The 67,500-nt window shown below is 43.3% G+C and overlaps 1 protein-coding gene across 2 annotated transcripts; it reads left to right on the top strand.

Annotated features, from left to right (window-relative positions):
* Window positions 1-40,694: 40,694 nt before the first annotated feature.
* On the top strand, window positions 40,695-41,720 carry SOX3 (SRY-box transcription factor 3). 2 transcript variants are annotated; one of them, XM_058197213.1, is made up of 2 exons: window positions 40,695-40,743; window positions 40,798-41,720. In XM_058197213.1, the coding sequence occupies exons 1-2, from the start codon at window positions 40,695-40,697 to the stop codon at window positions 41,718-41,720; spliced, it is 972 nt and encodes a 323-aa protein (XP_058053196.1). The 2 variants fall into 2 exon arrangements, with proteins under 2 accessions (XP_058053196.1, XP_058053195.1); XM_058197212.1 differs by having other exon boundaries at window positions 40,695-41,720.
* The last annotated feature ends 25,780 nt before the right edge of the window (window positions 41,721-67,500 follow it).

Genomic DNA, 67,500 nt, shown 5'->3' with positions numbered 1-67,500 from the left:
TAGAACAGAACAGAGTTGGAAAAGGACCTTGGAGGTTTTCTGGTCCATTTCCCTGCTCAAGCAGGAGCCCCCCCCCCCATAGCATTTCAGACAAATGATTGCCCAGTCTCTTCTAGGAAGCATCTCTGGTTAACTCTACATGCCCCCCAAGTCCACGTTGTAATACTCAGTGTGATTTATGCTATTTAAGGAGCATTCAAAAAAACTAATAATAATACTTAGTTTGTATATACACTTCTGACCTTTTTGCATTGAAAAAAAAATATGCACACAGACAAATGTTCATTTTTGATACCCGTGCACAGATCAGTATTCAGACTTAAATGCATAGTTCAGAAATATATTTTTCTCTCCCTGGCTCCTCTTACCAGATGAAGAACAATTATAAAAGACCTGCTAATATGGTCTTTTAGGCCTAAACAGCTTTAATACCATTTCCTTATCTTCGATCAATTTTATTATGGACGTCTAATTATATAGAAATGTGGGAATCACAATGTTAGACACATTTAACCTTCTTTGATCTCCCAGCATCCTTTGCACCAAGAGGCTGAAGGAGAGGCCAGGGCTGACGGACTGATAACCGAATGAGTGATTATCCGCCGTGTTAATGGACAATGATATAGGAAATTCTTCCATATGTACGGAATATTAATGAGGAGCTGCTCACGCTAAGATAAGACTTTGAGAAGTTCTTAGGAGCAGTTGCAAGCTCGCTGCGGAAAAAATAATGCAGAGGGGTAAGGTGCCAAGAATTACACAATCCCCCACCCGCAGAAAAAGGTTGGTGGGAGGGTTATTTTGGTTGCCTGGGGTGGAGAATGCAAATCTGAAGGGATCCCCAGCTCTCTTTTGGCTTTAAAACCAAAGTTCCTGCACACCAAAACAAACTAGACACAAGAACAGTTTTTTTCCCAAACGCCATCACTCTGCTAAACAAATAATTCCCTCAACACTGTCAAACTATTCACTAAGTGTGCATTACTATTAGTCTTCTTGTCGTTCCCATCACCCATCTCCTCCCACTTACGACTTTATGACTGTAACTTTGTTGCTTGTATCCTTACCATTTATATTGATATGAATTGTTAACTAGTGTGATTTGATTGCTTATTTGTGCCCCATGACTATATTAAGTGTTGTGCCTTAGGATTCTTCATGAATGTGTCTTGCATTTTTATGTACACTACACTGAGAGCATATGCACCAAAGACAAATTTCTTGTGTGTCCAATCACACTTGGCCAATAAAAAATTCTATTCTATTCTATTCTATTCTATTCTATTCTATTCTATTCTGTTCTGTTCTGTTCTGTTCTGTTCTGTTCTGTTCTGTTCTATTCTATTCTATTCTATTCTACTCTACTCTTATTCTATTCTATTCTATTCTATTCTATTCTATTCTATTCTATTCTATTCAGAAGGGCTGTAGAACAGACAGAAGCATAGAGTTGGCTTGCTAGAAAGGACCTGATCATCAGTCACAGTCTGTGCAGAGATAACCTTTCACATCCTTTTGACTTGGGCTGCTCAGAAATGAAAAGCCCCAAGTGTGAGCAGAGAAAAACCTATGGAAATGTTTGTCATAAACATATCCACCCATGTTCACCTCCTCAACTACACACACACACACACACACATACACACACACACACACACACACACAAACCCAACCACAAGGATGGAAAAGCAATTGCTGAGATTTGTTAACCAAAGATGGTTGTGATCAACAAATCAAGAAGTAGCTAATTGACTTGAAGGCATACTTAGCTCTAGTATATTTGTAAAGCACCTGTTAATGGGCCAATTGGCATTACACACACACACACACACACACACACAATATTTACAGATTTGCCCATCCAGTAGCACCTAATTACCAACAATGGGTTTCTGAGTTTCCAAGCAGAGGCATAAGATCCTCTGTTTAAAAACAACAACAACAACTAATGAGGTGTTAGATGTCAACAAAATATCCTCCTCAAGCTGGAAGAGAATTATAGTCCCTGTGAACTATTATTTTTTATTTCATACGGAGATGTGTTTAGTTCCTAGCCTCTTTCTCAGTCATTTCTCAAAGCAGTTTGCAGGAAAACCCTGGTCACCAAAGCAGAAATGGTTTTCATCTGAGCTGTTAAAAATTAAAACAAAAGGCAGCTTCCTTTAAAAAGATGCCTTAGGATAGAATTTTTTTTCAATTAGCCAAGTGTGATTGGATACACAAGGAATTTGTCTTGGTGCATGTGCTCTCAGTGTACATAAAAGAAAAGATATCTTCATCAATAAGGGACAACACTTACAACACTTAATGAGAGTCATAGGGTACAAATAAGCCATCAGGAAACAATATCAATATAAATCGTAAGGATACAAGCAACAAAGTTACAGGCATACAGTCATAAGTGGAAGGAGATGGGTTCTGGGAACCACGAGAAGATTAGTAGTAGTGCAGACAGGTTGCAAAAGTGAGTGGAGGACGCGCAAATCTCAAATAGGATTTCATTGGCTCGCCTGGCACATCCTACAAGCCGAAGAATTAAAAATCAAAAAAGGAGCAATCGGTTTGGGGAAAATTGTAAAGCAGAATTCACCTCAAATCAGAAGAAGAAGAAGTTTTGTTGGGTTTAAAAGGTTTAGCATTTGCAACTGAGCCACCACTCACCGAGCAGAGCCCCCATCCTCATTTCAAGGAAATTTTTCTCTAACAAAATGGCTACGTGTATATAAAACAAACAAATGTTAAAACCACGAATGTGAACCTAGTGACTGCATAACATTTTGGGCAGCTTCACAACATGTAGTCATTTAAGCCTAGTTTGCAGAGGGGAAGTGTGAAGTGTTGTTGCTTGAACCCAAACAAAGCCACCAAGATGCGGCTGTTAGGCTTTTAAATCGCTCCTGGCTCCTTTTGGCTGATGGGCAGATCAAACCCATGATCACTGCTGAGATTTCCAGCAATTTAGAATAGAATAGAATAGAATAGAATAGAATAGAATAGAATAGAATAGAATAGAATAGAATAGAATAGAATAGAATAGAATAGAATTCTTTATTGGCCAAGTGTGATTGGACACACACGGAATTTGTCTTTGGTGCACAGGCTCTCCGTGTACATAATAGAAAAGATACAGTTCATCAAGAATCAAAATGAGAATCATAGGGAAACAATATCAATATAAATCGTAAGGATAAAAGCAACAAGGTTAGAGTCATACAGTCGTAAGTGGGAGGAGATGGGTGATGGGAACGATGTGAAGATTAATAATAATAGTAATACAGACTTAGTGAATAGTTTTAGAATAGAATAGAATAGAATTTTTTATTGGTCAAGTGTGATTGGATACACAAGGCATTTGGCCCAAAAAAAGATTTTAAAAGTAAAAATAAAAAGCCTCTGATGATCACGTGGCTATGCTGGGATCGTCAGAACTTTTTAAAAGCAATTTTTCTACAACCTCTTTGGCCAAAGAGGTTGTAAAAAAAATGCTTTTAAAAGTAAAAAAAAAAAGTTGGCCATGCCTACCCAGTCACATTATCCCCCCCCAAGCCACGCCCACAGAACTGGTAGTAACAAATTTTACATTTCACCACTGGTCTATAGATATTTTCACAGCCCTCTTTTTGATTCGTGATATATTCAGGTCCTCAGTGGAAGGCTGGTGGGTAGCCATTGTTTTTTTCTGCAGTTCTAATGATCCTCTGAAGTCTGTGTCTGTCTTGTTGGGTTGCAGAACCGAACCAGACAGTTATAGAGGTGCAGATGACAGACTCAATCATTCCTCTGTAGAACTGGATCAGCAGCTCTTTGGGCAGTTTGAGCTTTTGAGTTGGTGCAGAAAGAACATTCTTTGTTGTGCTTTTTTGATGATGTTTTTGATGTTAGGTATCCATTTTAAGTCTTGGGATATGGTAGAACCTAGAAATTTGAAGGTCTCTACTGTTGATACTGTGCTGTCTAGTATTGTAAAAGGGGAAGTATGGAAGGGTTTCTCCTAAAGTCTACCACCATTTCTACGGTTTTGAGTGTGTCACATTTCATAGTCACTTCCCACACAAATCTTGTTGTAAATAAGTCAGCCCCCTTTTTAAAAAGTTTTATTAAGGTTTGCTAGCATTGAAGAAAATAAAGATTTTTCAAAAAAAACAACCCAGGGAAGCGCAAGAGAAAGGAGGAAAAAAAAGAGAATAAAAGGTGTTGACTTCTGACATTTTCCAACACAGTAAAATCAATCGGGAAAGAACTAGAAGGGACCTCGGAGGTCTTCTAGTCCAACCCCCAGCTCAAGAAGGAGACCTTAAAGCAGCGGTCACCAACTGGTGGTCCGTGGATCATTGGTAGTCCATGAGAAAATTTCGGTGGTCCGCAAAAAAATTATTTGCATTTTTTATATAGCACTAAATACTATTTATCTTTTTTTAAAAAATCATATTAGTGGTCCGCAAGATTTAAAATAATGAATTTAGTGGTCCGTGAGGTCCAAAAAGTTGGTGACCCCTGCCTTAGACCATTTCAGGCAAGTAGCTGTCTAATCTCTTCTTAAAAACCTCCAGCGATGGAGAATCCACAACTTCTGGTGGCAGGCTGTTCCCCTGGCTAATTGTCCTCACTGTTAGGAAGCTTCTCCTTAATTCCAAGTTGCTTCTCTCCTTAATGAATTCCCATTCATTGTTTCTTGTTCTGCCCTCAGGTGCTTTGGAGAATAAATTGACCCCCCTCTCCTTTGTGGCAGCCCCTCAAATACTGGAATACTGCTATCATGTCCCCCCCTAGTTCTTCTTTCCTCTACATTTATAATCTTAACTTTTTTACATTACCTATAATTATTACAAGCCAGTTCTCTAACTACCCCATTATTAAACCTTTTCTTTCTTTTCCTTTCTATTACAAACATCAAAACCAGGAGCCACATATCCCCATAGAAACAAGACCAAATAATATCTCTTTTGTTTACGTTTTACATGGACAATTTACGCTGCCATCTTAAACCAAATCCATTTTTCTCCTTTGGTGGGTAATGTTATATATATATATATATATATATATATATATATATATATATATATATATATATATATATATATATATGTATATATATATATATATATATATATATATATATATATATATATATATGTATGTATGTATGTATTTCTATTTAGACTTGTTAATCTTTCTAACCCGTCTTCATCTGTATGAACAAAATCCCTTAAACTCTTCCAAATCGTTTGCTTAACCTTCAAAAGGAAAAGCTGAAACGTTTCTTCCAAAAATGAATATCGAAGTGGTATATTGGAGCCTCAATCTCTCTAAGATGTTTTCCTCTTTCTGAATTGTACTCCTAATTTTTCTTTTTAGGAAATTTTTAGAAAGGCGGGGAAGGAAGAAATGCCACGGATATCGTCACATTGGGGGGTAGGGGGAGTGGAAATTGGAAAATAAACCTGGATGAGTTTTGCAAAACTGTTTGATGGGATTTCGGGCAATAAATCTCCCAGGAAGAGGTTTTGAACAAGAAGATGGGCATTAAAAAAGACTGGGATTGTTTTTGTTTTTGTTCTGTGCCTATTTTTCTTCTCTCTTTTTTGGGTCTTTTAATGACCCTGTCATCCCTCACGTTGGGGTAGAGTTGGGGCAATTGAATGGAACTGAGTGTTTACTGGCCGGATGCCCTTCCTGTTGCCGATGCAGAGTTCACAGCAGATAATTATCCAGAGAGAGAAATATCTGTCGCTACCTAGGATCGAACTCACAGCCTCCTGATCGTGAGGCGAGAGCTCCACCTCTAGGCCACTGCACCACTCTCCCTGTGCCTATTGATAGCAGCAACCAATTTGCTGTACAGGTAGTCCTCGACTTACAACCGTTCATTTAGTGACCGTTCAGCGTTACAACAGCACTGAAAAAAAGTGATTTATGTCCAGTTTTCTCACAACTCTTGCAGCCTCCCGGGGGGTCACGTGATCAAAATCCAGGCACTTGGCAACTGGCATGTACTTGTGACGGTTGCAGGGTCCCAAGGTCACGTGATCCCCATTTGCGACCTTCCCGAATGGCTCCTGACAAGCGAAGTCAATGGGGGGGAGCTGGATTCACTTAACGACCGCCTGATTCGCTTAACAACAGTGGATTCGCTTAACAACAGTGGGGGGGGGAAAGATCACAAAATGGGGCAAAACTCACTTAACAGCTGCCTTACTTAGCAGTGGAAATGTTGAGTTCCACCACGGTCGTAAACCGAGGACTACTTACAGTGTCCTTCCCTTGAGGACGAAGGTTTAATTTACACTTCTGAGTCATCCAGGCCTGAGATGGATTTCTTTTGAAGATCCTCCCCGTGAACGGGACTCCATTCGACCTTCCAGTGGTAGGTAGTTCTGCAAGTTAAGCCCAGATTCTATCTACAGATGCCTCTGTTTTGACCCTCCTCGGTCTCCTCTGGGCCCATGCCATAAGGCAGCCTTCGGAAAAGACCTTCTTAATGTCTTCAGCAAGAGCAACACAACTCTGACTTCCAAAAATGACAACTCAAGACCTCCAAAGCTTTAAAAGGCCTCACTGCACATTTAGCAAGAGAGAGAAAGAAATAATAATAATAATGATAATAAAAATCACAGTCACCTTAAAGAAAGGGGATTGACTGGATGACCTTCACTAGGTAGAGGCAGCGATTTCTCTCTCTCTGGGCACACTGGGAATATATCTGCTGAACAAAACTCCTCATTGGCAACAGGAAGAGCATCCGGCCAGTAAACACTCTGCCAGCTGCATTCAGTTGTCCAGACTCCAACCCTGCAAAGGGATTAGGGGGTCGTTAAAAGAGGATGATGATGATTGACTGGATGGCCTTCAGGTTCCTTCTTCAAAAGTATTCCCAGAGGTCTTATTTTAAAAGAAACAGAGAGAGAGAGAGAGAGAGAGAAGAGAAGAGAAGAGAAGAGAAGAGAAGACTTCTGGCTTTTCCCAAGCCAGATGATCAGAGACAGCAACCAGCTTCCAACCAGCTCTCTTCCTTTTGAAATGTTAAAAGTTGAGAAACATAATTAAACTTGGAGGGGCATTAACATTTATATAAAATATAAACCCTGTTGCTTATCCTGAAATGCCAAACAAATTACGATGGGGAACATTATATAAAAAGAGAGAGAGAGGGAGAAACACGCGCAGGAGAAGCCGAAGCTGAAAGCAAGAAGCGCACTTACTTATCAGGGGTAATATTTGAAATTATTGCTGTAACTACAACTCTAAATTGCGTAAGATGCCTTAAATACGGGGGCCCGGACATTTACATACTGATTTCATGAGCAAAGCAAAAGGTATTTGCCAGTAACAGCGAAGGACTCAGCAATTTTATTGTCTGAATAATCCTGGTTCGCTCTGATATGAAAATTCAATTATTTTAGCACTGGCCCACTCATTAAATTTTGACAAGGAGGACAGGAACAGGGGGAGCTGGGTGGCGTCGAAGAAAAACCCGAGGTGCTCATCTGCTCTCAAGACGGATTTGAAAATGCAGGATTTTTATAGGACAAGATTATCTGTAGGTCCCCTTTCTCTCTCTCTCTCTCTCTCTCTCAAATACATTGTTATAAGCAACATTGGGTAACTTTATAGATATCCAACTTCATTTGCGGTAAATATATATATATATGTTAAAACACACACACACAATCTCCAACCTTCTTACAGGAGTTTTTTTTCTCATTTTCTTCTGCTTTCCTTTTTTTTTTTTTTCCTCTTTATGGGTTGGGACATAGATTTCTGCATATTTTTAAGGATCTGGGTTTCCTCTAGGAACTCGTTCACACCATCCTTAATAGTGTTTCTTTTATATTTAGATGAACAGGGCCATTCAAAACAACTTTGCATTTGCAAAATACCTGGAGCTAAATCTATATTTTTTTTAGAATATTCCCAAATTCCAATTGTTTTGTTCAATATAACTTTGCACTTGTAAAATACCTGGAGCTAAATCCATATTTATTTATTTATTTAGAAGATTCCCAAATTCCAGTTGTTTTCTTCAAAATAACTTTGCACTTAGAAAATGATGTTGTTAGTTGCGAAGTCATGTCCGACCCATTGCAACCCCATGGACAGCATTCCTCCAGGCCTTCCTATCCTCTACCATCCTCTGGAGTCCATTTAAACTCATGCCTACTGCTTCAGTGACTCCATCCAGCCACCTCGTTCTCTGGAAAATACCTGGAGCTAAATCCATACTTTTTTTTTTTAGAAGATTCCCAAATTCCAGTTGTTTTATTTCAAGTGCGTACCAGCAGAAGAAGAACCATCAGCGTCATACGCTGTTCATGAAAAAGCCAGTGTCTCTATATATTGGATTTTCTAAACTGGAAAGCATTAGTTCTGAGACTACAAAAGCTGAGTTTTGCTACCTTGTGCAACATTGCAGCAATTACCCTTTGAGAAAGCGCTACCCAATCATTTTGGCTCCGTCTCATAGCCAGCTTTAAAACAAGGAAAACTTGTGAGGTAAATTTGAATTGGAGAGTGAATTAAAAAACATTCAAAATGGACCATTCTTGTCTAACCTCATGCCTTCTGGGCATGCCATGATGGGTGGACAGAGTCTAAAATGAAAAGATGCAAACCGGAAAGAATGGATAGAAAACTAATCGAGGAGAGACCCAGCCTGGAACTGTGGAGAAAGTTTCTAACACTGAGGACAATTAACCAGTGGAAGAGAAGTTGCCTTCAGAAGTTGTGGGAGCTTCATCACTGGAGGTTTTTAAGAAAAGACTGGGCAGCTACTTGTCTGAAATGGGATAAGGTCTCCTGCTCGAGCTGGGGGTTGGACTAGAAGACCTCCAAGGTCACTTCCAGCTCTATTCTGATTCTGATTCAATGACTGTTTGATTGATGTGCCATCAAGCCAGTGTCAATAGAACAGCAGAGTTGGAAAGGACCTTGGAGGTCTTCTAGTCCAATTCTAGTTCAAGCAGGAGACCCTCTACCATTTGTGACAAAGGGTTATCCAATATCTTCTTAAAGACCTCCAGTATTGGAGCACCCACAACTTCTGAAGACAAGGGGTTCCACTGGTTGATTGTTCTCACTGACTGGAAATTTCTCCTTAGTTCTAGATTGCTTCTGTCCTTGTTTAGTTTCCACCCATTGCTTCTTCTCCTGCCCTCGGATGCTTTGGAGAATAGATTGACAATAACGCCATGGATAGTTGATCTCCGTGGTGATCTGTCCCCAACCAGGTCTTTCAAATCTTCCAATGTGACCTCATCTCCATGGTCACTAAGTCCATCCACCTTGTTGCTGGTTCTCCTCTCCTTCTCATTTCTTTCTTTTCTCTTGACTTAACCGAGGAAAGTAAAGTAAGTCTCCTTTAATCACCACAAATTTCAACAATAAATGAAAAAGGGAAGGTGTGTTTCACACATCAACCCATATATATATATATATATATATATACATATTTGTTTTCTGAGGTTTTCGCGGGTGTTTGTATGTAGGTCTTTGGTTATTCGGGTTTTCTCCCGCGTAAAATTGGAAGTGTCTTGGCGACGTTTCGACGAAGTCTCATTCGTCATCTTCAGGCTTCAGCTTCGCTCCCAGAAGCATGAAGCTGAAGCCTGAAGATGACAAATGAGACTTCGTCGAAACGTCGCCAAGACACTTCCAATTTTACATGGGAGAAAACCCGAATAACCAAAGACCTACATATATACATATACATATACATACACACACACACACACATATGTTTTCTGATCACACATTGCTCCTAGAAGCAAGAAGCAGAAGACACCAGCCTGAAGATGACGCATGAGACTTCATCGAAACATCGCCAAAACACTTCCAATTTTACGTGGGAGAAAACCCGAATAACCAAAGACCTACATATACATACATACATACATACAAACATATATCTATATATATATCTATATCTATATATATATCTATATCTATATATATATATATCTCACAATGTAATTTTCAAAGGTGAAGAACCTTGAACAAAAAAATAGATTGCAGTTTTATTCCTTGAGATTTGGGAAGGAGGGGGTTTCAGGAAAGAACTATCAGTAATCTCAATTTCTTGAAAAGAATTGGTTTATCATTTTTCCCCTCCCTCCCCTCCCTCCTTCCCTCCCTCTCTTTCTCCCTTTCTCTCTTCTAAATTTAATTAATGTTTCTGAAGGTCATATGCTTTCTTGATCTCTGATCTATCTGGGGTGTCATTCATTCAGAAAATAGTCTTTGCTTTACCTTGATAGAGAATTAAAAAATTCCCTTACCATTACTATTTGTGTATATTTATTATCATCAGCCTAAATCAATCCACTGCAGGCTGAAAACCACGCACAGTCATCTTAACAAGCAGGTCCAACCAAAAACAGATAGTTCTTGGCTTACGACCAAAATTCCTCTTGCTCAGCAAGACGTTTGTTACGTGAGTTTCAAGACCCGTCTTGCCACCGTTGTTAAGCGAATCGCTGCCATTGTTCAGTTAATAACACAATTGTTAAGTGGATCTGGCTTTGCTGGTCAGAAGGTTGCAAAACAGGGAACCACTGACTTCTGGGACACGGCAACCGTCATAAATATGAGTCAGTTGCCAAGCTTCTGAATTTGGATCATGCGACCACCAGGAGGTTGCAACGGCCCTAAATGTGGAAAACGGGCGTCCGTTGCTTTTCCTTCAGGGTCGTTGTAACTTGGAACGGCCACTAAATGACCGGATGTAAGTCAGTGGTGAAATTCATTTTTTTTTTACTATCGGTTCTGTGGGCGTGGCTTGGTGGGCATGGCTTGGTGGGCGTGGCTTGGTGGGTGTGGCAGGGGAAGGATACTGTAAAATCCCCATTCCCTCCCCACTCCTGGGGGAAGGATATTGCAAAATCTCCACTCGCTCCCCACTCTGGGACCAGCCAGAGGTGGTATTTGCCGGTTCTCCAAACTACCGTATATACTCGAGTATAAGCCGAGTTTTTCAGCACGTTTTTTGTGCTGAAAACGTCCTAAACTTATACTCGAGTCCCCAGTTTACCCCAGTTTTTGGGGTAAAATTGGGGACCTCGGCTTATACTCGAGTATAAGCCGAGTTTTTTTTCTTCTTTTTCACATTATACGGATGGCGCAAACTTGGCGGGCTTTTGCATTAGCTGGGAAGCCCTGCCGGTGCAGTGAGAGGGCGGGCGGGAGCCGCCAGCCTTCTCGGCTGAGGAGGAGGTTTCTGACCGTAGCTGCCTCATTTCCCACCCTCGGCTTATACTCGAGTCCCCAGTTTACCCCAGTTTTTTGGGGTAAAATTGGGGACCTCGGCTTATACTCGGATCGGCTTATATTCGAGTATATACGGTACTCAAAATTTCTGCTACCGGTTCGCCAGAACCTGTCATAACCTGCTGGGTTTCACCTCTGATGTAAGTCAAGGATTCCCTGCGGATGATTTTCCAACTTTTCGGTCTAGAAGAGAGAAAGAGCGAGCGTGTTAAAAACTCTCCGAGAAGAACAAAAACCTGGGTCTCTCTCTCTGCCCTGAATCCAACACTTGCAACATTATAAGACATGGGCCTGTCTGTCTGTCGGTCGGTCAGTCTGTCTCTTCCTCCCCTCCCCGTCTGTGGGTGTGCAGGTATGTGTCTCAGTTGAGCCATTTGGAAGGGGACCCTGAAGGACTTCTAGTCCAACTCTCTGCTCAGGCAGGAGATCCTACACCATTTCAGACAAATGGTTGTCCAATCTCTTCTTCAAAACTTCCAGTGTTGGAGCATTCACAACTTCTGCAGGCAAGTTGTTCCACTGATTAATTGTTCCTACCCTCAGGAAATTTCTCCTTAGTTCTAGGTTGCTTCTCTCCTTGGTTAGTTTCCACCCATTGCTTCTTGTCCTGCCTTCGGGTGCTTTGGAGAATAACTTGATTTCCTCTTCTTTGTGGCAGCCCCTCAAATACTGGAAGACTACTATTATGTCATCCTTAGTCCTTCTCTTCTGAACTTTTACAGAATACAGAATAACAGAGTTGGAAGGGACCCTGGAGGTCTTCTAGTCCGACACCCTGCTCAGGCAGGAAACCCTATATAGTATTTGAGACAAATGGTTGTCCAATCTCTTCTCAAAAAACTCCAGCAATGGAGGCAAGCTGGTTAATTGTTCTCACTGTCAGGAAATTTCTCCTTGGTTCTAGGTTGCTTCTCTCCTTGATGAGTTTCTATCCGTTGCTTCTTGTCCTGCCTTCAGGTGCTTTGGAGAATAGTTTGACTCCCTCTTCTTTGTGGCAGCCCCTGAGATATTGGAAGACTGCTATCATGTCACTCCTAGTCCTTCTTTTCATCAAATTAGACATACCCACTTCCAGCAACTTACTATTTGGGATAGTACGTTCTAGGTAAGCAGACTTTTCTCTTGCATTACTTTCTGCTGGCTAGAAAGAAAGTGGATTATTTTTTTTAGATAATGGAATTCAGCCGAGCGCTAAATTGTAACCAGGTTTCTATCGGGACGTTGGGACAATGGGAACAGCATTCATATCGTGGCATTGCAAAGAGCAGGCAATTAGGTAACTGAAGACTTTAAAAATAACTTAAAACAACCATTGAAATCCAGGTAATGTCCCCGGACCTTCTCCGGGGCGATGTGGGACTGGCAGCCCCTTTTCGAGAGGGAAATTACGGACAAGGTGTGCGTAGTCATATCTGCAAAGCAGAGATCTGTCATTTTGCGGTCATTACGCACAAATGCTGCGGGATTGAATATCTCTTTCCCACAAATTCAGAGGGTTCCGAGCGAAGAGAGAGGGATGGTGTAACATTACCTGCTCAATTGTGCTTCTCATTCACCATTCACAATCCTCCCTTGGCAAAATTCAGGCTTGTGCATCTGCCAAGAAGCGTCTCTCACAAAGGCAACGTGGGGGGGGGGAACCTTGGTTTTGCACAACACCAGTGTGTCTTTCCCCCCCCCCTTCTCCCGCCATCCCCCCTCCTTTCAGCAGATTTCGGCTTAATTGGCTAAATGATAGCAAGCCTTTGGAGAGTCCCATTGGATTAAAAAACCTTGAAAAACTCTCTCTCTCTCTTTTTATTATTATTATTTCCCAAGACAAAAGGAATACCTTAATTCAGTCTCATGTTTGTCCCTCATCTCTCCACACAGTCTTTTTTTTTTAAGAATAGAATAGAATTCTTTTATTACACCAAATGTGATTGGACACACAAGGAATTTGTCTTTGGTGCATACGCTCTCAGTGTACATCAAGAAAAAATAAAATACATTCGTCAAGAATCATAAGATACAACACTTAGCGATAGCCATAGGTCACTAATAAGCAATCAAATCGTGCTAGGAAACAAATCAAACAATATAAATTGTAAACATACAAGCAACATGGTTATAGCCATAAGTGTGAAGAGATAGGTACTAGGAAGGATGAGAATAATAATAGCAATGCAGCCTTAGTGAATAGTTTGACAGTGTTGAGGGAATTAGTTGTTTAGCAGAGTGATGGCGTTCGGGAAAAAGCTGTCCTTGTGTCTAGTTGTTCTACTGTGCAGTTTTTCCCTCCCACAGTTTTTCTGTGGACGTGGCTTTGTGGGCGTGGCAGGGGAAGGATACTGCAAAATCTCCATTCCCACCCCACTCTGGGAAAAGCCAGAAGTGGTATTTGCCGGTTCTCTGAACTACTCAAAATTTCCACTACCGGTTCTCCAGAACCTGTCAGAACCTGTTGGATTTCACCCCTGGAAGGCAGGTTGGTGGCAATTGTTTTTTCTGCAGTTCTAATTATCCTTTGAAGTCTGTGTATGTCTTGTTTGGTTGCAGAGCCAAACCAGAGGTACAGATGACAGGCTCTCTTCCAATGAAGAGTGGAAATGACTTGTAGAGATATGCAACCTGGAGCCTTTCAAGTACAGAGAAAGTATTAAGTTGCTCTTACAAAGAAAATTAATAATGTGACTTGACTGTCTCCATCTATGGTTATTTCTATTCATTTTCCTTTCCTCTGATTTTTTTCTTCCTCTTGACTGTGGAAGGAAACTCCAGAGCCTATCCATTAGAATAGAATAGAATAGAATAGAATAGAATAGAATAGAATGGAATGGAATGGAATGGAATGGAATGGAATGGAATGGAATGGAATGGAATGGAACGGAACGGAACGGAACGGAACGGAACAGAACAGAATAGAATAGAATAGACTATTTTATTGGCCAAGTGTGATTGCACACACAAGGAATTTGTCTTGGTGCATACACTGTCAGCGTACATAAAAGAAAAGATCATCAAGAATTCTAAGGTACAACACTTAATGATAGTCATAGGGTACAAATAAGCAATCAGGAAACAATCATTATTTTGTAAACTATTAATAAGTCTGGAGACATGTACATATATGCATCTCATAAAAAGATATTTAAAGACCTGTGTTCTGACAGACGAGCAAAATTCAAAACACACTGACAACGTCTCCTCGAATGGTAACAAAATATTTTGCAACCAAATGGCCAAGCTTGGAGCTCAAACCAACAGTGTAAAAAGATATATATTTCCTCTGATTAAAAAATATGTTGGAGCTGAGTATAACAAAATCATTGCGGTATGTGTAAAATAACCTAAAAGAGAAATGTAAAGCATTACATTCAAAAGCTCAAGGAGACATCCAAATATCCAAAGATTGCCTTGAATCTGAGCAAGAAAAGAACATTTAAAGATCCGAATAAAACTCTAATTTCTGTGTCTTCAATAACAGAATTGTTCCCAATCCAAGGGCTTTAGTTAATCTATTTGCTTGATCAATTACAGATCAGGGATTTCTAAATACCTGTGAGCTTCAAAAAAAATTATAACAAAGAAAGGGGTCTTAATTCTTCTTATATGCCAGGGATTTTTCCTCCTTCCCAAGTTGAGTTGGGGAAATTTTCTCCAGGGAGTTTAAAGAGATTTAGAATTCTGAAGCTTTGATGTGTTGATGAAATTTAAGTACACAGCCTTTTGAGAACTAAAGTGGGGTCTTTGTGTTTTATCCTGTGAATTTGTGATCCTTCACTGAGAAAACCTTCCATTTCAGATCTCCCCTGGCTACTAAAACAAGTTTCATATCTGAGGGTTTTTAAAAAAGTTTTTGAATGTCACCATTCTCTGTTCTGGGATCAATAATAGTAGAGGAATATCCATAAAATATAATTTATTCATTCCCCTTTGCAATGTTCAGCGGCCAAGAAGTTTTAGATGCATCCAGCAAGATCCACCAACAATTTCCTCTTTGGAGTTGAGCATTATTGGTGACTCAACCTAAGGCTGTATTTTGTGACCTATTTTCACCTGGAGGAATAAACTGTGTCCAATTACCTCTGGTTGGAACAGTCACAATTCTCTGTGCTGGGATCAATAATGGTGGAGGAACATCCATAAAATATATTCTTATTTTTCATCCATATATTTTCATCCAATATGTTCCTCCATAAAATTCTTCTTGGATGAGAAGCGAAACGTCTTCAAAGAAAAACCAGAAAGTCCAGTTGCCTCTTGAAAAAAGCACCTTTGGGACAACCAGGACCTGGATGAAGGAGAATCTCCAGAGACAATAAAATAGAAGAGAAGAGAAGAGAAGAGAAGAGAAGAGAAGAGAAGAGAAGAGAAGAGAAGAGAAGAGAAGAGAAGAGTTGGAAGGGACCTTGGAGATCTTCTAGTCCAGCCCCCTGCTTAGGCAGCAGACCCTATACTATTTCAGACAAATGGTTCTCCAATCTCTTCTTAAAAGCTTCCAGTGTTGGAGCATTCAGAACTTCTGGAGGCAGGTTGTTCCACTGATTAATTGTTCTAATTGTCAAGAAATTTCTCCTTAGTTCTAAGTTGCTTCTCTCTTTGATTAGTTTCCACCCATTGCTACTTGTCCTACCCTCAGGGGCTTTGGAGAATAGCTTCACTCCCTCTTCTTTGGGGCAGCCCCTGAGATATTGGAACACTGCTATCATGTCTCCCCTAGTCCTTCTTGTCATTAAACTCAACATACCCAGTTCCTGCAACTGTTCCTCTTATGTTTTAGCCTCCAGTCCCCTAATCACCTTTGTTGCTCTTCTCTGCACTCTTTCCAGAGTCTCAACATCTTTTTTACATTGTGGCTACCAAAATTGGATGCAGGATTCCAAGGGTGACCTTATCAAGGCCTTATAAACTGGTATATACTTTATCCATCCTGCTTTGCAATGCACAACGGCCAAGGAGTTTTAGATGTGTTCATCCAAGTTCACCAACTATCCTGTCTTTTGAGTTGGGAATTATTGGTGGAACTGAGGACTCAGCCCAAAGGTTGTATTTTACGTCCTATTTTTCACCTGGAGAATTACTTGGCGTCGACTTCTATTTGCTTGGAAAACAGCAACACGCAAACAAGGTTTGGTTGGTTTTCATTTCTTGGAACGGGCCCGTTTTTAACAGTTTTTAACGTTAACATCTCACCTGAGAATCCAGATTCTTCTTCTTCACCCGGTTTTCTTTCCTGCCTTGGCTGCTTTGTCCTGATCAGATATTTATCATACGCGGAATATCAACAATAGCTTTCATGAGCATATTGTCAACTTTTGTATGAAGCAATCTCCCCTTTCAATGATGTGAGTCTGGAATGCCGCATCGTTTCATTCTTCCCTCTTTTTGTGCTGGGTCTGGATTCTTGTCTGAATGTCACAAAATGATAACAGGACAAGTTTTCAATTGTTCATTAGGGCTTTTCAGCTGTGTGTTTCATTGTTTGAGGAGGGAGGGAGGAGGAAAGGTTGGGAAAGATGGCACACCATCACCCCGTAAGTAAGTAAGTGTATATTTTATGTTGCGGAATGCAAGTCAATATCATTTTGCAGCTGCCAATGTGGTGGCAGGCCTAATGATGATCAATGATGATCAATAATGATGATCAATGATGATCAGGGTTCCAAGTAAAACCCCCAACGAAAGAAAATTCCGAGGCTTGAGTTTCCTCAAAGTTATATTTTATTAGGTAAAGGTTCCCTTTGCACATATGTGCTAGTTGTTCCCGACTCTAGGGGGCAGTGCTCATCTCCGTTTCAAAGCCGAAGAGCCAGCGCTGTCCGAAGACGTCTCCATGGTCCTGTGGCTGGCATGACTCAACACCAAAGGTGCACGGAATGCCGTTCTCTTCCCACCAAAGGTGGTTCCTATTTTTCTACTTGCATTTTTTATGTACTTTCAAATTGCTAGGTTGGCAGAAGCTGGGACAAGGACCGGGAGCTCACCCCGTTATGCGGCACTAGGGATTCAAACCACCGAACTGCCAACCTTTCAATCGACAAGCTCAGTGTCTTAGCCACTGAGCCAGAGATATCATATTGGCACATCTGGGAAAAGCCGAATCGGAAAGCTTCCAGGTTTTCCCCACCCAAAAGAAAGTCCAAGCCCCTGCCCAACATCCACAAGTCCATCACATGGTCCAATCAAACCACCATCCCAACTGGAGACGCCTCCCAGTTCCAGCCTTCCAGGTGCAGGGTAAGATGTCCTTGACCCTCTGAGAAAGGAATGTTATTATGAATACGTATCACCCTGGCTCCATACAATCCCCCCTCCCAGTTTCCCACAGTAGTAGTAAATGTGGCAGGCCTGAAGATCCAATGAAAAATATGGCTTCCAGGCCTGACAGATGGTTTAGAAGACCATTCATGGACCGTAAGAGCTTTTGAAGGTGATGCCCAACATAGAAATCTGTAGAATTTACCTGAGGTTCACCTGAGTACCAATTTCACTCTGCAATTGATCCAAAAAAAAAAGCACCTCGAAGCAAAGGAATACATTTTAGACAAAGAAGCCAGCATAGCATTTGGGAGTGAAACACAATTTGCTTCTCCTAGGAGTTGGCAACAGGTGCTCCTTGGGTTACAACTGCAGTTGGGACATTGCTAAGCGAGAGGGATGCTAAGGCAGTCACACCAGATTTTACGGTCATTTTGCCAAAGTTGTTAAACAAATCATTGTGTTTGTCAAGAAAATGCTAAGTAGTTGACAGGAGGAGGAGGGCAGGAGGAGGAGGGCAGGAAAGCGGGAGTAGAGGGGATGGGGAGGAGGATAAGAGGAGGAGGAAAAGAGGAGAAGGAGGAAGAAAAGAGGAAGAGGAGGAGAGGAAGAGAAGGAGGGGAGAAAGGAGGGAGTAGAGGGGAGGAGGAGGCTAAGAGGAGGAGGAGGAAAAGAGAAGGAGGAGGAAATGAAGAGGAGGAGGAGGAGAGGAGGAGGAGGAGGGGGCAGGAGGAGGGGAGGAAGGATGGAGTAGAGGGGAGGAGGAGGAGGATAAGAGGAGGAGGAGGAGGAAGAAAAGAGGAAGAGGAGGGCAGAGGAGGAAGAGGTGATTCTTCGGTGGTCTCTGAGCTTGGTTGTTTTCTTGTAGACCTTTCTTTACCCAGCCAGGTATCATCATCATCTGTGCTAGGAGAGAGTAGGGTTTGTGGAGGAGGAGGTGGGGAGGGCGGCTGTGTGGTCTGTGGTGCTCTCTGAGCTTGGCTGTTTTCTTGCAGACCTTTCATGACCCAACTAGGTAACATCATCAGTGCTACATGAAGCACCTTTTCCAGTATTCCACACTTATCTTTTTTTTGTGTTTGTTTGTTTGTAACAGGCCCTCAAAGCTATCTTAGATACTTTGCCAGGAGCTACAATTGCTCAGGTTTGGTTTTGTCTTTTTAATCTGACAGTGTAAAAAAAAAAAATCACAACTATTTTCCCTCAAAGTCCAGGCAGACACCCTGAGGTTCCCTTATTGTTCCTTCGCCTTTCTCCTACAGCCATTCAAGGTTACCATTTCTGAGCTTCAACCCTTCCTTCCTAGAAGGATTATCTATCAGTCCTTCTGCCTGGAGAAAGATTCTGGACTTTCTAGGAGTTTTTTTTTTCTCTCTTTCTCTCTCCCCTTTTAAAACCAGGAAACCAATTTTAATTAAACCATCAGTAACTGGACTTAATTATCCTCGACAGTATTTAATTAATGTTTTCATAGACCCCCTCACGCAATTAAGGCTCCTTTAATAAGACCTTCTGTGACATTAAGACATACGACCTTTATCTCCCTTATCAAGCCACCGTTGACAATTCAGATTTGTCATTTTTTTTGCTAAAAGGGGTCCATTTGAGCTCAATAGAAAGCCGGGGCCCGAGAAATTTAATCTGCAAATGTTTGTTTCTACCCACCCGCCCACCCCATCTTTCCCAAAGTCTAATAAGTCAAGCCTTTTAATTAGCAACGGGGAGGACAACTGCTCCTAATTATCAATAAAAAAAAAAGAGAATATCCCTCGGAATCAGAGGTTTGCAACAAAAGGTGATTGCTAGCAATCTTTGATTAATCTTGGCAAGGGATTTAGTCTTTAAGAATGGGGAGGGAGGGGGTCCGCCTGTCCTATTCATAATATTCCGGAGTTAAAACAAAGCTTTTGTTCCTTCCTTAAAGTGAATTAATGACTTCTTAAAACAAGAGGCCAAAGAGCCTATTGCCAGGAATCCCATTGTTACAGAACACTGTATGGGACGGGTAGTCCTCGACGTACGACGACCACAAGGGACGTCCCTTCAGGGCGGAGGAATGCGTGAAATGAATTTGGCCCCACGTCGCGACTTCTCTCGCTGCAATTTGTGAAGTCAATCCCAGCAATTCCTTTAATCCCTAACAAGGTGCTTCAGGGAATCTGGTTTCCCTGCAGACGTTGCGGGTCAGAAGGTCGCAAAAGAAGATCATGTCTCTCTCTCTCTTTCTCTCTCTCTCTCTCTCTCACACACACACACACACACGCCCCAGGACACTGTGACCATCGTAAATGTGAGTCGGTTGGCAAATATCCAAATTTCTTTTTCTTTTCTTTTCTTTTTTCAAAAAAGTTTTTATTTTTATTTCTCATAAACCTATTTAAAAGTGGCTAAGACGCCGAGCTTGTCGATCGGACAGTCAGCAGTTCAGCGGTTCGAATCCCTAGTGCCACGTAACAGGGTGAGCTCCTGTTCCTTGTCCCAGCTTCTGCCAACCTAGGAGTTCGAAAGCACGTAAAAAATGCAAGTAGAAAAATAGGAACCACCTTTGGTGGGAAGGTAACAGAGTTCCGTGTGCCTTTGGCGTTGAGTCATGCCGGCCACATGACCACGGAGACGTCTTCGGACAGCGCTGGCTCTTCGGATTTGAAACGGAGATGAGCACTGCCCCCTACAGTTGGGAATGACTAGCACAGATGTACGAGGGGAACCTTTACCTTTACCTTTATGACTTAAAGCGCAGACTGTGCAGAAGCTGCTCGGGGCTGTCTCCGCCAAGGGACCGCAGCTGCTTTTGAACTGCTTTGGTCTTAGCCACTGAGCCACCACTGAATCCATATTTGACCATAGTTTTGAAAAACGGGAGTTCTGCTTTCTGGAAACTAGACTCTCAGAAGATCCCCTCAGGTTCAAGAAAGCTTCAGTTGAAGTTTAGAAGAGAAGGATCCAACCGAAGCCACGCTGTCCCCTTCCAAATACCAAAAAGAGCTTCCACAACTGTCCGGAAGCATCTTTCCACCAGAACGAAGCATCCCATCGAAGTGACCCAGCCAGTCTTGAAGCTGTGATTTGAAGTGTTATGCCTCGTCCTCCCTCCTCTCCTCAGTTGGGCCTCTCCCATATCCACCCGGGCCTGTTATCAGACTCCGAGTCTGATAATGAAGATGAATGGCCTGTCATGCCTGCAGCCCCCAGCCCTGGCCCCATGCCCGGAGAGGAGGTCAGGAGTGAACAGATAAGCCCGATAAACGTCGCTCCTACAGCGTGTGAGCAGAAAGCCAGCCACGTGCTGGAATTACTGACAGCAGATACAGCTGAAGAGAATTCAAAGTGGGAGGATCCTTGCTTTCGGAGATCTGAGAGGCGACATCAGCAGAAGGACGGGAGGGCCAGGCCTGGATAAATGCTGAGTCATGGAGCCACACCCCACAGCCTATATAAAGGACCTGCTTTTGGCATTCCAACCTTGAGTCAAGCAAAGTCTCCTCTAGTTTGCTGCTCTCGCTGAAGTCACAACTTGGACTCCTGCCTGCCCTGATAAACCTTGAAGGAATTTGACAAGCTGCAGAGGCTTTGTTGCCACTCTTGATACGGACTTCCTAGACCCGGTCGTCGGAGGGGGAGGGGGACAGGACATTGAGCTTAGAATGACACTTATCCAACTCCCTTCCAAGCTTGCAGGGTCCCTTGGCCTGTTGTCCCGTTAGACAAGATTAAAGAGATTACAAAGAAGTCCCAGTTGATGGATCCCCTAGTTAGCCTGCTAAATGCTGGCTTAATGAGGAGGCTGTCATTTCTGATCTCAGGGGGAAAACCTTCTGCCTATTTTTGGCAGGTGTTTGAGAAGCTATTAATTGAAGCTGCTGGAAGGCCCAGCACAGACTGGATGGGAAGTGTGGAATTGGTGGGAATTTCTCTTTTCTAGTTAATTGTTCTCACAGTCGGGAAATTTCTCTTTAGATCCAAGTTGCTTCTCTCCTTGAGTAGTTTCCATCCATTGTTTCTGGTCTTGATTTCTGGTGCTTTGGAAAATAAGTTGACCCCCTCTCTTCTTTGGGGCAGCCCCTCAAATACTGGAATACTGCACCCCAAGAACTTTCTCCCTTCCTTCTCTCTCTCTCTCTCTCTCTCTCTCCTGTCTCTCTCCTGTCCCTGTTTTTGCTCATTCTTCTGCTAAAATACATTTTAGAACTGAAAAAACCCCAAAAAACCATGGCTACCAACCTGCCTTCCATTGAGGACCTGTATACTGCAGGAGTCAAAAAGAGGGCTGTGAAAATATTTACAGACCCGTCGCATCCTGGACATAAACTGTTTCAACTCCTACCCTCAAAATGATACCACAGAGCACTGCACTCCAGAACAACTAGACACAAGGACAAATTTTCCCCGAATGCCATCACTCTGCTAAACAAATAATTCCCTCAACACTGTCAAACTAGTTACTAAGTCTGCACTACTATTAATCTTCTCATCGTTCCCATCACCCATCTCCTTCCACTTATGACTGTATGACTGTAACTTTGTTGCTTGTATCCTTACAATTTATATTGATATTGTTTCCTGATTGCTTATTTGTACCCTATGACTATCATCGAGTGTTGTACCTTATGATTCTTGATAAATGTATCTTGTCTTTTTATGTACACTGAGAGTTTATGCACCAAAGACAAATTCCTTGTATGTCCAATCACACTTGGCCAATAAAGAATTCTATTCTATTCTAGCTTGACTCCCTCTTCTTTGTGGCAGCCCCTGAGATATTGGAACACTGTTATCCTGTCACCCCATAGTCCTTCCTTTCACTAGGCTGAATATACTATAAGAACATGGTCAAGGTTGCTTGCATTGGCTGTTCTAATCTCTCTATTCAGATTCCTCCATCCAGGGACAATAAAGAATTTTATTCTATTCTAGTCTATTCTTTCTTTCTTTCTTTTTTTTTTTGGCTTGTCAATCTATTTATTGTTTATCTGTCTGCCTTTTTTAAAAAATAATTTTTATTAAACATTTTTCAAAAAACAAAAAAAGAATCTTTAGTTTCTTTCCAACAATTTCGCAACAATTAAACATTTCTTGCTTGTCCATTTTTTCTCCCTTATTTCAATATATCCTTTATACATACAAGTCTAATACTAATTTATTTTCTTATTTGCTTATGCCTGATTGTTTATTTGTGCCCTATGACTATAATCCTAATAAATATAATATAATCCCATAATCCTAAAAGCTTTAACCAAAAACTTTCTACTATTGACCTCACCCCATTCCTAAGAGGACCATAAGGGGCGTGCATAAGCGCACAAACGTGCCTACCGTTCCTGTCCTATTGTTTTTCTTTTCTTCTTCCTATATATGTTTATATGTGTATATACTATATAATCTTTTTGTATGATGTTGTGACAAAATAAATAAATAAATAAAATAAACTATCATTAAGTGTTGTACCTTAGAATTCTTGAGGAACGTACCTTTTCTTTTATGTACGCTGAGAGCCTATGCACCAAGACGAATTCCTTGTGTGTCCAATCACACTGGAATCTATTTACATATATACATGAGTAACGGTGTACACAATTTCATTTCTAAAAACTACATTTTTTTCTGTTTCTTCTTATTTGTTGTTACAAATAAGAATTCTATTCTATTCTAATGAGCATTTTTTTGAGTCTCAAGTGGTGGGTCATGTGATGGGAACTTAAGTCAACAAGTTTAAGTTCAGATAGGACCTTTCTGAAATTGGGCCATCTCAGGAAACCCCCAGGGACAATTACCTGCCCATAGATAAAGATCAGTCAGGTGGTGGTAAGATAAATCAAAGCCTCCAGAAAGCCTCTTCTTAATAGGGCCCTTGACTTTTCCTGGGCAAAATGAATATGAGAAATTTGGATGCCTTAAGAAGAAATGAGGTCGCTTGAATGACATTTGATCTCTTCCCTTAAATGGGCAGATCCTTTCAACTGGATGCAAACTGGGCGTCCTTTTGAAGAAAAGGGCTCAAAGGAGAACTCTGCACCCCTTTTTCCAGCCAATCACAGAATTCAACCGTCTCCATTGTTGCATTTCTTGAGCGCCCTTATAACTTTGAGTGGTCACTAAATGAACGGCTGTAAGTTGAGGACCACCTGCGTTGGAGCACAAGGCTCATCATGGGTGACCCTGTAGGTCTCAGGGGAGAGGATTATGGGCATTGTAAGTCCCACACCTTTTCCGAGGTGGAGAATGGGGAGGAGCACCAAGTTGTATCCTCCCTGTTAATAAAACCAGAACTTTGAGAGCTACTGTATAGAGGAGAGAGAGAAAGAGAGTCTGGGGGAAGGAAGGAGGAGGAGGGATGGGGGAGAGAGAGGGAGGGAGAAGGAGGGAAATAGAGGGAAAGAAGGAGAGAGAAGGAGGGAGAGAGATCGGGAAAGAGGGAGAGGGAGGAGGGAGAAGGAGACAGAGGGAAAGAGGGAGAGGGAGGGAGGGAGAAGCAGGGACCCGCCTGGACTATTGCAATGCTCTCTATATGGGGCTCCCCTTGAAAAGCACCCGGAGGCTCCAGTTAGTCCAGAATGCGGCCGCGCGGGTGATAGAGGGAGCACCGCGTTGCTCCCATATAACACCTATCCTGCGCGGCCTACACTGGCTACCGGTAGTCTTTCGGGTGCAATTCAAGGTCTTGGTTACCACCTTTAAAGCGCTCCATGGCTTAGGACCGGGATACCTTCGAGACCGCCTTCTGCCGCCGATTGCCTCCCAACGACCTGTGCGCTCCCACAGAGTGGCCCTCCTCAGGGTGCCGTCGACCAAACAATGTAGGTTGGCGGCCCCCAGGGGGAGGGCCTTCTCTGTGGCGGCACCAGCCCTGTGGAACGAGCTTCCTCCGGGATTACGACAACTACCCGACCTCCGGACCTTCAGACGTGAACTGAAGACTCTGTTATTTCAGTGCGCGGGACTAGCCTAAGATAAAATGTTTTAGCATATTTTAATGGGGTTTTTATTGGTTTTTACTGTTTTAGTGATCAGACCATGATAATATTTAGTTTAAATTGGGTCTTAATGTTTATTTATTATATTGTTTTAATATGCCTGTGAACTGCCCTGAGTCCTACGGGAGATGGTGCGGTATATAAGTTTGATTAATAAATAAATAAATAAATAAATAAATAATAAGAGAGTCTGGGGAGGAGGGAGGAGGAGGGATGGGGGAGAGGGAGGGAGGGAGAAGGAGGGAAAGAGGGAGAGAGGAGGAGAGAGATCGGGAAAGAGGGAGAGGAGGAGGAGAAGGAGACAGAGGGAAAGAGGGAGAGGGAGGGAGGGAGAAGCAGGGACCCGCCTGGACTATTGCAATGCTCTCTATATGGGGCTCCCCTTGAAAAGCACCCGGGGGCTCCAGTTAGTCCAGAATGCGGCCGCGCGGGTGATAGAGGGAGCACCGCGTTGCTCCCATATAACACCTATCCTGCGCGCCTACACTGGCTACCGTAGTCTTTCGGTGCAATTCAAGGTCTTGGTTACCACCTTTAAAGCGCTCCATGGCTTAGGACCGGGATACCTTCGAGACCGCCTTCTGCCGCCGATTGCCTCCCAACGACCTGTGCGCTCCCACAGAGTGGGCCTCCTCAGGGTGCCGTCGACCAAACAATGTAGGTTGGCGGGCCCCAGGGGGAGGGCCTTCTCTGTGGCGGCACCAGCCCTGTGGAACGAGCTTCCTCCGGGATTACGACAACTACCCGACCTCCGGACCTTCAGACGTGAACTGAAGACTCTGTTATTTCAGCGCGCGGGACTAGCCTAAGATAAAATGTTTTAGCATATTTTAATGGGGTTTTTATTGGTTTTTACTGTTTTAGTGATCAGACCATGATAATATTTAGTTTTAATTGGGTCTTAATGTTTATTTATTATATTGTTTTAATATGCCTGTGAACTGCCCTGAGTCCTACGGGAGATGGTGCGGTATATAAGTTTGATTAATAAATAAATAAATAAATAAATAATAAGAGAGTCTGGGGAGGAGGGAGGAGGAGGGATGGAGGAGAGGGAGGGAGGGAGAGACAAAGGGAAAGGGGGAGAGAGGGGGGAGAGAGAGAGAGAGAAGGTGAGAGAGAGGGAGAGAGGGATGGAGGAGAGGAGGGATGAAGAGGGAAAGAGGGACAGATAGAGAGAGAGAGAGAGAAGGAAGGAGGTAGACAGGGAAAGGGAGACAGAGGGAGAAGGCGGGAGAGAGAAAGGGAGAGCGGGAGAGGGAAAAGAGGGAGGGAGAGAGGGAGAGGGAAGGAGGGAGAGAGAGAGAGAAATGAAGATACTGTTTTCTTTTCTTTATCAAACATGCCGATGCTGGTAATCAAAGCAGGACGTCAAGAGAAGCCACCGATTCAGGGAGGAAGAGCGACCCAGCGAGAGAACAACGAAGGGGATGAAAGAGCTGAACTGCTGGCAAGAAGTTTATCAGGAGTGACAATTCTCACAGTGCTTAATCAAACAGCAAAGACAAGGAGCAGCAGAGACGGAGAGCCGCTCGGTTTGGGGGTGGGGGGGGACAATAAAAGCAAACAAGCTGTCTTGTCAGGACATGTCACTGTGTCAACTTACTAGTGGCTGAATGCCTGCAACCAGCCGGTAGGGACGGGAGAATAAGGAGGCAGATCCGAGCCAGTTTTCCAGGAAGATTTAATTCTTTCCCACCGTTATTCCAGCCAGGAGCTCAAAACCAAGGATTTGACTTTGGCCAAGCGAAAGTTGGTTTGTTTTTCAACCTCGAAAGTGAAAAAAACAAAGACAAATTTACATCCCGAGCAAAATGCCGGGTTCAGAGTTCCATACAAGACACTAAGCTGGGTTTTGGGGGGAAGTTAGGAATTGATGATTGTAGGGGTATAATTAACTTGGGACGAAATTTTTTTTAGCATATGTTTGTTTTATTTTTAAATATACCTTGTGCTCGTTCCGGGAAGTTGGGTGGGGAGGGGAGTTGTGAAGGGAGGGGGAGGGGAGGGGGGGAAGGGGGGGGAATTTTCTGTAAAACTTTTTGAATAAAAAAAAAAAAGACACTAAGCTGGGTGTCAGCAACCTACGGTTCCAGAGCCACATGTTACCCTTTTAAAAAAAAAAAAATTATTTACATTTATATCCTGCCCTTCTCCGAAGACTCAGGGCGGCTTACAGTGTATAAGGCAATAGTCTCATTCTATTTGTATATTTACAAAGTCAACTTATTGCCCCCCCCAAAAAATCTGGGTCCTCATTTTACCTACCTTATAAAGGATCGAAGGCTGAGTCAACCTTGGGCCTGGTGGGACTAGAACCTGCAGTAATTGCAGGCTGCTGTGTTCTAATAACAGGCTTCTAACAGCCTGAGCTATTATGGCCCTTTGGGCCCTCTGCTGTGGCTCCCATCACTGGCTGGCCCCGTCCCTCACACTCCCCTCCCTGTCTCTCCTCACCTGGCCTGAGAAGGTAAGGGTGACAGTGAGGGATGGAGAAACAGCTGGGGCAGAGACAGAGAGATACAGAGAGAGGGGGGGAGAGAGAGAGATGGGAGGGGGAGGGAGGGAGGGAGGGGGAGAGAGAGAGACTTCAAAAGGATTTTGTGGTTCCCGATTTTTTTTAACTTTAACAACGGGTTCACTGCCCTAATGACTGACTGGGTAGGTGTGGCTAGGAAGTCATGTGACTGGTGGAAATGAGTAACGTCGAGTTGGCCACGCCCACCCAGGTTTTGTGGCTCCCGGTGTTTTTTTTTCCCTGTGGGAAACAGGTCCAAATGGCTCTTTGAGTGTTTAAGGTTGCAGACCCCTGCACTAAGCCAGGGTTCCCCACCCCCACCCCACTACCTTAATTCTGATTGGCTGAATAAGTCACGATGGCATCATTGGGGTGATGCCTTCTTAAGAGCTTCCCAACCAGCTCACAAAATAGATCCACAGGATCACAGCAGAATCAGAATAAAGCTGGAAGGGACCTTGGAGGTCTTCTAGTCCAGCCCCTTGCTCAAGCAGGAGACCCTCTACCAATTCAGACAAGTGACTGTCTGGTCTCTTCTTGAAAACGTCCAGTGATGGAGCACCCACAATTTCTTGTGGCAAGCTGTTCCGCTGGTTCATTGTCCTTACTGTTAGGAAGTTTCTCCTTAATTCCAGGTTGCTTCTCTCTTTCATTAGTTCCCATCCCTTGTTTCTCGTCTTGCCTTCTGGTGCTTTGGAAAATAAATTGACCCCCTCTTCTTTGGAGCCCTCAAATACTGGAATACTGCTATCATGTCATCTCTAATTCTTCTTTTTTCTAGACTAGCCAAACCCAACTCCTACAACCATTTTCCTTTCTTCCTCCTCCTCCTCCTCCTCCTCCCCCTTCTTCTTCCCAAACATTTTTTATTAAATGGTCAAGTATTATAAAATACAAAACATAAAAGCAAATAGAGGAACATTAAGCAAGGAAGGGAAAGGGGAAAGAGAAGGGTGGAAGGGTTTAGCATGAATTAAAGCCTTACAAAGTCTTCCCATGGAATGAACCAAGTCTTTGATTTCTGCAGCTGTTATCATGTGAAACCAAGATTTCTTCTATTAACTGGGTTTTATTGCTGGGTCGCTTCTGACTAACAAGTTTCTTTAATCAGCTTCATTGATTTTCAATGGGGTTAAGATCTGGGCTATTCCCAGGCCATTCCAGCAGTGAAAGAGGATTATCCTGAAACTCCCCCCAAAAAAAGTGGTGTTATTAGCCATCAAACCTCAAAAATACACTTTTCCCAAAAGGTTTCCACAATTTTGGCCACTACTGTAGGTTAACTTACCCATCACATATCTGCTCAGGTATATTTTATGAATGGATAGGACAGAATTATTAACTTAACTCAATGACTGTTTTTTGTTTCTTTTTTAAACAAATCTGGACAAGGAACTTGGCAACTGCATTAAAAATAAAAGCCATTTGCTATTTAGGAGCTGGGGTTTGTTTACCAGCCCTCATCTGCATCTTAATTTCTCAAGAATCTATTTCAGAGTTATTTACCTTTTTCTCAACAACCTCAACAAAAACATCCATTTCTCAATTAGGTGCTATTTCCAAAATGTTATTCAATCAATTTGCTAGATTTTTTTTAAAAGGTTTCCTGAGGTTCTATATCCAATGCAAAGACACAATAAAGGAAATATCTTACCTAAATTCCTAATCTTTAGGAATCCCGGTATCAGGCAATTTAATTTTTTTTAAGGTCTTTGTGTGTGTGTGAAATGATCAATTAATCAATTAGAGAAAGAAGAAGAGGAAAAATCTGGAACTCTCCTAGCTCTTTTTTAAAAAGGGAATGCAAATAATTAAAAAAAAATCTTGGCACCCATAAACAAAAGACTAATGGCTCATTTAAATTCACAGCTTTAAAACTGTATAGGCATGCACCCATCAGGGTAGTGATTCCTCATGCAAATGTTGTGTGTCCATTAGCATTATGCAAGATTAAGTATCCAGAGGTAAGTGGATAGCCCGCTGACCTCCCTGGAACTCCTTTGACTGTAAATCTAGTTAAAATCAACTATATTAACTTCCACTGAGGATCTGTATACTGCAAGAGTCAAAAAGAGGGCTGTGAAAATATCTACAGACCCCTCACATCCTGGACATAAATTATTTCAACTTCTACCCTCAAAACAACCCTATTGAACATTGCACACCAGAACAACTAGACACAAGAACATTTTTTTCCAAACGCCATCACTCTGCTAAACAAATAATTTCCTCAACATTGTCAAACTAGTTACTAAGTCTGCACTACTATTAATCTTCTCATCTTCTCATTGTTCCCATCACCCATCTCCTTCCACTTATGACTGTATGACTGTAACTTTGTCGCTTCTATCCTTACAATTTATATTGATATTGTTTCCTGATTGCTTATTTGTACCCTATGACTATCATCAAGTATTGTACCTTATGATTCTTGATGAATGTATCTTTTCTTTTATGTACACTGAGAGCCTATGCACCAAAGACAAATTCCTTGTGTGTCCAATCACACTTGGCCGACAAAGAATTCTATTCTATTCTATTCTATTCTATTCTATTCTATTTTATTCTATTCTATTCTAGTCTAGTCTAGTCTAGTCTAGTCTAGTCTAGTCTAGTCTAGTCTAGTCTTTATTACAAGGTTCAGTTATCACTGGAGTTCTGAAATTATTCTGGAGGGATTTTGCTACCATTTGTTAAGATCAGCTGTATCGTAAAATGAGCTAATATTGGGGCTGCAAACTGTATTTAAAACAAAGCCACCTTCTATTAAGGTTCTTGAAGGTATTGGCATTTCAGCTTTCATTTGCTGGATGGCCATCTCTACTCAGCTGTGTAGTAGGTCTTGTGGACCTTCAGGAGTTCTGACTCAGGACAGCTAGAAGCACCGAGCCATGAAGTTGTCTTGGCAAGCTTTCTTTTTTTCAGAAGTGGTACCTTCTTGCTGGGTGTATTCTTCCTAGGGCTAGGAAATCAGTTCTGGTTTTGCCCTCATGTTGCCACCACATGGCTTCTTCTGACGTTTCCTTCCTAAGCCTAGTAGTTGAAATGTCAGCACTTGGTCTCTGTAGAGGAAAGCTATGTTCAATAGGAGGCACCTTTTTTTGGAGGAACAATTTTACGCGAAGGAAGAGGACAGACTGCCTGTGGTCCACAACTCACACAAAAGACACCGGACTCAAGAGCTTCCGTGCCCCTCAACAAGAAGAACTGTTGATGGTTCATCACAGCTCAATTTTATTTTGTTGGTTGATTGGTTGATTTCAGTTTATCAACTAACCTTAACAGATTAGCAGAACTGGAAGGGACCTTGTAGGTCATATAGTCAACCCCCCCTGCCTAAGCAGGAGACCCTCTACACCATTTCTGACAGATGGCAGTCCAGTCTCTTCTGGAAAGCCTCCAGTGATGAAGCTCCCACAACTTCTGAAGGCAACTTCTGTTCCATTGGTCAATAGCTCTCACTGTCAGAAAAGTTCTCCTTATTTCCATGTTGACTCGCTACTTGATCGGTTTTATTTTTTATTATTTATTATTTCCATCCATTATTCCTTGTCTGGCCTTAGGGTGCTTTGGAGAATAGCTTGACCCCCTCCTCCTCTCTGTGGCAGCCCCTCAAATATTGGAAGACTGTTATCATGTCTTCCCTGGTCTTCCTCTTCACTAGACTAGCCATGCCCAGTTCCTGAAACCGTTCTTCTTATGTTTTAGCCTGCAGTCCTCCAATCATCCTGGTTGCTCTTCTCTGCACTCTTTCTAGAATAGAATAGAATAGAATTTTATTGGCCAGGTGTGATTGGACACACAAGGAATTTGTCTTGGTGCATATGCTCTCAGTGTACATAAAAGAAAAGATAAGTTCATCAAGGTACAACATTTACAACACAATTGATGATCAATATATCAATATAAATCATAAGGATTGCCAGCAACAAGTTATAGTCATACAGTCATAAGTGGAAAGAGATTGGTGATGGGAACTATGAAACGATTAATAGTAGTGCAGATTCAGTAAATAGTCTGACAGTGTTGAGGGAATTATTTGTTTAGCAGAGTGATGGCCTTCGGGGAAAAAACTGTTCTTGTGTCTAGTTGTCTCAACGTTTGTTTTTTTTAAGTGTGGTGACCAAAACTGTATGCAGGACTCTAGGTGTGGCCTTACTAAGGCTTTACAGAGTGGTATTAGTAACCTCTCCAAAGGCTTCCAAGTTTAGCATGTAGAAGATGACTTCCGATTGAGGAAACCTCCACTACTTTATGGGATTTTTGGATATAAATTTCATAAAGGAAGACCTTAAAAAAAGAAAGGAAATCCCCCCCTTATGTTGATTGCAGCTTCTCAGATAAGGAATGGCCCAATATGGAGATTTTTTTTTCCCCTTGCCTAGAGGGCTGATTTACATGAGGAAACAAGTGACCTTAGATCCGGATTATAGGGCATGGGGCTCACAATTCTGGGTGGCCACACAAACACGTATAAACACACACATCCTGTGTTAGTGGAAGGAAAAACACTGGGTTTTCCTTGTTTTCCATCCTGATAAAAATTGGGGACAAAAAAAAAAAAAAGGATAGGGAAGCCATCTTTCAGCCCTTGAAGGCATCTCTTACCCACGTTTGTTACAAAACTATGGAGAAAACGTAGCTCCAAGCCATTTGCTCATTGGACACACATCTCTGCTCCTTCAAATTCTGTGGTTGGACGGGGACCCATATTGGAGTTGATTGATGGAATGATGGAATGATTGATTGATTGATTGAATGAATGAATGATGCAGTTGGTTTATGGATTTATTGCCACCTGTTTCTGTTTTGTACTTTGGAAGAAGACAGCAGGATCAAAGAGGCAGGCTAGGAAATTAAATGCAACAATGAATAAAGGGGGAAAAAAGGTCGCCTGACTTGGTTTTCAAGGCAAATCCAGTTCACTAGATTATTCTCGAATTAATAGAAGAGAATATTTGTAGCTCAGGGTTGAACTGCAGGGTCCTTGGTGCTCTCTGAGCTTGGTGGTTTTGCTGCAGACGTCTCATTACCGGATTAGGTAACATCATCAGTGCTAGAAGGGAGTGGGGTTTGTGGAGAAGAAAAAAAGGATTGTGAACCCTTGACACTCTCTGAGCTTGGTTGTTTTCTGGCAAACATCTCATTACCCAGCTAGGTAATATCATCCCTGCTGGCTATTCTAGAACTAGGAAATAGAAAGTAGGAGAGAAGGAGAGAGAGAGAGAGAGAGAGAGAGATGGGGGGAGGGATGGAAACTCCCTCTCTCCCTCCCTCCCTCCCTCTCTCTCTCTCCCTCCCCCTCCCTCCCTCGCTCTCTCCCTCCCTCTCCCTCATTCACTCCCTCCTCCTCACTCCCTCCTCCTCCTCTCCCCTCTCTCTCCCTCCTTCCCCCCCACCTCTCATGCCTGGGAAGCCCTTAGTTAGTACATCCACCTTCTCTATGGGGTGAGTTTCCCTCCACCCCCACTGCTCTCAAGTCATCATGTCATTATCCGGCTATGACTTATTCAGCAAAAGGCCCAAGTCATGCAGAACATGGAGCAATGATCAATTGTTTCCAAAACCTGGCTTCTTTAAATAAAACAAACAAACAACAAACAAACCACTCATTCGAAACCAACCCTGGCTTTGTTCAATGCGCGAACCCAGTTTGTTCCTGTGCGGTAGGGAAAGCCAAGATGCGTCCTTCGTTTTCGAACCTCGCCCTCTTCTCTCCGGGTGATTAATTAATAGTCAGGAACAGAGGAACCCCGTTCACAGAACGCCTAAGTCAGAATGGCTCCCATCTCTGGATATTCTTTTAAGGATGGGTTGGGGGGGGGGCTGAGAGGGAGGTTGTGTTTCCCCACCGCGCGCCAACTCTTCTGCGAAATGAATGGCCGTAATTGAAAAAGCAAGGCACTCCACACACACACACACAGAGAGAGAGAGAGAGAGAGAGAGAGATTTACAGAGAGAGGTGTTGTCAAGAGCTGAGCCCCCCCCCCCAACCCGCCCCCCATTCTCACTTCCCTTACAGGCTAAGCTTCTATTGTGTGTCCTTGGGAGCTAATTTCTTCCCTGATCAAAAATGCCTCCCACCCCACCATCACCACCACCACCCCAACACCTTCTCTGAAAACGTAGTAATAACTAATTCATCCCCGCCGGGCCTTCCATTCTGTAGCTTTCCCCTTTTATTTATATAAATTGTTATATCTACCTCTGCTCTTCGTCTCTGGAAAGAGAGGGAGAGAGAGAAAGAATAAGAAAGAAAGAAAAGAAAGGGAGGGAGGGAGGGAGGGAGGGAGGGAGGGAGGGAGGGGTGGAGGAAGGGGGAGGAAGGAAGAGAAAGAAGGAAGTGGGAGGGAGGGGGGAGACAGAAAGGAAAGAGAGAAGGAAGGATGAGAAAGAAAAGAAAGAAAGAAAGAAAGAAAGAAAGAAAGATAGTAAGAAAGAAAGAAAGAAGGAAGGAAGGAAGGAAGGTAGGAAGGAAGGAAGGAAGGAAGGAAAGAAAGAAAGAAAGAAAGAAAGAAAGAAAGAAAGAAAGAAAGAAAGAAAGAAAGAAAGAAAAAACCGCCCTGAGTCCCTTGGGAGATAGGGCAGTATATAAATATGATTAATAAATAAATAAATAAATAAGAAAGAAAGAAAGAAAGAAAGAAAGAAAGAAAGAAAGAAAGAGAGAAAAAAAGAAAGAAAGAAAATCATTTACAGCCTCTTTAATATCAATTAAAGTAGATTATATTTAAACATTTATCCCTTTTCAGAAATCTCCATCGATTGTGATGTGGCTCAAAGGGAGGGGCCATTTCAAAAAACCAGGGACCCTTCCCCCTCCCCCATGCCTCCCAGCCTAGGGGCATACATATATGGGGAATTAAACTGTCATTAAATGGAGAATTTGCTTTCCTCCTTAGATCTGGACAATTAAAGAGCCCAGTGTCCACAAGCAAGAACATCGGTAAACATAACCGTTCATAGAAGAAAAGTGAGATATTTTCGGGTCCAGCAAAGGATGGGCCACAGAGAGACAAGCCAGAGCAAAGGAAGGGCAAGGGACCATTTAGGCAAAAGGTTGACTTTGGAATGTGTGAAGGTAAGGAGTGCAGAATTTATTTCCTCCAGGCAGGGAAGTAAACACTCAACTTTTCAAGAATCTTTTTTTTTTAACCATTAAAAAGCAAATTCACCGATCCCAGGAAGATACAAGGCAGATCAGAGGGGGGGAAGGGTGTAATACCTTCCGAAGCCAAAATTAGCAGCTTCAGAAAAACACACTTGTAGACTTGTAGTTGACAATGGAAGAGCTAAAAAAAATACATTTCCTCCAGAGCAGGGGTCTCCAACCTTGGCAACTTTAAGACTTGTGGACTTCAACTCCCAGAATTCCTCAGCCAGCAAAGTTGAAGTCCACAAGTCTTAAAGTTGCCAAGGTTGGAGACCCCTCCTCCGGAGGAGAGATACATTCTGGAGCACTTAAAAGTTGTGAGGGGGGTCATTGGTGTTCTCTGAGCTTGATGGTTACCTTGTGGACCTTTCATTACCCAGTTAGGTAACATCCTCAGTGCTATGTCAGTGGGGTCGCATATCCTTAGGACTAACATCGATGAGGTTATTTAGTTGGGTCATGAGATGTCTGCAAGAAAACCGCCAAGCTCAGAGGGTGTCAAGGGCTCCACAGTCCTCCGCTCCCTTCTAGCATGGATTATTTGGTTGGGTAATAAAATAGTCACTCATCTCCTCCTCCTCCTTCTCCTCCTCCTTCTCCTCTTCCTCTTCCTCTTCCTTGTCCTCCTCTCCAGAAACCCCCACTCCCTTCTAGTACTGATGGTGTTACCTACTTGAGTGCTGAAACATCTGTAAGAAAACAACCAAGCTCAGAGAGCACCAAGGACCACACATTCGTCCTCCTCCTCCCCTTCTCCCTTTGCACCCCACAAACCCCCCTCCTTTTAGCACTGATGATGTTACCTAATTGGGTGATGAAACATCTGCAAGAAAACAGCTCCGAGGACACCTCATTTCAACCCTGACCTACAAATATTCTCCTTTATTGGTATTTTATTAGAAGTTTTTAAGAAGAGACCAGACAACTGTTTTGTCTGAAATTGTACAGGGTCTCCTGCTTGAGCAGAGGGTTGGACTAGAAGACCACCAAGGTCCCTTCAACTCTAATTGATTGATTGAGTTTAGTTTTTGAGAACACCTTGTTGTTTATTCCCATATTTAAAAATAGACCTCCAATAACTCATCACTTATTTTCAATCCACTTGCACCTCAAGGGGATTAATTCCCACCCGAGTCAGTCCCTAAGCTGCTATCTTTCTAGCTGCAAGTATTTTGCTGCTATCTCTGATTATTCATCCCGCCCAGCCATCAGCCTCTCTTAGATTCTTCCTCTTTGTCAAACAGATTGAATGTTGCCTGGAGCATATTGAAAAAGAGAAGTCTTGTAAGGGTGCTGTTCTTTGAAGTTCCCACTTTCATTTCACTTTAATGGTCCTTCTTTTTGGAAGAGTATATATATATATATATGTGTGTGTGTGTGTGTGTGTGTGTGTGTGTATGTATATGTATGTGTGTGTATGTATGTATGTGTATTGGAAGAAACAGCTGCGATCACACATTGCTCCCAGAAGCACGAAGCTGAAGCCTGAAGATGACGAATGAGACTTCGTCGAAACGTCGCCAAGATACTTCCAATTTTACACGGGAGAAAACCCGAACAACCAAAGACCTATATATATATATATATATATATATATATATATATATATATATATATATATATATATATATACATATACATATACATATATATATATATATATATATATATATATATATATATATATATATATATATATATATATATATATATATATATATATATATATATATATAAATATAAATATAAATAATTGGAAGAAACTACAGGTAGTCCCCAACTTACAATGGTTCCCTTAATGACCTTTCAAAGTTTCAATGGCGCTAAAAAAACAACAGTTTATGATCATTTGGCTTATGACTTACGATCATTTTTCACGCTTACAATCTTTGTAAGGTAAAGGTAAACATTCCCCTTGCAAATACGTGCTAGTCATTCCTGACTCTAGGGGGCAGTGCTCACCTCCGTTTCAAAGCCGAAGAGCCAGCGCTCTCCGAAGACGTCTCTGTGGTCCTGTGGCCGGCATGACTCAACGCCAAAGGCACACGGAATGCTGTTCCTTCCCACCAAAGGTGGTCCCTATTTTTTCTACTTGCATTTTTTACGTGCTTTCGAACTGCTAGGTTGGCAGAAGCTGGGACAAGGAACGGGAGCTCACCCTGTTACAGGGCAGCACTAGGGATTCGAACCGCTGAACTGCCGACCTTTCGATCGACAAGCTCAGCATCCTAGCCCCTGAGCCACCGCATCCCTACAATCTTTGTAGCCTCCCCATGATCAGGTCATCAAAATTCAGACGCCTTGGCCGCTGGTTCATACTTATGACCATGGCTGTGTCCCGGGGTCACACGATCCCCTTTGGCGACCTTCTGACAAGCAAAATCAAAATGGGGAAACCACTTAAGAACCACATTACTAACTTATCAACCGCCACGATCCGCTTATCAGCCGTGGCAAGAGAGGTTGTAAAATGGGGCAAAACTCACTGAACAGTTGTCTCACCCTTGTAAAGAGTAAGAGATGATGGATAGATACACAATACTTCTTAAGATGGGAACTGTTGTATTCAGGGTTTAAAAAAAGGTAGAAAGTAGAAATTGGGGAAACATTACTATGTATACTGCTACAAAATATAATATATTATAACCACAATGTATTTTTAAGTCTTAAGAAGTTGAATGATTACCATCATGGATACCTAAATAATATTATTATTATTGTTATTAGTATTCTGTATAAAGTAAATTGACCCATACAATGTACTGTTCACTAAGCACTCAAGTATGTTAAAGAAAAAAAAAAAAAAGATAAAATTATTTTTTAAAAAAAACAACAATTGTCTCACTGAACAACAGAGGTTTTGGGCTCAACTCTAGTCCCAAGTCAAGGACTAATCTCTCCCGCAAAAGGGGTGAAATGCTCCTGGTTCGGACCGGATCACCGGATCCGGTAGCGATGGTGGCGAGTGGTTGGGAGAACCAGTAGCAAAAATCCCTGCCATGAGAAGTGACACATCTTCAAAAGAAAAAAACCAGAAAATCCAGCTACCTCTGGAAAAAGCACCTTTGAGACAACCATGATCTGGATGATATATTGATCATCAATTGTGTTGTAAATGTTGTACCTTGATGAACGTATCTTTTCTTTTATGTACGCTGAGAGCATATGCACCAAGACAAATTCCTTGTGTGTCCAATCACACTTGGCCAATAAAATAATAATAATAATAATAATAATAATAATAATAATAATAATAATAATAATAATAATAATAATAATAATAATAATAATAATAATAATGGTGAATCTCCATAGACATCAAGCAGGGAAGGATTTGATCTGCTTCTTATCACACACATAGTACTTTCTTCTCCTTTTGTCCACTATTTTTAAGTATGCAGGATCTTTTCTGCAAGAAACTCCCGGATCGCAGCCCCCCAAGTGGGAAGTGGGGGGATAGGCGCTATCTTTAACCAACCCCACTGGAAAGGAGAAATACACGTCTTTGGGTCAAGGATTACATCCCTACTTGTCAACTTCTGCCCGTCTGCTCCTACTACTAGCTTCTCTGCTGTTCCTTTCCCTCTCCCGTTCCTCTCCAAGATAACCCTTCTCACTGGCCCTGATTTCATATATGTATATATGAGAATTTTTTATTGGCCAAGTGTGATTGGACACACAAGGAATTTGTCTTCGGTGCATACGCTCTCGGTGTTCATAAAAGAAAAGATATGTTAATCAAGAATCATAAGGTACAACACTTAATGATACAGGGTACAAATAAGCAATTAGGAAACAATATCAATATAAATTGTAAGGATACAAGCAACAAAGTTAGTCATACAGTCATAAGTGGGAGAAGATGGATGGTGGGAACAATGAGAAGATTAATAGTAGTGCAGATTTAGTAACTAGTTTTGAGTGTTGAGAGAATTATTTGTTTAGCAGAGTGATGGCGTTCGCGAAAAAATTGTCCTTGTGTCTAGTTGTTCTGGTGTGCAGTGCTCTATAGTGTCGTTTTGAAGGTAGGAGTTGAAACAGTTTATGTCCAGGATGTGAGAGGTCTGTAGATATTTTCACAGCCCTCTTTTTGACTCATGCAGTATACAGATACTTCGTGTTTTGTTTTTGTTTTTTTTAAATCCTGGCTTGTTCGAAGAAATTACTCCGGCAAAAATTCACAGGACCCGGGAATTCCACTGTCTGGGAACGTGTGAATTCGATCCCTGAGTTGCGGGGCGAACTTTCTCTAAAGTAAAAGGAACCGGACTACCAATCGACACCCCCCCCGCCCCCCGCCCCCCTCCCGTAGGGGGAAGAGATGGGAGGGTGGTTTGGAAAGCTCACAATTGAAAAGCTTTGCACCATACGCTACCCCCGCCGCCGCACCCCTCCCTTCCCCTCCCCTCCTCTCGCCCATCTCCCCCGGAGGGCCCGGGAGGAGACCCTGCGCCTTTAAGACTGACTGGCGCGCTCGGCCAAAAATTCAGCTAGCTTCGCAGGTGTGTGTGTGTATGTGTGTGGGGGGTGAGCGGAGGGGGGGAAGAGATGGAGGAGAAGTGGGGAGGCCCCGTTGATTGACAACTCCCACAAAAGTTTCTTTTCTCTCGCGCTGAGAACCGCTGGGTTGGTTGCCATGCAAACGGATTCCCCCCCCCCGTTAAATAATTAAAAAAAAAACCACCAACGCCTCCTCCTCTTCCCCATCCCCCCCCCCCATCTTCATCCACAGGCAGCCAAATTGGGGTGAGTGGGGGTTGGGGGCGCGATGGAAGAAGAGACATTCAGAAGGAAGGCAGCGTGAGGGCGACGTGGGGGAGCACCGAACTCCGGCGTGCTTGGCTGAAGCCCCCCTCCCCTCAATAGTCCCTCTGTTGCCTTCCAGAGTTGGGAGAGAAAGCGGCCTTGGCTTCATTGAGGCTTGGCTTATTCCGAGGGGGGGAGAGAGAGAGAGAGGAGGGGGCGAGCGGCCTTTTTCCCACGCGCTTTTTGGGCAACCTGGCAGATCGCAGAATTTTTTTCTTTCTTTCTTTCTTTCCTTTTTTAAGGAGGTTGGGAAGCCAGGCCGAGGCTTTTGGGGTCGGCTGTTCCTTTCCCATTCCTTACACACGCAGAGCTCTCCCGAAACCTTCTTAACGCCCCCCTCCCTTTACACACCTCACTCTGCCACCCACCACCCGCAAAAAAGAAAAAGAAAAAAAAATCCGCCTTAACTCTTTGCTATGCTGGAAAAAAAAAGGAGAAGGCGCGCCCGAGCCAAGCCGGGCGAGTTTGCAACCAACTTGCGCACGAGCGCCTTCTTCTCTCCCGTTTCGTGACACCCCCACCGCCACCCTGCACCCCTTTTCTAGAGCCCTGCCCCCACAACCCTCACGGCAGCAAAAGTTGCATTCTCGCCCTTGAACGAATTGGGACCGACTTCTTCGTCCGCGGAAGGGCGGTTTTTTCGCAGAGGTGGGGGAAACTCTAGCGAAAATTGTAATATCCGGTGAAAGTTCTTGGCTCGAAGGGTCGTTTTCTTTCTTATTCCTCCCCCACAAAAAGTCTGGAAGCTGGAAAAAGGTTCTGGGAAGCCGCGTTTGGTTTCCCGCTTCCCGCTTTAGGGATGTCTCGGTGGTGGTGGTGGGGGAGTCGGTATCCCTTTCAAAACTGGGAGAGAAGGCACAAGACCGTTCCTGAGAATATTCGAGGTGTGGAGATGAAAAACTTATATTTTTCCGCACTCCCAGCTTCCCCCCAAAAAATGGTCGGAACAGAAATTGGGAGGGGGAAAAAATGAGCCAATCAAACTTGGAAAACGTTTGTAGGAAGTAGGACAGTCCCTGCCCCCCCCAAAAAAAACCCATTCACACAAATGATTGTTATTACTTTTTTATTATTCGAACTTGGGCCGCTTTTCGGTGAAGCCCGAGCGCCAGAGGCGACTTCTATAACTCGGGATAAGATGGTAGGTTTCGGTCCACGGACACGCCTGCAAACTGTGGGCAGACATTTCTTTCCCCCCCACCCCACCCCACCCCTACAACTCTACCAACCCCACCCGGGGCCCTCTGCTGCCCCCTCTCTGCCGCTGCGTTTTGGGGAAAGGGGGGGGGGGAGAGCGCGTCGCAGGCAGCAGGCGGCTTTCCTCAAAGTTTGCAGGTTTGGACTGGGGGGTGGGGGGAGCCTCGTCCTGCGTCAAGGAGGGGGTTTGCTGCGCTTTGATTGGTCGCCACCTCCTCATTTATAGGCCGTCAATCAAACGGCACGGCGAGAAGGACGTCGCTGGGCTGTGGGGGAGGGGGCGGCTTGGCTAGGTGGCTGGACTGAGTTTGGGCACCGTCGGAAAAGCCAGCGAGAGTCGCCGCAGCCGGACGGCCTGCCTGCCTGCCTACCCGCCTTGCCCGCCCGCCTCGTTGGTTGCCGAGAAGCAGAAACGGGGAGCGGATTGCCGCCAGGTTTTATCATCTCCGGACTTTCTTTCTTTCTTTCTTTCTTTTTTTTCTTTTCCTCTCGTGGACTCGGCTTTCTTCTCCCGGCCGCCAAGCTGGCGCATCTCCTGCCCGCCCCGGCGATGTACAGCCTGCTGGAGAACGAACTCAAGCCGCCCCAGGGCAACCCCGGCGGAGGCGCCGCTGGCAACGGGGGTCCCGGGAGCGCCGGCAAAGGAGGAGCAGGAGGAGGAGGTGGAGGCGGCGGGACCAACGCGGCTGTCCCAGACCAAGACCGGGTCAAACGTCCCATGAACGCCTTCATGGTGTGGTCCCGGGGCCAGCGTCGCAAGATGGCCCAAGAGAACCCCAAAATGCATAACTCGGAGATCTCCAAGCGCCTGGGCGCCGACTGGAAACTGCTGAGCGACGCCGAGAAGCGACCCTTCATCGACGAGGCCAAACGCTTGCGCGCCGTCCACATGAAGGAATATCCGGATTACAAGTACCGACCCCGCCGCAAGACCAAGACGCTTCTCAAGAAAGACAAGTACGCGCTGCCGGGCAACTTGTTGGCCCCGAGCGGGGGTCCCGGGGGCGGCGGCGGCGGCGGGGCAGGCGGCGGAGGCGGGGTGAGTAGCCCGGTGGGCGTCGGGCAGCGCCTGGACTCGTATGCCCACGTCAACGGTTGGCCCAACGGCGCCTACGCGGCCGCTTCGTTGATGCCCGACCAGTTGGGCTACGGGCAGCACCCGGCGATGGGCAACGCGCAGCTCCAGTCGCTCCACCGTTACGACGTGAGCGGCCTTCAGTACAGCCCCATCATGTCCAGCGCTCAGCCTTACATGACGGCCGCCGCTTCCACCTACAGCATGGCCGCCGCCGCCGCCGCTTACGGCCAGCAGCCGTCGAGCCACGCCATGAGCTTGGGGACTATGACTTCGGTGGTCAAAGCCGAGCCCAGCTCGCCTCCGCCGGCCATCGCCTCGCACTCGCAGCGGGCCTGCCTGGGAGACCTCCGTGATATGATCAGCATGTACCTGCCGCCCGGGGGAGACGCCGCCGACCCGTCGAACCTGCAGAGTGGACGCCTCCACGGCGTCCACCAGCACTATCACAACGCCGCCGGGGCGGCCGTCAATGGCACCGTCCCACTGACTCATATCTAAAAGACCCCCTCCTCACCCTCACCCGCGCACCAGCTGGCCCGGAAAACCGCCAGCCGCCTGTCTTTGCCCAGCCGGGCGCCCCGTCGAAGCTCCGGAGGCGGCTGTGCCAGGTCCTGTTTCCCTCCTGCATAGAAGTCGCTTTCTATGCCTCCAGTTGTTGCCACCTTCCGAGGCGACCCCCCACCACACACACTCCCGACCCCCTTTGCTTCCCCCCCCCGTCTGCGGAGAGCCACGTCGGGCGAGGAACTTTTTCCCCCTTCTCGGTTGTTTTTAACGAACGAGTAAAGAAGAAGAAAAAAAAAATACGTGAATTTCTTGTCTGGCTTAGAGCACAATTTACTGTTTTAAAAAAAAACTTTTTACAAAAGGCGCTGTGAAATTTCTCTGCCATCCCCCACCCATCCCCCTTCTCCCTTCCTCGTCCCCTTCTTTTTTTTCCAGCACTCCACACCGGAGGTTTTTCTCGGGGTGGGGAGGGCGGGGAAAGAAGGAGGAAAGGATGGTTCGAAGGAGAGCGCGATTACGCAGCGAAGACTTTTCTCTTGTCTATGGGACCCTACATTTCCAATTCTCTTGAAAAAAAAAATAAGGAAAAACAAAAACAAGCGAGACTTCTATAGAGAGAGGGGAGGTCGCTTAACCTTCCCCATGAAATGTTTACATGTCTTTTTTTTTTTTTTAATTTCCTCGGGTGGAGTCGTTCGTTTCCTTCCCCGTGTCTCCCCCTCCCTCCCTCCCACCTCTCCAAATAATCCCGTCTGGATTCTTAATTTTTTTTTAAGGAAAAAAAAATATCTATAATAAAAAAAAGTAATCTGTACGGTTTCTCTCGTTTTCCTAAACCCCGGGGGATACCCGGGCCAAGCAGGGGATTCGGCTGGGTTTAAAGATGAAGCGGAAAACTCGCTTTTTCGAACGAGGGGTGTCTGTGTGGGAAGGGGGCAACGGGGGTGTCTCCGCTGCTGGAAGGGCAGGGCCTTGGTCTAGCCGGCTTACTTCGGAGTAAAGGCGACCCCGGGAGGAAGACCGGCCGCCTCTGGGTGGCGCGATCATCGGAGGTTGGCAGGGCGAAAATCCGGATTTCCAAGACTTTGGGGAGAAAATCGATGTGTTTCAGATATGGAATACGCACAATCCTAGTTTTTTGCGGGGGGAAGGGGGTGTGATGGAGTGGATATTTTATTTCCCCCCGACAAGAAGAAAAATATTTTCCCGGTAAGAGCTAAACTGCGTTCTGATTTCCCGCTAACGCTTGTGGTTTTTTTCACCCTGTATTTTTTCCTCCCCTTTTCCTCTTGTTCCCTCTCGCGTTAGGTTTGGTGGGCCAGCGAAATAAATCGCGCCCGGGGCTTTTTATTTCGCTCCCGCCGTGGTAGGTTCTCCTGGCTTTCCCGCCTCGTCCCCGGCATTTTTCCCCTCCGGGGATAGATTTGAAAAGAGGCCTATAAATTTTTACAACGGGCCCTGCAGAAGCGTGGAAGGCTGGGAGTGGGGGGGGAGGGGTTGCCCCTTCTTTGACGTCGTTGCGCCTCCTTTTTGTTTTTTTTAAATCCAAATTCGTGGGGAGGTTGGATGAGGGGCTCGGCGCGAGCGGTCGAGGTCTGGAGGGAGAGGTTTGTGGGATGGCGTGGGAGAGAAATGGTCCCCGAGGCGTTTGTTGGGTTCCGAAATAAACTTGGCCGGGTTTAATCTCTTAATTTGGGGTCCTGCTGTAATCTTGGTTGGATCCTCTTTTTTTTCCTGTATACTCTTGAACAAGACAGACCTGCGTGGGGGGGAAAAAAAGCTTCAAAGAGGCTTGTAAAGCAAGAAATTCACACACACACACCGCTCCGAGTTGGGCGAATTATTTTTGGAGAGGCTTTCGCCCCTTCTAAAATGATTTGAGTAGGGGGACGTCTTTCGGCTGAATCGCCTCGAGGATCGCTTCTCCTTCCGACCCCGCGGGGGCCAACTCGGGCCAAGACTGCCAACAAACAACCCCTACGAAATTCCGCCTCCCTGGGTGGGGGGCAAGTTTCGCCCCGTAGGAACGAGATTTCGCCTTGGCGAAAGTCCGCATCTCTCTCTCCGCACCTAACGGGCTGACGGATCGCTGGGTCGCAACTCCCGATCGGTTGCCCCTCCCCCGCGCGTGTTTTTGGAAATCCACGGAGTTGGAGGTAAGCAGGGAATGGAGAGGGCGAGAGGCGCTTCAGCCGTGCGCGAAATCCAGGATCGGATGCGGTTGGGGAGCGCAGGCGAGCGCGCGAAGACTCAAAGTCCCCGCCGTTGGGGTAGGCGCGATCCAGAGGGCCCGCTGCCCCTGCCGAGACGACCCTTGCCTGTCCGTTTCCTTCTGTCTCCATCTAGGAATTAGGATCCCACGTGATTCTGACTTTTTCTTTTTTTAAAAAAATATCTCCGATATCTGTATTTTTCTCCTTCTCTTCAAAAGATGCGCTCGAGATTTTGTAGCAACCGGCTTTTCTGGCTAACTCGGAGAATTCCGTGCAGGAGGAACTGGAGACCGAAAAATTCTTTTGAAAAGTCGTTTTTATTCGCCGTCCTTAGCACTCTTAACCCTGTTTCTTAAAAAAAAATAACATTTTGATTTAACCATTTTATCTCTTTATTTCTGTTGAAAGGCGGCGCCTTGCCCAAACTCTCTCCTTTTGGAAACGAGTTCATTGAATTTCGGAATAAATCTTCCCCTTTCTCTCTCTCTCTCTCCCCCTTCCTTCCTTCCTTCCTTCCTTCCTTCCTTCCTTCCTTCCTTCCTTCCTTTCAGTACCAAAAACCAAATCACTTTAGGATGCTGGCCGAGGCCGATTGCAAAATCAATCCGGAATTTTTGCCAGGGCGGGGTGGGGGCGGTTGAGAAGGCGGGTGGGATGTCAGATCGTTCCTTGTTTGTGTTTTTTACCCTGGTGTAAGTTTTAAGGAAAGTTGGAGAGAGTTTCTGCTCTTAAAAGCTGGAGGCGAGGTTGTTTAATTAAGAACGAAGTCTGGGGGGGGGATTTGGTTTGACTAGCCCCCACCCCAATTTCCTCCGTCCCTCCCCCCCCCCGGAAAAAGGATTTCACCTCCTAAGGGAACAAACATGAGTTTTTTCCTTCCACTATCCGACCGATATTTCGGAAAGTTTTGTCTTTTGTTTTGTGTTTTACACACGTACACACTTGTTGCTTTTTGAAAGCAGCTGGGTGTCTTTTCCAACAACAGCGCCTCCGGGGTTTATGATTTCGTTTTATTTATGCCGTTTGTCCTCCGGGGCAAAAAACCAGAAAAATAAACTTTAATCTAACCCCAAAGGCGCGTTTGGAAAGGGAAACTAGTTTCAAGTGTAGGAAAAGCGAATTTCGATTTTGAAATTTTTTTAGCCCCCGGTGAATCCGGCTGGGAAACTTTTTAATCGCCGTGTATTTAAAATGAAGTGGGGGGGGGGGGAAACACCCAAAACTTTTAAGTCCATGACTTTCCTTTTTTTTTTCCTGGATCGCTTCTACAAAAAGTGTAAAGTTGTTGATGGCTCTACTTTACAAATTAAAACCTTTTTAAGGGATACTTTATTTTTTAAATATATTCCAAGCCCTTGGAGCCGAAATCTCTTCTTCCCTTCCCAGGCCTCTATTTTCGCAGCGTTTTCCTGCAGAAAAAAAAGAAATGGAGAAAGACTGAACCATAATATTTGGGCTCGCAAAATTGGGATCAAAATAAGACTTTTTCTCTTTGGGAGGGATGAGATGGGAAGGGAAATTCTTACTCTGCCTGCCAAGAATGTTTTATTTATTTTCCATTTCTTCTTTCTTTCTTTCTTTCTTTTTCTTTCTTTCATTCTTCCTTTCCTCCTTCCTTTCTTCCTTTCCTGTTTTCTTCTTTCTCTCTCTTCCTTCCTGTCTTCCATCCCTTCTTTCTTTCTTTTTCTTCCTTCCTTTCTTTCTTTCCTCCTTCCTTTCCTCCTTTTCTCCTTTCCTCTTTTCTTTTTTCTTTTCCTTCCTTCCTCTTCAGTCCTTTCTTTCTTTCTTCCATCCTTTCTTTTCTTCCTTCCTTCCTTCCTTCCTTCCTTCTTTTCTTCCTGCCTCTTTATGTCCAGAGGGAAGACTGCTTATATTCTCAAACTTTGCATCAAAGTAAAGTCCTTCAAACATTTTATCTCCAAGCTGAAATGTCATTTTTTTCCTGTTTTTTCCTTTTCTTTTTTCAGGTTTCCCCCTCCCTCTCTTTTTAAGGAAAAATGAGGGAGGAGAGATTCCAGGATTGGGGTATGCAAAATGTAACCTTTCTCCATAAAACATGTTCATTCAAATCCAGATTTCTACGGTTCTATGAAGTACGATTCCTATCTTCTTATCTGTTATGGGTGCAGGTCAGGATAGTTGGACAACTAAGTTCTTACGTTACTCAAGGCAAGGCCTGAAGACTCTCTTTGGACATCTGGTGTGCAGTGTAAGCCCAATGACCGCGATTCCTAAATCTCAGTTGATAACTCAGGGAGGTCATGACAATTTAACCAATGGTGTTTTATCCAACAAACTTGTAGATGAGCAAGCAATGGTTTGGGACAAAGAATTTAAAAAGAGTCCATGTCCAGGTGTCTTATCTAGCTAACCTTGGCTGGTCCCCCAAGAGGCTAAGCAAGATCAGGTCTGTTTAATGTTCGGATGGGAGACCACCAAGAGATCTGAACATGGTTAGCTAGCCTGGGAAGTTGGGAAAAATACCTTGGGAAAGAATGGTAACCGTCTTTGTACTGTTGCTAAGAAAACAACGTGGATGTGGTACCCCCTAGGAATCCAGTTCCCCTTGGAGAAGATTATTCCACATTTGAGAATTGGGGGTGTGAGTGAGTTAGGGATGTTTTGGGATGTTATTCCCAAGAAACTTTCTAATTGTCCTTCCTATTTTTCCCAGCCTAGGATTAATTGGGTTTTAAGGAGTTAGCCTAAATTTAAATATTTCATTTTAAATTATTATTTTAATGTTTGTAATATTGTTTTTTATACGGCTGTAAACCGCCCTGAGTCCCTCGGGAGAAGGGCGGTCTAGAAATATAATAAATAAATAAATAAATGAAATAATTCCTCCCTTGTTAAAATTCTCTTTTTCATGCTTTCTCTAATAAAGCATCGATTCTCAATCTTGGCCACAGGAAGATGAGTGGATTTCAACTGGCTGGAGAATTCTGGGAGTTGAAGTCCACCCTTCTTCCAGGGGTCAAGATTGAGAAAGACTAAGAGGATATTTAAAAAAAAAAGTATTCTCTTTCCTGTCTAGAAGTGCTGGACTGTATCTCCCATCCAGCCCTGCCAGTATACAGGGCGCAATCTGGGTAAGATGTCCACAGTAGTTCAAATTATCTGGAGGGCTTGGGGAAAGATGTCAATAATGTCAATAATAATAATAATAATAATAATAATAATAATAATAATAATAATAATAATAATAATAATAATAATACAGGATCTTTCCTTTTGATTTTAGTGGCTGACCTACAATTTTTCCTCAAAAGAAAAAAAAATGTGGGAAGATGGTTGGTTGCAAAATCATGAGTTACATCATGACACATTTGAATAAGCAAATCATGGATTAGCATATTGGTCTATTAGCATATAGTCCACATACGTGGGGGGTGGGGAGGAGAATAGAATAGAATTCTTTATTGGCCAAATGTGATTGGACACACAAGGAATTTGTCTTGGTGCATAGGCTCTCAGTGTACATAAAAAAAAAAGATACGTTCATCAAGAATCACAAGGTACAACACTTAATGATAGTCATAGGGAAACAGTCAATATAAAGGATACCAGCAACAAGTTTACAGTCATACAGTCATAAGTGGAAGGAGATGGGTGATAGGAACGATGAGAAGATTAATAGTACTAGTAATGCAGAGTTAGTGAATAGTTTTAGAATTGAATTGAATTGAATTGAATTCTTTATTGGCCAAGTGTGCTTGGACACACAAGGAATTTGTCTTGGTGCATACACTCTCGGAGTACATAAAAGAAAAGATACCTTCATCAAGAATCATAAGGTACAACACTTATTTGATAGTCATAGGGTACAAATATGCAATGTTATATTTTCTTTTAACCCAGAAGGAGTGATGGTTTCAGGGGGTGTTCCCTGACTCAGTTTCATTTTCATCATAAACCAGAAATTTAAAATTTGGGGATTGAAGCTTTATTCCATCAACTTCATGGAAGAGCCAGAAAACAGTCACGGGAACTACTCAAAGCAAACTGGGAATTTAATGAGAGTTTCATTAGAACACTCACACAGGGAATTGATCCAGCTCTGTTCACATGGTTTTCAGAATATAAGTTTTAAAGTTCTTAAATAAGTGAAATCTTGCCTAGATGGAAATAACTTTATGTGTGTGTCTGGATCAAGGCTCGCTGGATGGGTTAATCCCCAGTTTAATTAATTTACACCCCATGGGGCTAATCAGTATCAAAACTGGTTCTTGGGATTATTTGGGTGGGATTGCATACAGTAGTGGCCAAAATTGTGGAAACCTTTTGGGAAAAGTATATTTTTGAGGTTTGATGGCTAATAACACTACTTTTTTGGGGGGGGCATTTCAAGAAAATCCTATTCCACAACTGGAATGGCCTAGGAATAGCCCAGATCTTCTTAACCCAATTGAAAATCTATTGAGCCGACTAAAGAAACTTGTTAGTCAGAAGTGATCCAGCAATAAAACCCAGTTAATAGAAGCCATCCTTCAATCTTGGTTTCACATGATAACAGCTGCAGAGCTAAAAGATTTGGTTCACTCCACCGGAAGATGTTGTAAGGCCGCAATTCATGCTAAAGTTACCCAACGAAGGATTAAGTGACATGGGGATAGTTTTTGTACATCTCGTTTTTTCTACATGTTTCACTTTTCTTCTTGATACTGTATCAGCTATTCTAGTAGCAAATCCTTCATAAAAGTTATTGCATTGCATTTTTGATTAAATTATCTTTCCATTGATATGTAATTTTATGGTACTACTCCCCCAAAAAAGTGGTGTTATTAGCTAGTTTTAGAAAATACACTTTTCCCAAAAGGTTTTTCTGTTATTTTGGCAACTATTCTGCTTTGGTTGTCTCAACTCACATGCTTCTCACCTAAGACTTATCTGATAAACCTGATAAAACTTGGACCCCTTGATTAGTTTAAAAAAGGGCCATTAGTAGAACATAGATAAATTCTGAAGAGTGTCTGCCTGTGGGAGGGGTGAAGAAATGATGATTGGGGCAGAAACCTTTTAAGAGCAAAAGAAAAAAAGATATTTGTTAGGTTCAGCTTGATCTAATTGTTCTAGTGATTCCATAGATAGGAAGACACACTGATGTGATTGTTAGTACATCTGCAACTCGCCTACCATACTGGCTTTGAAATGCGTCCAAAGGATATTAAACTTTTGAACTAGTCCTTCCAATGGCAACTCTTTCCTTTAAGTAGTTCCCCAACAAACACACAACACAGAGAGAGAGAGAGAGAGAGAGAGAGAGCTTTTTTCACAAATGATATAAGCTCCTTTTTAAAATGTCCCAGATGCACTAAGGATGGATGCATTAATTCTTAATCCAATTAGGATTTGCCTTGAGACTATTTATTTCATTGGTTGATAAATGGATGGATTATATGGCCATCCACCTCAAGTAGAGGGTTCATTATCATTTATTGCTTTAAACTCACACGTGGGTTTATCAATCAAGGAGAATATTTGTAGCTCAGGGTTGAAATGAGGGGGTCCTTGGTATGCTCTGAACTTGGTGGTTTTCTTGCAGAGGTTTCATCACCCAGCTGGTAACATCATCAGTGCTAGGAGGGAGTAGAGTTTGCAGAGTGGAAGAGGAGGAGGGGGAGGGGGAGGAAACTGACTGTGGGGTCCTTGATGTTCTCAGAGCTTGGTTGTTTTCTTGCAGACGTTTCATGACTCAACTAGGTAACATCATCAGTGCTAGAAGGGATTAGAGTTTGCAGAGTGGAAGAGGAGGAAAAGAGGAGGAGGAGAAAGAGGAGGAGGAGGACTGTGGGGTCCTTGGTGCTCTCTGAGCTTGGTTGTTTTCTTGCAGACGTTTCATGACCCAACTAAGTAACATCATCAGTGCTAATCTTATGGGTTTATATCAGTAGAAATCAGTGGGATTTCCTATGTGTAAAACCACAATGTGTTTAAGCTTGAGACACAGAAGGGTGTTCTTCCAGAACCTAAACAACCTAAATGACCCTCATGACCAGATATCTGCACAGAATAGAAATGTTTGCATTCACCCCACCCTTCAGTCAGAACTGAAAAAGCTTCTTCGATAAGATGCAGAACTTTTTCAAGGGGGAAAAAAAATCCAAGGAGGTCCATTTGCCTTTTGAAAAGCACCTTTGGGACAACCATGACCTGGATGATTGAGAGAATCTATATTCCAGAACTTATAAATATTCTTACATGTGCTTCACTCAAGCCTTACAAGTATGAATAAATTCAGTGGTGAATTAAACTTATTCTTTCAAGTGTGGGTTTTGTCAATGAGAGGGAACATCGATGTATTAAGTGACAGGGGTGATGTGAGAATCCACAGTGTCTCGTGGCCACATTTACAGGTGTATCTACCATGCGATAAGATAAATTTAGAAGGCGGCATAAAGACACATGAAGGAGACAGAGGGCTAATTCAACAAGGACAGCTTCGAATTAACACTGAACCTGGGTTTGCATTTTACACCAAGCCATCATTTGCTGAACCCCTGAGTAACCCACAACTGATGGCATTCACATGTAGCTGTGACCCACAACAAACCACATGAGGCTTTGATGCAGTGTGTAAATCAAGACCCAGTATATTTTAGTCTGGATGGAAGAAGAAAAAAAGCTGAAGTGGGATAACACGGCATTTTGCAAATCCTTGGTAAGGCCACGTTTGGAATATTGTGTACAGTTTTGGTCACCACGATGTAAAAAAGATGTTGAGGCTCTAGAAAGAGTGCAGAGAAGAGCAACAAAGATGATTAGGGGACTGGAGGCTAAAGCATATGAAGAACGGCTGCAGGAACTGGGTATGTCTAGTTTAATAAAAAGAAGGACTAGGGGAGAGAGACAGGATAGCAGTGTTCCAATATCTCAGGGGCTGCCACAAAGAAGAGGGAGTCAAACTGTTCTCCAAAGCCCCTGAGGGTAGGACAAGAAGCAACAGATGGAAACTCATCAAGGAGAGAAGCAACTTAGAACTAAGGAGAAATTTCCTGACAGTTCGAACAATTAATCAGTGAAACGACTTGCCTCCAGAAATTGTGAATGCTCAAGATGTTGGATAATCATTTGTCTGAAGTGGTGTAGTGTTTCCTGCCTAAGCAGGGGGTTGGACTAGAAGACCTCAAAGCTCCCTTCCAACTTATTCTATTCTGTTCTTTTCCATTCCATTCCATTCCAGTTTTATTCTATTCTATTCCATTCTTTACCTTTCTTTACCTTTCTTTTCTTTTCTTTTCTATTCTATTCTATTCTATTCTATTCTATTCTATTCTATTCTATTCTATTCTATTCTATTCCATCCCATCCCACCCCACCCCACCCCATTCTGTTCCATCCCATGTCCTTCTGCCAGTGGAAAGCCTGGTCCCCCTTTCATTATTCCTGATGTTCTTCAAGACAAGAATAAATTGTGCCTCTGCAAAAAGTCTTGAGTGCTGTGTCATGTGGAGGCTTCTCGGAGGCGCTGAGCATCTTCCTTTGTTTCCTGAGCTGCTTAGCATATGCTCTTTTCAAAGCCACCCCCCCCCCCAAGAGAGAGAAGTTGAATAGTATCTTTCTGATGATTACAAGGAGCCACCTGGATGTTCCCATTTAAACCAGTATGGGACCATCCCTTTCAGAAATTGCCGCTCACAGTCTGGGGTCTCCGCTGCGCATTATTCTTCTTTCGCTTAAGTGGGGAGGACATTGCTTGGGAAAAGAACAGGTCTGCTTCGGGGCTAGGGAGGGCCAGCCAGCTGTTTTCTGCTGCCTGTTCATTACCCAGGTTGCTGGACAGATGTGAAAAATGTAGGCTCAGTTGCATCCAGTTCATCCATTGATGAGATTTCCCTACCACCTTGAGCCAGACAGATTCTAGATATATATTTTTTTCAGGCCAGGAAGGTGTACAAAACAATAGATGACTTGTTAATGGAGCTAAGTGTCCACTAACAAGAGTAAGTAGAAGACTACTTCAGCTTCAATCATAACAATACAAGAGCAAACAATAGATTTAAACTCAATGTTAACCGCTTCAATCTTGATTGCAGAAAATATGACTTCTGTAACAGAGTTGTTAATGCTTGGAACACACTACCTGAATCTGTAGTCTCTTCTCAAAATCCCCAAAGCTTTAACCAAAAACTCTCTACTATTGACCTCACCCCATTCCTAAGAGGTCTATAAGGGGCAAATCGTACTAGGAAACAAAAACAATATAAATTGAAAGATACAAGCAACATGGTTATAGTAATAAGTGGGAAGAGATAGATAGATAGATAGATAGATAGATAGATAGATAGAGATAGATAGTAGTAAGGAAGAGAAGAATAATAGTAATACAATCTTAGTAAATTATTTGACAGTGTTGTGGGGATTAGTTGTTAAGCAGAGTGATAGCATTTGGGAAAAAACTGTTCTTGTGTCTAGTTGTTCTGGTGTGCAGTGCCCTATAGTGTCGTTCTGAGGGTAGAAGTTGAAACAATTTATGTCCAGGATGTGAGGGGTCTGTAAATATTTTCACAGCCCTCTTTTTGACTCCTGCAGTATACAGGTCCTCAATGGAAGGCAGGTTGGTAGCAATTATTTTTTCTGCAGTTCTAATTATCCTCTGAAGTCTGTGTCTTTCTTGTTGGGTTGCAGAACCAAACCAGACAGTTATAGAGATGCAGATGACAGACTCAATAATTCCTCTGTAGAACTGGATCAGCAGCTCCTTGGGCAGTTTGAGCTTCCTGAGTTGGTGCAGAAAGAGCATTTTTTGTTGTGCTTTTTTGATGTTAGCTGTCCATTTTAGATCTTGCGATATGGAAGAACCTAGAAACTTGAAGGTCTCTATTGTTGATACTGTGTTGTCCAGTATTGTAAGAGGTGGTAGTACAGGAGGTTTGGGAAGATTGGAAACAGAGAGGAAAGGATTGAAGCGAGCAAAAAAATCAGAAGCTCTTCTGATTTTTAATGAAAAAAATGGTTCGTTTGGGCTGACGCTGCCAGGCTCCTCCTGATGTTGAGGGGTACCACAGAAGAACTAGAGCCTCTAGTGTGATGTCTTAGAAGAAGCCACGAAGGGTTGCTTTGCAAACTCGGGGTCCGAAATCCACATTGGAACCAAGGACAATATTTCAGCAGGAGAGGGAAAGGAGGGCTGTGCCCCGGGTTTGTTTGTTCAACTGCGGGCATTTCTGCTCTGCAGCTGTGATTGTAACGCTGGAAGAGCTGTCACAGGCTTTGCCTCCGCTGTGTTATATTTGTTGAATCAGCGGAGGCCTGCAAAATTCCTCCAGGCTGGCCTTTTCACCATTCAATGACCATGTAATTGGCCCTGCGGTTCACTCAACCCATTCTTTCTGCGGGAAAGCAGAATTTCCATCCAATCGGGGCGGGGGGGGTGCATTCTACGAAATCCCGATCGGTGGATTTCTGCCGCAGGAACAGAACCTGAAACAGCATTTTTCCGGATCTGTCCTCTTCTCTTCAATCCTCCCTTCCTCCTTTTTTTACCCCCTTTTTCGTGGAGCAAAAGATGGGCTGCCTTCGGGTAGAAATTACAAATGACCAGAATGAGTATCAGAATTGAAAAGGAACTTCTTGGGGGTCTTCCAGTCCAACCACCTTGCTCAAGCAGGAGACCCTGTACCCATGGTGGCAAAATCTATGACATGCGTGCCACAGGTGGCACCCAGAGCCATATTGGTAGGCACGTGAGCTCAGTTCCAGCGGGCATGTGTGTGCCGGCCAGCTAATTTTCAGGCCTTCTGGGCACACCGGAAGTTGGCAAACAGGCCATCTCCGGCCTCTGGAGGGCCTCCGAAGGGGTGGAGAAGGCCCTTTTCGCCCTCCCCAGGCTCCTAGAAAGGCTCTGGAGCCTGGGGAGAGCGAAAAAAGGGCCTACCGGGCCCATTGTGGCATCGCATGCCAAAAATGGGGCAAGCGTGGGGGGTTGGGGCAGATAGAATTAGGTTGTAAAAAAAAATGCTTTTAAAAGTAAACAATTAGCCTAATCGGGGAAGTACTAAAACTGTTCTATTCTATTCTATTCTATTCTATTCTATTCTATTCTATTCTATTCTATTCTATTCTATTCTATTCTATTCTATTCTATTCTATTCTACTTTATTCTACTCTACTCTACTCTATTCTACTCTACTCTACTCCTGTTCTATTCTATTCTATTCTATTCTATTCTATTCTATTCTATTCTATTCTATTCTATTCTATTCTATTCTATTCTATTCCTAATTCATATTCTATTCTACTCTACTCTACTCTACTCTACTCCTGTTCTATTCTATTCTATTCTATTCTATTCTATTCCTAATTCATATTCTATTCTAACCTTCAGCTCAAGCTCTAGAAGGCGAGGTCCCTTTCATCTTTAGGTTAGACAATTAAACAGTTCCTGGGTTAGGCTAGTGTTTGCTATCAAGAAGAAAACCACACCTCCAGCTGTATAATAACAAGGCGGCTACTCTGTATAAACAGAGAGCAACCCTTCCCTCCTCTTGAACTGATGATGTGACCTAGCTGGATGGTGGAATGTCTGCAAGAAAACAACTGAAGCTCAGAGAGCACCAAGGACCCCACAGTCCTCCTTCTCCTCCCCCTCCTCTTCCCCCACCCCCCTAAACTCCCCAAACCACATTCCCTTCTAGTACTGATGATGTTACCTAGTTGGGTAATGAAACATCTTCAAGAAAACAACTGAAGCTCAGAGGACACCAAGGACCCCACATTCCTCCTCCTCCTCCTCCTCCTCCTCCACCCTCTCCAAAACCCATTCCCTTCTCGTACTGATGATGTTACCTGGTTGGGTAATGAAACTTCTCCAAGAAAACAACTAAACTCAGAAAGCAGCAAGGTCTCTATGAAAGGACTCTACAGTATAGATGTGCAAAGTCTACTTACAAGTCCAATTAGCAGACATCCTCTGAGTCTATTATTGAAGAGACCTTTCTAAAGGAATGTGATCAGTTCAAATCGTGATGCACAGCCAATGAAAATAATTGTAGGTTTTTGTTCCGATAGCTTAAGATTGGCAAATAGATTGGCTTGTTCCTTGTGAAAAATGCATTTTCGCTACAGTTTTTGACTTGTCACCTGTTGAGTTCATTGCTGTCTTGAACTAAGCAGATTTTTTTTTTGTGCCTACACCAAAAAAAACACCAAACACACACCAAATTCACCTTCATAATTCTTTAACGCAATAAAATTCCCCTTTATAATTCATAATTATAAAGGAATAAAAAATCCCCTTTATAAGTCCTTAAAGGATGTGAAGCCATTGAATAAAATTCCCCTTTATAATTCATAATGATATAATGCAATAAAAAAATCCCCTTTATAAGTTCTTAAAGGGTGTGAAGCTTGATACTTTTCCATTCAAGTTATATTATTAAATTCCAAGAAAAATCATGCGAGGGTCAGACTGATGGAATGTTCCACCTAAAGAAATTTGAGGTTTCTCCCAGTCTGCTAATGTGGGGGATTACAACACCCATAATCCTCAGATGGCATGCCCCCAGGTATTGCAAGTCAGCATCTCTGGAGTTTCAAGCCAGGGGGAGGCGGGGGAAGGGGAGGTTTTGATGGAAACCCATCAAGTTTCAGTTGACTTCAAGGGCTGGGTTTGAGCAACTTCCAGGAATATCTTCCAGGATCACATGTCAGCATTAAAGGCCAAGTACTAATACTTCCTTTAAGGCACACAATCTAAGTTGATCTGCAACTGAATGGGTGAATCTTCCTCCTTAGGAAAATTTGCATTTCAGGCCATTCCCAGTGATAAATATGATAAATAAATAAATAAATAAATAAATAAATAAATAAGATAAATATAAATAAATATATAAATTTGATAAATAAATATGATAAATAGTGAAAAATATGACTTCAGTAACAGAGTTGTTAATGTCTGGAATACACTACCTGACTCTGTGGTCTCTTCCCAAACTCCCCAAAGCTTCAAGCAAAAACTGTCTACTATTGACCTCACCCCATTCCTAAGAGATCTATAAGGGGCGTGCATAAGAGCACAAGAGTGCCTACCATTCCTGTCCTATTGTTTCCTTTCTTTATATTCAACTAATTTAGTTATTACATACTCATACTTATATATTATATAGTTATTTCATACTTACGCTTATATATACTATGTGAAAAAATAAATAAATAAAAATAAATAAATAAAAACACAGCAGAGTGCTAAATCCAGTGCTTCCTTGATTGACCAGATGAAGCTTCTGTGTCTAGGTGCAATCTACCTTGGAAAGGGCAATGCAGGGAAGTCTAGTTTTTAATCAGGTCCTGGTGTTGAAAATAGGACAGGTGGTAGATTAAGTATTGAGTGTGAAGTGTTTAAATCATGATGCATTGGAAGGAGCATTTCTGTAGGAAAGTGGTGGCTGGGGTTAACTTTTACTTCTCCTGGTTCTTCTAACATGCTAAGCTCCATCACCGACCACAAACCTTGGTTTGATATTAAGTTCGATGCATGAATCTAGCAACTGGGCGTGAGTCACTAATAGAGGTTACAGTTGGGGTTTTTAACACATGAGAAGACAGCACATCCGAAAAAAGAAAGTTAACAAGGTTGGACATTTCTATCAGAACCTGTGGATCCCAACTCCCAGAATTCCCCAGCCTTGGGGAATTCTGAGAGTTGAAGTTCACTCGTCTTCAAGTTGACAAGGTTGGGCAAGCTTGATAGATACCTTGGTAGGAACCTTGATGGTGGATGTTGAGAAGCATTTGAGCAAGACTGAGAGATGGTCAAAAGTTGACCAAACCATGATGGCCAAGCCAAGGCTAAGAGTTCTATATGAGCCCCGTCATTAGCTAAGTCACAATGTCAGCTTAATTTTTTTCCTCTTTCTTTTAATAAATTGGCTTTCCTCCTTTGCTGATGATGGTATCTGGACATCTCCCCAGCCTCTTTACATCCTGAAAGATTTATTTCTCTTCCACTGAAAAGCAACTCCATGATTTTTTTCCTCCTGCAAAATGATCAGCAAATATCAACACTTTCTCCTGTGCTCCTAATGAGCAATGGTTGAGCCATATTTCTTGCAAGGTTCTGAAAAACGAACGTTGTTTTTCTCAGGCAGCTGAACCAAAAAAAGGGGGGATTTAAGAGGTGTAGGGATGTGGTGGCTCAGTGGCTAAGATGCAGAGCTTGTTGATCGAAAGATCGACAGTTCAGCAGTTCGAGTCCCTAGCGCCACGTAACGGGGTGAGCTCCTGTGACTTGTCCCAGCTTCTGCCAACCTAGCAGTTTGAAAGCACATAAAAAATGCAAGGTAGAATAAATAGGGACCACCTTTTGGTGGGAAGGTAACAGCGTTCCGTGCGCCTTTGGCATTGAGTCATGCCGGCCACATGACCACGGAGACGTCTTCGGACAGTGCTGGCTCTTCGGCTTTGAAACGGAGATGAACACCGCCCCCTAGAGTCGGGAATGACTAGCACGTATGCGCGAGGGGAACCTTTACCTTTTTAAGAGATTAGAAACTTTTCCTCCGTGCATTACTCATTCTATCCTGTAAGGTGGTGACAATGCCCAGGTAATGAAATTCAATGGAGTTGATTGCAGGGACTTCTGGAGGAAGAATGTAGCTTTTGTGATGATCTGGGAACGTGCATCTTCGGTCCTTCTTCTCCGTAGACAGAAGCATTTCCATACGGACAACAAGGTGCTTTTCTCTTCCAGCACCTGCATTTGAGGCTTTGGTGGGGGGTGGGGGTAGGAGGAGGAAAGCAGCATCTGAGAAATTCTCCAAGCTTTCCAGCCTGGAGAAGAAGCGCTGCACAAAATTACGGACAGGGTTTTTTTTCCCCCTAGTTATTTATTTACTTCAAAGTCTTTTGGCTAGGTAAAGATGAAAGGGACCTCGCCTTCTAGAGCTTGAGCTGAAGGTTAGAATAGAATATGAATTAGGAGTAGAATAGAATAGAATAGAATAGAATAGAATAGAATAGAATAGAATAGAATAGAATAGAATAGAATAGAATAGAACAGGAGTAGAGTAGAGTAGAGTAGAATAGAATAGAATAGAATAGAACAGAACAGGAGTAGAGTAGAGTAGAGTAGAGTAGAGTAGAGTAGAATAGAATAGAATAGAATAGAATAGAATAGAATAGAACAGAACAGAACAGAACAGAACAGAACAGAACAGAACAGGAGTAGAGTAGAGTAGAGTAGAGTAGAGTAGAGTAGAGTAGAGTAGAGTAGAGTAGAGTAGAATAGAATAGAATAGAATAGAATAGAATTGTTGTGTCTGCGCCCCCCGAGCCAAGCCTCCTGCCAGAAAGTGACTTAGAAAGTGAGGGGGAAGGGCCATCAGGACTTACCTCGGGAGCACCGGCTTCCCTGGCTCAGCTCCAGGAGCCAGAGGCAGGCCAGGTGGAAGAGATAACGAGGCCTCCGTCGCCTGATTCTTCCCCCCCCGCCACGCCTCCAGACCCAGCTGATGGCAATCAGGCCTGGCTGGACCCTAGGTTTTGTAGGCAGGAGAGGCGGGAACAACAGAAGCAGGGGTGGGGCAGGCCTAGGAAGTGCTGAGTCATGGAGCCACACCCCACAGGATATAAAGGCAGCAAGAGCTGTTGTGCCTCTTCGTAGCAGGCAAATTAACTGCTTAACTAAGAGCTGAAGTACTGTTTGTTCCTGGGTGACTCATCGGCGTCGAGGGAGATAACACTTGGCAGGTGCTCGCTAGTTTGCTGCCAGAGCTGATAGTGCCAGCTAATTAAGCCATCACTCAGACGGAGACAAGGGGGGACAGAACAAGAATAGAATAGAATAGAATAGAATAGAATAGAATAGAATAGAATAGAATAGAATAGAATAGAATAGAATAGAATAGAATAGAATAGAATAGAACAGGAGTAGAGTAGAGTAGGGTACGATAGGGTAGAGTAGAGTAGAGTAGAGTAGAGTAGAGTAGAATAGAATAGAATAGAATAGAATAGAATAGAATAGAATACAATAGGATAGAATAGAATAGAATAGAATAGAATTTTTATTGGCCAAGTGTGATTGGACACACAAGGAATTTGTCTTTGGTGCATAGGCTCTCAGTGTACATAAAAAGAAAAGATATGTTCATCAAGAATCATAAGGTACAACACTTAATGATAGTCATAGGGTACAAATAAACAATCAAATCATACTAGGAAACAATAATTATCAATATAAATGGTAAGGATACAAGCAACAAAGTGACAGTCATATAGTCATAAGTGGAAGGAGATGGGTGATGGGAACGGTGAGAAGATTAATAGTAATGCAGACTTAGTGAATAGTTTGACAGTGTTGAGGGAATTATTTGTTTAGCAGAGTGATGACGTTTGGGAAAAGGAAGAGGAAGAGAGAGAGAAAGAGAGAGAGAGAAAGAGAGAGAAAGAGAGAGAGAGAAATTCTGGAAGAGAGCAGGACAGAAAGGGGTGGGAAGTTTGAATCCAAGGCAAACTCCAGCGGTCAGCAGTAATAACTGCTTATGGAAAGGCTATTAAATCTTAATTCTGAACTCATTACTACCCTGTGAGTAAATATTACTCTCCCACGGAATTTAATTGGCTGCCGCCCCGCATTTCTGAACAGAAGAAAATAATGTGCCCAAACGCACCTGTTCCTGATAAATAAGGCTATCATTAACACCACCGAGTAGCTGATCATGACTCCCCTAGAGAGGTTTTTTTTTGTTTTTTTCCCCAACCTCTGTAAATTATACTAAATAACCATAATGCTTCAATTTACAGGTCTAAAGTTCACTCCCATTCATCCATAGTCAACAGTTTAAAGTAAAAAAAAAAGCCAGCTGGGAAAATAGGAGCCTCATCAGATGCCATATAAACTGGCCAATCTGATGAGGCTTCTTCCCCACCCACTCATCCCCCTCTCCCTTTTGTAAGAAATAAATGAATCAAAGGATCAGAAAGAAAGAAAGGAAGAGAGAGAGAGAGAGAGAGAGAGAGAGAGAGAGAGAGAGAGAGAGACCAAGGGAAAGATAGATAGGGATCTTTCTCGCTGCTGGCAGGGCTGAGGAGTCTGGGATGCATTTTCAAAAAATAAATAAATATGAAGGCACTACGAAATTGAGAGGCTGGGATTGTTTTCATACAAATTACAGGGGACGTAATAAACCTTCCTTGAGGCCCACCTCCACAAATCATGTTCTGTTCTTTTTAAAGAAAAGGTAAAGGGGTTCCCGTCGCACATACGTGCTAGCCGTTCCCGACTGTAGGGGCGGTGCTCATCTCCGTTTCAAAGCCGAAGAGCCAGCACTGTCCAAAGACGTCTCCGTGGTCATGTGGCCGGCATGACTCAATGCCAAAGGCTCACGGAACGCTTCCCACCAAAGGTGGTCCCTATTTTTCTACTTGCATTTTTTACGTGCTTTCGAACCGCTAGGTTGGCAGAAGCTGGGACAAGGAACGGGAGCTCACCCCGTTACACGGCAAGCACTAGGGATTCGAACCGCTGAGCTGCCAACCTTTCGATCGACAAGCTCAGCAAATTAGCCACTGAGCCACTGCATCGTTTTCTCTTTTAGTCCTCGGTTAATAGGGATTTTGAGCTGAAGAAACATCACAATATCAAGTTCCAGCAGCAGCACCATCTGAAAAACATAACCAGAGATGGACACGGTAGAGTGAGGAGGAAGTTGGCCCAGAAGTCAACACCCCAAACTATTCCAATCCTACTCAAGACTGAACAACAAGATAAGAACATTCAGGGCACAAGGTTTTTGGACTGAAGATAACCAGTCTGAAAACCAGCAAGGTTCCTCTCGAGAAGAGAGGGGTGTTTGTCCAGGAGTTGCAGGTATGTGACCTCACACCAGCTGGCATCTAACAGGGGTAGAAGGGAATATTTGGATCTCAGGTGGAACTGTGAGTGGGTTTTTTTGCAGATGTTTCATTACTCAATCGAGTAAAGTCATCGATAGAAGGGAATGGAGCCTGTGGAGAGGAAGAGCAAGAGAACTGTGGGGTCTTTAGTGCTGTTTGAGCTTGGTGGTTTTCTTGCAGATGTTATTAAATCTGGTAGCATTTATTTATTTATTTATTTATTTATTTATTTTGTCACAACAATATATGTAAGTATCATACAGAAAGGTTATATAGTATATAAACATATATATGAGTAAATATTAGAAAGTATAAGCATATATATATATATATAGGTCTTTGGTTGTTTGGGTTTTCTCCCGTGTAAAATTGGAAGTGTCTTGGCGACGTTTCGACGAAGTCTCATTCGTCATCTTCAGGCTTCAGCTTCGTGCTTCTGGGAGCAATGTGTGATCGCAGCTGTTTCTTCCTTTTAACTGCTAGTGGGGGTTTGAACTGATTGGGTGGGAGCTTGGCTGTGCTCTGATTGGATGTGGGTTTTTCTGTGCTCTGATTGGCTGGGGGTGTGTCCTGTGTTGGTGGGGGCTTGGTTGTGCTCAGTCTAGTCTGTGCTGCAGGGGGATTTGAGCTGGTGAGCTGCATAGCTGTTGTTTGGCTTTGTGGTCGTGCTACATCTTCATAGTGGGTGTCAGTCTGCTGCATGAATGGATTGGAGGGGTTTGAAATGGCTAATGTTGCAGCTGCAGTCTGGCTTCTGGTCCTTGGTCGTGCTTCATGATCAGTGTGGGTTTGGGTCTGCTTTCTGGGTGGATGTGCGGTGGTGACATCCTGTGTGGACCTTGTGAGTGTGGGTCTGGTGTCATTCCTCGTGTTAGGGACTCGTTTGTCAATAAGGGCGGGTTTCCAAATGGCTGGTAGGCGGGACTTATATATATATATATATATATATAGGAAGAAGAAAAGAAAAACAATAGGACAGGAACGGTAGGCACGTTTGTGCGCTTATGCACGCCCCTTATGGTCCTCTTAGGAATGGGGTGAGGTCAATAGTAGAAAGTTTTTGGATAAAGCTTTTGGGATTATGGGAAGAGATCACAGAGTCAGGTAAAGTGTTCCAAGCACTGATGATTCTGTTACAGAAGTCGTATTTTCTGCAATCTTGATTAAAGTGGTTGACATTAAGTTTAAATCTATTGGTTGCTCTTCTATTATTGCAATTAAAGCTGAAGTAGTCTTTAACAGGAAGGACATTACAATAGATGATTCTATGAGTTAAATTTAGGTCTTGTCGAAGGCGACAGAATTCCAAGTTTTCTAAGCCTGGGATTTCAAGTCTGGTGGGATAAGGTATTTTGTTCTTACATCATGTTACCTAGTTTGGTAATGAAATATCTGTAAGAAAACCACCAAGCTGAGAGTGTGTTGATGAAGACTCAACCTTTAGATACCAAGTTCAGGGAGCATCAAGGACCCCATCTCGTGCCAAGGTCATTCAAACAAACTAAACTACTCTCGAGTAGGCCCTTATTCCCAAGGGACGCTTGACCGTGAACTAATAATTCGCATTGCTCAAACTTCTGATACACAACTCACTGGTAGTACCATTCTTCTGGTTTGTTAATTCCAGAACTGGATGCTGAGCACTTTGGGGTTGTGAAGACCGATTGATGGATTGTCTGGTTGAAGTGGCGCCGGACACCTCCTCCCACTTTAAGAAGCTGTACTCAAACGATGATATGTCAAGATTGCAAAAAAAACAAACCAAGCGGATTGGCCCACCTGGCCAATTCAGGCATCCAAGAGGCAAGCAAAGTACAATTTCTCCAGGTGCAAATCTTTCAATGCTTCAGTTCTTTCCATGCAGTTCAAGATATCTGATCTGGCTTCATTTGGATCAGGTCCCAAATTCAGTGGTACCTGAATACTCAATGGTTTTGAAAATCATTGAATTTGGTACTCAATGCATTTTGAAGTGAACATTTTGTCCTGGGACTCATTGTTTGTTTGATACTCAGGCACAAGCTAGAACTTGTTGGTGTCATTTGCTTTGTGACTCGCTCCATTATTCCTTGTGGGGGAGGGGGAATTGTTTGGTACTCAATGTTTTTGGTACAAATTGTGCCTCCCGGAACCAATTAGTACCGAGGTATCACTGCATTGCATTATAATGGGTTTATTCAGTAGCCCATTTCAGGGTGTTGGGTGAACAGAAGTAGCAATTATTTCCCAAATAATTAAATAGCTGACATCAATCAATCAAATGCTGTGAGGGTGGGGGGGGACAAAACTAACCAAAGAAAACGTTGTTTCCCGTTTGACACTCTCAAAAATATTGCCTTGACTTTTGGAAACACAAGCCGGGAGATGCGAAAAAGTTTACCTACCTAATATTTGCTCACTATTGTTCCTGTCTACCTAAGTCCTTTTCTCCTCCCAATCCCTGATAGGTTCCCATGATTTAAGTTGGTGCAATTCATTGGTGAGTGCACACTGATGAAGTCTGGGAGAGCGAGGGAGGGAGGGTCCTTCCCCCCACTCCCCAATTTCCCCCCAAAAGCAAATCCTCTTAGCTTTAGGAGGAAGCTTCATCTGGGCCCAAGCAAACTCTTGTCACTCTTCTGCTAGGGATTGGATCAATGCAGAGTAGTGGTCTTTGATGGACTTTCAGCCCCTGTGATCTCTCAACCCGGGGAGGGGGAAGAGTTTAAAGAATGAGCATATCAATTCAGGACCACTGAACTGCATTTCCATGGGGGGTGGGGCACCTCCCTCGCTTTTGTCCCCCTCCATCGCTGCTCCTCCTCCTTTTGTCACTCTTCTTTCATGCTTTGTTTAGCAAACACAAAAAAACCCACACTCTGTTTTGTTGCCAGGGGCTTTCTGCAAAATTTCACATAAAGCTCTGGTGAGGCCCAGAGAACCTGCCCATCACTTCAGGGTCAAAACCACTCCAGAACCTCCATTTTGCTCCATCCTTGTATCTCAGCCCGAGAACTTTCACACCAGCATCTCAGCCTTAATGAAGCCGCTTAGAAGATGCCTTCAGCCTGGAGACATCTATCCCAACCTGGAAATGCTTCCCCACTTTGCTTCTCCCCACCACCACTACCACCCTCAAAAAAAAAAAAAAAAAGCTTTCACAACTAACAGTCTTCTGTGAACCAATTCTGCAACCAATTCTGCAACCAATTCTGCAACCAAGACTGGTCGCCACGATGTAAAAAAGATGTTGAGACTCTAGAAAGAGTGCAGAGAAGAGCAACAAAGAGGATTAGGGGACTGGAGGCTAAAACATATGAAGAACGGTTGCAGGAACTGGGTATGTTGAGTTTAACGACAAGAAGGACTAGGGGAGACATGATAGCTGTGTTCAAATATCTCAGGGGCTGCCACAAAGAAGAGGGAGTCGGGCTGTTCTCCAAAGCACCTGAGGGTAGAACAAGAAGCAATGGGTGGAAACTGATCAAAGAAAGAAGCAACTTAGAACTAAGGAGAAATTTCCTGACAGTTAGAACAATTAATAAGTGGAACGACTTGCCTTCAGAAGTTGTGAATGCTCCAACACTGGAAATTTTTAAGAAAATGTTGGATAACCATCTGACTGAGATGGTGTAGGGTTTCCTGCCTGGGCAGGGGGTTGGACTAGAAGGCCTCCAAGGTCCCTTCCAACTCTGTTGTTATGTTATGTTATGTTATAATTTACCACTCTGTTCCAAAGTTGTGATGATGAGAAGAGGGCTTTAGACCTGGCTAGTCAAGGACAACCTTCTATTTGGAATGGAGTGTCTACTACATTTTTTTAGCAGAAGGCTCCTGCTAAAAGAGAATATGTGTAGCTCAGGGTTGAAATGAGGGCTCCTTGGTGCTCTCTGAGCTTGGTGGTTTCCTTGCAGGTGTTTCATACCCAGAGTTGGGTTGCGAAACATCTGCATGGAAACCACCAAGTTTAGAGAGCACCAAGGATCCCCCAGAAGGCTCCTGGTTCGATTCTTCTTGTTGTTGTTAGTTGCAAAGTCATGTCCGACCCATCGTGACCCCATGGACAACATTCCTCCAGGCTTTCCTGTCCTCTACCATCCTCGGGAGTCCATTGAAGCTCATGCCTACTGCTTCAGTGACTCCATCCATCCACCTCCTTCTCTGCCATTCCCTTCTTCTTTTGCCCTCAATCTTTCCCAGCATTAGGCTCTTCTCCAGGGAGTCCTTCTTTCTCATTCGGTGGCCAAAGTATTTCAGTTTCATCTTCAGGATCTGGCCTTCTAAAGAGCAGTCTATTCTATTATTTATTTATTTATTTATTTATTTATTTATTTATTTATTTATTTATTTATTTATTTATTTATTTATTCGATTCTAGGAGACTCTAATTGGGGGCGGGGGGAGAATAGTTTGATATTTTTTTTGTTAGAGTTTCTTTAACTCTATGTTGCAGTTGGGAAACTGCAGGAAGAGAAATGTCTACGTACGGTCTTGAAAGCAGTACTGATTGCGCAGAAGGTTTTGCGCGCATGTAGTCTTTTGTGTGCATGTGATGTGCATATGCGTGCGTGAATTGAATGCATGCACGGGGCATGTGCACTTCCAAACCAATAAGGAAGGTAAGTAGATTTCACCCCTGACCTGAACGATTGAGATTCTCCATAGACGTCCTGGACTTGAAGCAATATTTTGTGGCTGGATTTACTACCAGTTGTTTGGTAGGCAATCTTTTTCGTTGTCTTAAGTCTTCTCGTCTGGGTCTCATTCCTATCCTTGCTCCTCCAATATGGATCTGTCCATAATGGATGTCTTAGAACAGGTACTTCCAACCGTGGCAATTTTATGACTTGTGGACTTCAACTCTCAGAATTGGGGAATTAGAAGATAGTTGCTTCTGAGGACTTATCTTGGCTGGACCATTGAATGGCCATCTTCTTGCCACCTGTTGTGACTCCAGGCCCCGAACCTGGCCCCATGTCCGAAAGAGACTCAGGGAGTGAGGGGAAAGGGCCGGTAAGGCTTACCTCGGGATCACCAATTCCTTTGGCTCGGCTCCAGGAGCCAGAACCAGACCAGTCGGAGGATGTAATGAGGCTGTCATCCCCTGATTCCTCCCTTCCCCAGGCTATGCCTTCAGACCTAGCTGATAATAATAATCAAGCTTGGCTTGACCCGTGCTTCAGAAGATTAGAGAGGCGTCATCAAAAGGAAGGGTGGGGCAGGAGCCCCACCCCACAGGATATATAAGGAACTTTGGGACTGCTCTCATTCCACGGGAAGCAAAGTTTAGCTGATCTGTTTCAAAAAGAGCTGAAAGTCTTGCTACATGAGTCATTTGTTTGAACTTTGGCAGGCAGCTGAGATTTCTCTGCCAGGACTGATAAGAGCCGTGAATCCACTGGCTGAAGGCCAGCTCATTAATCCGAAGTGGGGAAGGAGACAGAACACCACCATTGTAGAGAAGGAAGCAGTCTCTGTTTGCTTCTAAATCTGGAGGGGAACATTTCAACTGACAAGCGTCTCTAGATCTTCTTCTGCAGGAGAAAAACCAGACCCGTCTCTTTCAAAAACGGATGATGGATTGTTAGTTTGGGAGGCATTTTTTTTTTTTTTTAGAAAAGAAAGAGAAAAGAAAATGGAAACTTGCCTGATTTATTTTATCTTTTTTAACCTACTAGGAAAGAGTTGGCTGAGAGAATGGGTAAACCCCGTTGGCTAACGTTCTACCATGACTGGAGAATTATCCGATAATTCATACAGACAGCAGCAATTACCTGTTTATACTGAAGAGAGCCTGCTAATTAAGGGCTCACTTTTCCTACATCCGTTACTGGTGTAGAACCACGAGAATTTCTCGGAGCTGCAATGGCTCTTTCCCATCCTTTAGCTGCTGCCTGAGGTTGATGATCCACATCAAACAGATGAGAAGTGGAATTAATATAATTGAATAGTCCTCTATTCGGAGCAGGAAAAGAAGAAAGGGTTCCTTCCTACAGGGCAGCTTGCTTACAGCATATACTACCACAAGGTGTAGGAAAACTTACCTTACTTACTTACTTATTTACTTATTTGCTTACTTACTTCCCTTCCCTTTCTTAAGATCCTTCGTTCCTTCCACTCTCTTTTTCTCTTCTTTTCTTGATTTTCTTTCTTCCTTCCTCTTCCTCTCTCGTTCTTTCTTTCTTGTTTAATTCTCTATCTCTCCCTCTTTCCTCCCTTCCTTCCGTTCTTTCTTTTGTTCCTCTCTCTTTTTCTCTTCCTTCCTTGATTTTCTTCTTTCTTTCTTTCTCTTTCTCTTTCTTTTCTTTCTTTTCTTTCTTTCTTTCTTTCTTTCTTTCTTTCTTTTCTCTCTCTCTCTTTCTTCTTTATTTCTCTATCTCTCCCTCCTCCCTCCCTTCTTTCTGTTCTTTCTTTTGTTCCTCTCTTTTTCTCTTCCTTCTTTGATTTTCTTCTTTCTTTCTTTCTTTCCTTCCTTCCTTTCTGTCTTTCTTTCTCTCTCTCTCTCTCTCTCTTTCTTCTTTATTTCTCTCTCTCTCCTCCCATCCATCCATCCATCCATCCATCCTCTCTCTCTCCCCCTTTCTTCTTCCTTCCTTCCTTCTTCCCTCCCTCTTTTTCCCTTTCTTTCTTTCTTTCTTTCTTTCTTTCTTTCTTTCTTTCTTTCTTTCTCTCTCTCTCTCTCTCTCTCTCTCTCTCTCTCTCTCTCTCTCTCTCTCTCTTCTTTATTTCTCTCTCTCTTCCCTCCC

Source organism: Ahaetulla prasina, chromosome 11 (genome assembly GCF_028640845.1).
Source record: "Ahaetulla prasina isolate Xishuangbanna chromosome 11, ASM2864084v1, whole genome shotgun sequence".
Lineage (NCBI taxonomy): Eukaryota > Metazoa > Chordata > Lepidosauria > Squamata > Colubridae > Ahaetulla > Ahaetulla prasina.
Note: the sequence above shows the minus strand (reverse complement) of the source record. Positions and strands in the feature narration are given on the sequence as shown.

Bases quoted from the DNA above. Each gene is read 5' to 3' on its own strand.
- SOX3 (XM_058197212.1), top strand. From the start codon at position 40,695: ATGTACAGCCTGCTGGAGAACGAACTCAAGCCGCCCCAGGGCAACCCC.